At 39.3% G+C, this 64,595-nt stretch overlaps 6 protein-coding genes and 1 pseudogene across 6 annotated transcripts; 2 read left to right on the top strand and 5 right to left on the bottom strand.

Annotated features, from left to right (window-relative positions):
• Window positions 1–403: 403 nt before the first annotated feature.
• LOC133711503 (coatomer subunit beta'-3-like) lies at window positions 404–9,494 on the bottom strand. The gene is made up of 25 exons (XM_062137616.1): window positions 9,285–9,494; window positions 9,024–9,044; window positions 8,875–8,936; window positions 8,673–8,727; window positions 8,229–8,265; window positions 7,822–8,147; window positions 7,590–7,721; window positions 7,365–7,513; window positions 6,646–6,714; window positions 6,317–6,467; window positions 6,148–6,213; window positions 5,394–5,582; window positions 4,861–5,001; window positions 4,682–4,756; window positions 4,393–4,569; window positions 4,032–4,123; window positions 3,820–3,936; window positions 3,572–3,686; window positions 3,348–3,419; window positions 2,910–3,106; window positions 2,728–2,821; window positions 2,415–2,521; window positions 1,979–2,117; window positions 1,336–1,490; window positions 404–766 (listed from the first exon to the last, which is right to left on the bottom strand). The coding sequence occupies exons 1-24, from the start codon at window positions 9,285–9,287 to the stop codon at window positions 1,383–1,385; spliced, it is 2,694 nt and encodes an 897-aa protein (XP_061993600.1). The 5' UTR covers window positions 9,288–9,494; the 3' UTR covers window positions 404–766; window positions 1,336–1,382.
• Window positions 9,495–15,355: 5,861 nt separating this feature from the next.
• LOC133727072 (probable sulfate transporter 3.5) lies at window positions 15,356–20,200 on the bottom strand. The gene is made up of 12 exons (XM_062154699.1): window positions 19,875–20,200; window positions 19,578–19,785; window positions 18,117–18,288; window positions 17,879–17,944; window positions 17,633–17,746; window positions 17,284–17,400; window positions 17,066–17,192; window positions 16,700–16,986; window positions 16,313–16,503; window positions 16,110–16,183; window positions 15,949–16,025; window positions 15,356–15,814 (listed from the first exon to the last, which is right to left on the bottom strand). The coding sequence occupies exons 1-12, from the start codon at window positions 20,191–20,193 to the stop codon at window positions 15,629–15,631; spliced, it is 1,938 nt and encodes a 645-aa protein (XP_062010683.1). The 5' UTR covers window positions 20,194–20,200; the 3' UTR covers window positions 15,356–15,628.
• Window positions 20,201–37,955: 17,755 nt separating this feature from the next.
• On the top strand, window positions 37,956–40,581 carry LOC133711489 (trihelix transcription factor ENAP1). Its single transcript, XM_062137603.1, has 2 exons — window positions 37,956–39,292; window positions 40,053–40,581. The coding sequence occupies exon 1, from the start codon at window positions 38,160–38,162 to the stop codon at window positions 39,285–39,287; it is 1,128 nt and encodes a 375-aa protein (XP_061993587.1). The 5' UTR covers window positions 37,956–38,159; the 3' UTR covers window positions 39,288–39,292; window positions 40,053–40,581.
• A 146-nt stretch (window positions 40,582–40,727) lies between these two features.
• On the bottom strand, window positions 40,728–45,116 carry LOC133711454 (ARF guanine-nucleotide exchange factor GNL2). The gene is made up of 2 exons (XM_062137578.1): window positions 44,085–45,116; window positions 40,728–43,987 (listed from the first exon to the last, which is right to left on the bottom strand). The coding sequence occupies exons 1-2, from the start codon at window positions 45,101–45,103 to the stop codon at window positions 40,921–40,923; spliced, it is 4,086 nt and encodes a 1,361-aa protein (XP_061993562.1). The 5' UTR covers window positions 45,104–45,116; the 3' UTR covers window positions 40,728–40,920.
• A 338-nt stretch (window positions 45,117–45,454) lies between these two features.
• LOC133711461 (DNA mismatch repair protein MSH7) lies at window positions 45,455–52,831 on the bottom strand. The gene is made up of 17 exons (XM_062137584.1): window positions 52,264–52,831; window positions 51,549–52,035; window positions 51,065–51,160; window positions 50,904–50,959; window positions 50,708–50,774; window positions 50,457–50,552; window positions 49,903–50,034; window positions 49,764–49,797; window positions 49,617–49,661; window positions 49,339–49,535; window positions 49,114–49,240; window positions 48,755–49,032; window positions 48,281–48,475; window positions 47,414–47,827; window positions 47,199–47,295; window positions 46,446–46,573; window positions 45,455–45,928 (listed from the first exon to the last, which is right to left on the bottom strand). The coding sequence occupies exons 1-17, from the start codon at window positions 52,566–52,568 to the stop codon at window positions 45,458–45,460; spliced, it is 3,225 nt and encodes a 1,074-aa protein (XP_061993568.1). The 5' UTR covers window positions 52,569–52,831; the 3' UTR covers window positions 45,455–45,457.
• A 701-nt stretch (window positions 52,832–53,532) lies between these two features.
• LOC133711497 (multiprotein-bridging factor 1c) lies at window positions 53,533–54,218 on the top strand. The gene has a single exon (XM_062137610.1). The coding sequence runs from the start codon at window positions 53,636–53,638 to the stop codon at window positions 54,068–54,070; it is 435 nt and encodes a 144-aa protein (XP_061993594.1). The 5' UTR covers window positions 53,533–53,635; the 3' UTR covers window positions 54,071–54,218.
• Window positions 54,219–54,363: 145 nt separating this feature from the next.
• On the bottom strand, window positions 54,364–59,605 carry LOC133711481 (aldehyde dehydrogenase family 2 member C4-like; annotated as a pseudogene).
• Window positions 59,606–64,595: the final 4,990 nt, after the last annotated feature.

Genomic DNA, 64,595 nt, shown 5'->3' with positions numbered 1-64,595 from the left:
TTGGTCCAGTAACATGAGGACTTCTGATTCAACGAATTGTCGTATAATCTCAGTAGTTGTTGTGTTGTACTACAAAAAAAAAAAAATACACCAGCAAATCTATTATACAAACAAACTATGACAAAGTTAGATTCGATACAGATGCACAAGTTCAATAATGCCAGCTCAAAAACCCACCCTTACCTGATTGCCTGCCATACAAAAATTTATAAAAGCAAATACAATGATTCAGAATAAATTTAAGTTCGAGCCCATCAACATTTACTAATTTAAGTTTGAACTTCCCGACCACCTTTGTTCTCTGCAGCTAATGACACTAACCAGAAGCAAAACCAAATGTTTGTCTATGATTTGAACATTGTTTAATAATGATTACCAACTTTACAAAGACCGAAAAATCGAATCAAGCTAAGCGCACAAAGAAGGGAACAAATTTATATCAAATGGGATTAACATTGTCATTAACAAACGTTTATTTCCACCGAAAAACAAAAACGAAACATTTTTTTTTTCCTTTTCTAATGCCCAACACCACATCATTGTATATGTTACATTTGATCAAGATAAAGATTTCATTTAGCTACAAAATCAAAGGCCACCCGCAGCCACGGGGCCCCTGGATGGGTCTCTTTCTGGCAACCTATTATAAGGTGTGTCACTGTGTTGTAATATATAAATTGTAAAGTATCACAAGAATATAACTATCCTAATGGAAACTACAAGGGAGCCTTTCCAGGTTGTACATTGGAACGTTTTACAAGTCATCCTGCAAAGAAAAGAGAAAGGAAAACTTGCGTAAGAAGTCATATATCTAAAACGATAAGCAAATACAGTGGTTTATGGGAGGAAACAAGCTTAGTAGAGTTAAAGATGTAGAGAACATGACATACCCGCATGATAATAGAAGACCCTACATTTTTAGGGGACTCAAAATGAATGTAGGATTTCAAACAACATTAATTTGTTGGATAAACCACTGAAAGGATAGACTTATATGAATAGGCCTCAAATTTTTTTATTTTTTTTAAAAAGAAAAAGAAAAAATCATTTGCCCAACTCCCAAATGATCTCTTAACTTATGAGAATGTTCAGATCAAGGAACCAGCAAGTAATTAAGAATAAACACTCAAATATGAAGAACGTATCATCCGACTCCACGATTCTTTCAAGTGAAGATGAACTATATATTATGAGTGATTAATTTTTTAAAGGAAGAGGTTCACCCAATTACGAAGAACATATCATGCAACAAGATGAACCATCTATGAGTGACTGGGCACATCGACTGATGAAAATTTAAAACAAAATATTTCATAAAGAAGACATTCATCTTACATGAAGATTGATTTTTATGTTGATGAACTTCTCTCAGCATTTGTAGGCTACTCTTCCTCCTGGGTGCCATTCACAAGAACAACACCATTCATGGAGTCTGAGTCCTCCTCAATGGTATGTACTTCACCTTGATCTTCTCCATTCTCCTCTAAGTCCTGTAACATAGCCAAATACATGTAAAACCTTAAAGCACCCCAGTCATGCAATAAATATTAAAGAAAACTAACACAAGAAATGCTGAAACAGAAGTCATATATCTAACATGTTTAATTGAATTACTCATAAAACATCCTAATGCGGCATCTAAAACTTGAGAAAACTACAACGTGATTTTCAGAAGACAAAATGTGAACTTTGCCTGAATAGTCTCCCCAAAAAGAGAGGAAAAGATAAAAGAAAAAGCCTAGGCAAGGTAAAGTTGCAGATTTGCAAGTTCTGTTACTTTGCTATTTTAGTTGTCTCTAGAGTAATTTGCATAAAGAAGTCACAAGATTTTCTCTGAACTTTTGCACTCAAAATTCAAGTCAAAAGTGACCAAAAAAAAAAAAAATACTCATAACTTTGTAAGCAAATAACTCAAATCAGAATCAGCTCCCCTAATCTTCAGTTCAACAATCTGTTTAAATCAGTTGAATAATTGTACCTCATGATCCAGATCTCCATTTTCAACTGGGGCGGCTTCTTCTTCATCAATGTGCATGCTTTTGAACAATTCAACAAGACTGCTGGCTGGCTTCTCAGAAGCATAGACTGGGTACTGCTCAGCTGGTTGATAATTGCCACTGCAAAAAACATACATAAAACAATACAGTCAATCTAAATGCATAGGTCACCAAAAAAAAAAAAAAAATTTATCAACCAATAACAAGTTAGTAAAATGCTATCGATGTGCAGCCATGCATGATATAGCAATTCTTCATGTTGAAACAAATGTAATCAAAATACAAGATCCTAAAAGTACTGCACCACCAATCAGCAACTATGGTGATGTCTACTGGAGTGCCACAAACTCAAGACTGTGTTCCAAAGTCCCATTATTCATGACCTTAACATTGAGTAGGAAAGTGAACGGTGGATACCTATTTTCAGTGCGTTTAGACTCAAGGGAAAGAGAAATCTGCCAGTCCTCAAACAAATTAGGATATTCTTGGGGATCTGCCAAAGATTCTGCAGCTCTTTTATTAACCTGTCATGTGGCAAATTAAAGTACATAGTTAGCATCTATCGAATTGCTTCAATTGGTGACTAATCTAGAACACAATGCACAGCTATTTTAGTAAAACAGAGAGCAACTTATTATTTGTTGGCATTACTTCTACATCTCAGATGATAGATTTTCCTAAAATAAAGGTTCATACTCAAACTGAAAAAGAAAAAGACTGGAAGTTAGACCTTGTTCAGGTCATTTCTCCAAATTGAAACTATCTCTGACACCTTGCTGGGTAGGTAAGATCGTGCCATCAAAGCTGCTTCAGGTATCCGCTCACTGTAAGGAAAGATGTCAATACTTCTACAAACAAACATTACAAAACATGGAGAAGTTGAGGGATAATCACTATGTAACAGAAATTTACCTATCTAGCAACAGCTGGATGCATTCTTCCAATTTACCCAGCAAGAACAAACAAAGGAATGCAACATTATTCTTTCCCTGCTCTTTAGCAATTGAAGCAAGTTTTGATATTCCTTCAGCATCTCCAAGAGAAGAATACAGGAGTAGCAAGCCAGAAAAGTCCATTCCATATAATAGGCAATCTTCAGCAAGTTCTAACTGCAGAAGCCATTCATTGGTATGAATAAAGATTTGGATGTACAACATAAAATGCAAGGCATAACTGATGTATAACAAAAAGTTCAACTGATAGTAAGAATATCTAGTACCAAACACTAAGTAGGGTAGCTATGAGCACTTCCAATCACTGGATAGATGAATGATTCTTTAGGTGCGAGTGAATGTGGGGTCTTTTAGTTTATTTATGGGAAATCGACAGAAGACAGAGGTAAAGATATACCTTCCCAGAGGACATAGCTAAATCTCCCAGCTGCTTCCATTTGGATTCACTCTGTGCTTTAGTAGCAATTTCCTGTCAGCAAAAGAAGAAAACCTTATATATTCAAACAAGCAGATAAAAAGAAAAAGGAGTTTTGTGTACAAAGGAATTAAACACCAAAGTAAAAGTAAGCTCCAGAGCAAAGCCTTCTACCAACTCAGCAATAAACAGTATAAGTATCTTACCTTTGCAATCTCCAGATTACCCAGCTGTATAGCAAGATCAAATTTGTAGTCAGGATCTGTAGCCACTTCCAGTGCATCCTCCAACATCCCTCGAGATTCCAAAAACCGAGCCACACTGAAGGCAAAACAGGATTTACATCATAACACGCCCACTTATAAGATCAAAGGTAACCTCCTTGTACCAGAGTTAGGACATACATCTAACATTGCTTGATACACAACAATTTGCAAATGCAAAATCTTCCTACCTGTTATGTTGCTCTTGGGGAATTGTTGGAAAAATTTGTTTGGCACGCTCTAATTCTCCACGCATAACAAGTGTTTTGTACTCAATCAAGCTGAGAAGCAAGGAGTATCCCATGACACTGCATAAATAAGAACATAAACAAGTAGAGATTAAGACCAAGAATAACAAGACTTAACTCCTCTTCAGAACTGCATCTTGCAAGCAAAAACTCACTTGAACTCTTTATCGATAAGAAAAAGACGACTTTGATTGGCAAGATATCCTAACAAGTACATGGGCCGGTCCAGATGAAACATTGTGGTCACCTGAAAAGTTGCACTGAATCAAAAAACCTTCCTTATCTCAAATAAATATAAAGCAAACATTTTCTAATATGTTCTGAAAACTAAAGCAGAAGTAAGAGGGGGCCAAGGGTAAGAGACCCTCATATATTCAGCTGGGGTTGAACTTAGTGAGAAAACAACAACATGGCAATATAATTCTCACATGTCAATATCAATTTTATTAAAAAATAAACATTCTGATGTTAAATAGATATTATGAACTGATTCTAAAAGCTGGAAATATCATATACCTCACCACCAACACAGTAATTGAGTCGCCAGGAGGAGTTATTATAAACGAAACAGTCGCCAACCCATAATCCAGTTCGGACACGCTCGTTTATCTCAAAAAGCAGCTCAAAGGCATCCTCAACACCTAGTTCATCAACTGGCCTTCCACTGTCAAAATAAGAAGAGACTACATCCCTCTGCAATTAACCAAACTAAGTTAATCATGTGAACTAGTTTAAGCTATCATGCATAGAAATAATTGAGAAACTTAATAAAGGGTAGAAAAGCTTGAAAAGCAAGGGCTCTTACATCGTATTTTAGAATGTAGAATGATGAATCACTAGAAATTGCCACCAAATCACCGCTATCAGCCCAATAAACATTCTAGAAGAGTCAAATAAACCAAAGGAAAACATAAGATTACTACCGGTGTGGCCAAAATCAGAAGTTTGACAGTGATATTGTTCCAAGTGGTGTTAGTGGGATACCTTAACATTGACATCAATTCGTCTAATCAATCTGCATTCCCCCCAGTCATAGAAGCATACAAAGTCATTTGAACACATTGCCAATAGTGTCCCTCCATAAATGTGTTCAACAGAAAATGTTGGTCGGATATTCTTCTTTTCCTGCACAGTAATACCAGTTTAACTCCAAACCTATCCAACTTAGCAAACTTTTTTTATTTTTGAAAGACAATTATTTGTTTTATGCAAGAGCTAAATCTGCCATCAAACAAGTACAGCCCTGCTGATAACTATCTGCACTTCCAAGTTCCAAATTTGCATCATTCAGAAATCATTGCTCAAATTGGCGGTGACATTTTAGCTTAGTTGACCAATAAGTTTAGGGCATCTTCTCCAATCAAGGCAGTGCCTTACTCAACCAGACTACTTCTAGACAGCATATGAAGCAAAGAGAGGAAAAACAATAACTGTTTTGACAAAAGAGACATTTACCAATCTTAAAAAAATAATCTAATGTAGAATCAACGATTTATCTGTTTTATAAGCTTCAATACCTGGAACGTTTTGCTGAAAATTTTGATCTTTGATGTTGTTTCCCTAACAGCATATTCTCCATCTGATGACCAGACAAACTCCAATGCCGAGCCAAAGGATCTATTTCTCCACGCTAGAGCTGTGTATATTATGTACTCTCCATCACCACAAACAACAACAAACCTTCCATTGGGGTTGTGCTTCAAATTCTGGAATCAAATACAATATAAAACTCAAAAACGCATCTAATATGCATTTTCTGCTGAAAATCTCAAGTGCAGTGTTTATAAGCAGATCAAAATTTCTTACAGATTGGGACTTCCAATTAAATTGATAAAGGTATAGTATAGCTTGAACGATCGACCTTTACATTTGCTAGTAAAGAGAACCATGCTTATGCCTCGTGAAGTAATCACAACATGATCAATTGAAATAAAGTATCAAAATTGAAAGGTATCAATGCAACTGCACCCTTACCCACATAGGTTACAGCTAAAACTGAGTCAGAGGACAATGAGGGAGTGGGGATAAGAAAATTATTTCCTTGTTATGCATCTTCCTGACTCTAATCTAAATCTCTCGTGTTAAAAGATCTTGGGGTGTAATAGTAATGCATTATGGGTAATGGTCCATAGTTACTTGACAAGAGTAACATCACAGAAAAGGAAGCAGAAACACCTGAAGAAGGCTAGTGAGGTAGGTAAGCTGGCATGGCACAACTACAGTGACAACAATATCAACTAGATTAAAGATTCCTCAAACATAGATACTTACTTGAGGATAAAGATCACAGGTTCCCAACTCCTTCACGGCCAATGGTAATCTTTCTCCATCTGTAATCTGAATTTTACAACAAAAGGGCAACATTCAATTCAACTCAAACAAATAATTCTAGGACCATCTAAAAGAAAATTGGAAGTCTGAGCAAGTAGGGAGATTGAACCTCAAAATCTGATCCCACACTTTTGATATTCACAGTTTGGATTTCATTATGCTTGGCCCAGATTATTTTCCCACTACTATCCATGCTAGCAACCGGTACCTCTCGACCAATTTTTACCAAAATGGTTCCTTCGTCATAACCAATAACAATCCTGTATACAAAGAAGAAATGAATAAAATCATCATATCACAACTATAATAACTGTGAACATAATTCCAACCTGCAAAGGTTATCATAATGGAGAAGTCTTGGTCTTACTCAATCATCTACCTCAAGCATTAGACACATAGAGAAACTAGATAATTAAAAATTAAAAACAAAGAGCTTACCGACGTGATCCTTTCATATACCCAAAAGCCCAAACACGTTCCAGCCCATAATTCAATGTGTTTTCAAGCCTGCAAAGTAAGTAGTCATCTCAGTTTTTCTTTTTCTTTTTTTTTCCTTTCAACTTTTCTGTGCGAGAACCAAGAGTAATTATCACTCCATAGATTACAGAATGTTTAAAATATGTGCAGAGATCTATAGGACAGAGCAATAGTCTTATCTGTAAAAAGCAAAGAAGCAGAAAACTTAATCTCATTAGTCTTTTATATGACTGTTCACTAAACAGCTAACAGAAGCTTCAATACAGATGATACAATATGTTCAGCTGCCTGGTCTGACGATATGTCCAGCAGACCAGTGACGAAGACACACGCACACAAAAAACAGTGATTCTAATGACTTTTGAGGGATAGGTCAAGCCTATGAGAATGATGACACCAACAACAATCTTAGGAACCAACCAAGTAAGCTACATAAGACTGTAAGACTACAAATTCAATATCATATCCTTTAAAAGATGGATGAGGGTCTCTACCTTCAAATTTTCATCAAAGTTTATAGGTAAATTTCAGGCCAGGAAAGACTTAACTTTCTAAGGCCTTAACAATTCAATAAAAAACAAACTGATTCTTGGAAACTAAAAGTGAAGGTTTGACAAAGCACACAAGACCTTTATCTGAAATAGCTGAAACATATACTCTGCATTTTTAATTTAAACTACCTGTAAGTGGTTGAATGCCATATTCTAACAGTTCCATCCTCAGAACCAGTAATTATAACTGGAAGTTCAGGGTGGAAGCATACTGCAGATACATTATGAGTGTGTCCTTCAAGTGTCTGAACACAACTTTTTGTTTGATAGTCCCATACCTATTTCCATAAACTCGAGTTATAGAATATACATGAAATTCAACCACTGAAGTGTCAGGAAGATCATATCGCATACCTTTGCAGTGTGATCATCAGATCCCGTGATTAAGTACGGTTTATCACCACCAGTGAAGTAATCAACACAATTGACCCCTTTGAGGTGGGCATCCAATGTAAAATTTGGGTCAGGGGAGACAAGATTCCAAATCTGGAAACAGGATGGTGACAAGTAATTAACATTACATACAACCAAATGATTTTCCAAAATATTATGTACAGAGGTTGCTAAAGAATATTTCTATCTGCACCTTTACAGTGTGATCAAGGGAAGCACTTGCAAAAGTGTTGGTGTCTTTGGGATTAAATGTCACTTGCATGACATAGTGAGAATGCCCTTCAAATATCTGAGTACACATCCACCCCTTTTCCCAATCCCACAGTTTGATAAGCATGTCATCAGATGATGACAAAACATATGGAAGTGTTGGATGGACAGCCACACATCTAATGTAGTCACTGTGTGCTTCAAAGACTTTAACCTTGTCCATGGTATTGTAATTGTAAACACGTATACACATGTCATCGGCTGCAGCAACTACCCATTGCTTTCGTGTTACGAATTTTGCTGACCGAACTGCAAGCATAAAATTTTGACATCAAATAATTGCCATCTCAAGACCATTGAAGCTCATAGAAAAATTAATGTTTGTAGTACCTGGCAATTCAGAGACTTCAAATGACTTTGCCATGGTCTGTAACACATAAGTAACATTTCAGTCAGGAATACACACACCCTCAGAAGATCTCACAGTCAATAGTAGTGATGCGATAATCATATCAATGTGGAGCAAGCATGTCATACAGAGTAATTACTCACTTAAAAAATTGCTAGAATTCAAATGTTCTGCATCGCAATTCATGGTTCCTAACACAGGTAGGATACATACAATTCCAGTTTCTCTTTTACCTAGATGCCAAAGTCTAATAAACGAACAACAAGTACAACAGAGTGTACTTTTTCCAATTTTTACAAAAATTCTTTCAATTATAGCAAAAGCAAGGACCGTGTAAATTCTTACTGATGAAAATGTAAGAAAAAGAATAGCGCATTAAGGCCATAGGAAAACTAGAACTGGAATATCGGATAACTGGCACAAACCTGTGACTGGTAGTTCAAGATATACACGGTTCCTGAGTAAAGACTTGCAAGGATCCTACACCATGCAAACAAATTAACATAAGGTTACAGAACAGATAAGCACAATAATATTTCACAGCAAGCATTTCCAAAACTACATTCACATGCACCATAAACAGCGAAAATAGCACAATCTACGAACGAGGTGAGAATGTAGGATTACCATGGTTCAGTTGGATGCAGATCCAAAGACTTCACTCTCTCGGATCTTTGCGCAAACTTGCGCTGAAAACATCAGTACATTATGTAAGCAAACTATCAAAATTCTCAAAAATTGCAAGCTCAAATCTAAAGGAGCTGAGGAAGAGCTACCTTAATGTCAAGCCTGAGAGGCTGCAGAGAAGTTCCGGCACCAACCGCACACATTGCACCAAAGAAATCAGTTAAACTCCATGAAACAAATCGCTAAAGCTAAAACTAAGTCGGACAGTCAGTCAATGATCAATTAGGCTCAGTTCGAAATCGAGTTTGCGCAATTCTAACGCATCAACGAAACTCGAAGAAGAAGAAAGTGAGTGAAAATTTGGGAGGCATTTTCAGATCTAAGCAGAATTCAAAATCGAGAGACGTTACCATTGCTGCGTGCTGGAGACGACGAACTTGGAGCGGAGGAGTTGATGCGGAGCGAGGAAGACGTAGGCGGAAACCTAGGGAGAGAGATCGAAGCTGGAAGAGTCGAGGGCTCCAGAGAGAGAGAGAGTGAGGGATCGGAGAGATAGGAGAAGCAGAGCGACTGTGAGTCTCTCCCTCGCCCGCAACTAACAGAGTCTATGGGTCTCTGAAACTGAGAGAGAGCGAGATCGTTAAAGGGTAGAGTGGGCCTAATGTGGGCTTGAGACGCGTACCAATACACATAGTTGGGCTTGGGCCTAGTGTGGTTTTCATTTTATTTTTTTTAATTTTTTTAATCTCTGCTGGATGCATGTATTGAAAATTTTTTGACAGCTGTGACAATGATTTGGTTTAGTGACGTACGTTTTTCTTTTTAAGTGAGAAATCTTGACTTAAAATTGGATAACCAGTTATTAATTGTTATAATACGATACACGAAGCTTTTCTCTCTCTCAAGGAAACCCTAAAGGCCGGTTTTTGTTCTGGGCAATCATCCTCGTCCGGCGGCGCCTGGGCGCACTGGCTGGCCTTTGGCCTCGCCGTCGTCACGAGGTTGGCTGCCGGACGGGTATTGGATGGACTATTGCTCATAGGATGGCATCTGATGGGGGGTTTGCTCGGGGCTTGTGGATGGTCCGGCTGGGATGGAGTCAGAGGTGGTGGTCGTGCTAGCAGATTTGGCGATTGAACCCTGATGTCGGCGTCACTGATCTGGCTGTTTTGGCAGTGGCTCGAGGTTGGTTTTTTCTCTGAGGCGACGTGGCTCGTGCGGTTTTGGGTTGTCGACGGTATGCTTGTGGAGGCGCTGATCGAGCGGTGCAGGTCGTGGTGGCGTGTCCCGTGCGGTTTTGGGTCGCAGGAGATGGATCGTGGGGCGCGGATCGGAACGGTGCGGGTCGTGGCAGAGTACGGCGGACGGAGCTTGGCTGGCTGGTTTGTGCGACGGGGATGGAGTTGGCTGGCAGGTGGACTGGACCGGACCAGGCTTGGGCCTTGGGTGGACCTTTGCTGATGGATATCCTCTTTGGGCTTTGAGTTTATGGGCTGGGTTTGACCCTGGTCCAGTAGCTTCTCAATTGGGCTAGGGTTTAGGCCCTTGGCCCAACTCTATGTTTTTAGTTTTGTCTAAATTCAATAAATTTCCTTGTATTAGGAACCTAGATCTCTAGCGCCTCTGGCGTAGTACCAAAGGAGGATCTCCGCTATCTCTATGGTCTGAAATGTATAATGAGTGGGTCTATTTCTACGTACCATTGTGGGTACTACCACTACCTCATTGTCTGTCTATGTCCTTAAATGACAGCGGCAGAGTATGTAACGGCATATTCTGGCTTGTGATGAATATACTATTTCCCCCTGTGGGCTTGATTCAAAAAAATTTATAAAACGATCCACATAAAAAGGAAAAAAAAAAAAGACAAAGACATAATTAAGAACCTAATAACCTTGTTTAACTATCGTGATAGGAATTGGCAGGAAATGAATTTGTATTCGTGACCGCGTTACTCTTTTGTGAAATCAACGAGTTACGATCTAGTTACAATATCGTTAATGATCTTTTAAGACCACATTGGACATTCCAAAAAAGAAAAAAAACACATTGGATGTCGGGAATTTTTTATTGCATGGTTTGTGTGAAACATGTCAAACCATAGACAAAGACTTTGATGTAACATCATTTGGGGGGAGGATTCAGTGCATCGACGTGCACTTGCACCGACATAAATGGATGGTTAGATTATATTAAATACACTCTTAGGTCATTACTAAAAATATTAATTATAAATATCAAGGGTAAGTGTTGGGTCATTTGCACCGTCGGTGCATAGAATAATTTCCACATCATTTGATTTTTAATTAATTTTTAAAGAAATTCAAGAAAGAAAACAAAACAAGTTTCATTCCCAAGTGATGATAACAACTTAATTACTTCATGTCTAAGGAGAGAGACAGCTCGAAACCCTAGGTTACATGTAGGTGGCGGTGGTGACCTCGTCTTCTGCCCAACCACGTGGGGAGGCATCCACCGACGTTAACTCTCTGCAAGAGGACAGAGCACTTCGTGCTCTAGATTGGCTAGGTACGGATCCTGCAGTGGTTTTTCGCAGCAGCTAATGTTCTCGTTTGCACAGTGGCGTAGGCCTTAGTGTGATCGGGATCTAGTTTTGGGTTTCAATGATCGGCAACGGGCTCAGGTGCGAAGGCAACTTTATTCGTTTAGGTACTTAGTTCGGCGTCGATCCTTGGTCAAGGAGCAGAAGCACAACGTTTGCATGGGTTGCTGAAGGAGGCCATTGGCTCATGATCGAACTCGGGCGGCTGCAGCGTAGGCAAAAACACAAGCTTTTGGAGGGCGGGATGGCTGCAGTGGTTTCGCGCCTAGGGAGGCCGCCAGACTCAATTGGTGGTGATAACAGCTCTGCAGGTCTCGCTAGGGTTATGGCGAAGACTGATTTGGGTGTAGGGATGAGGGAAGTGGGGGTGGGCTGGGCCATTTGGTTTAAGCCCACTTTCCCTCCTCTCTTTGGCTTGGGCTGGATTTGGAGCTGGGTCCTTTGGCGAGTCTGTTGTGGGCTAGACTCAACATAATCCTAATTTAAGGTTGTTCACTGCAGTGTTTACCCCAAGCTAATCAAGGCAAATGCAGAGAATTATGGTTGTGTAGGAATAAATTTAGTTCTTAATTAGTTGTTGTTTCTTTGCATTTTCCTTATGCATGAAGTTTAGTTCTTTTGCATTTTCGTTTTGAATTTTAGTTTTTTGCATTTTTTGTTTGGGTGTTTGCCTGACTATCTGTGCAGTCAGTGCATTATTTGAGCAAGGAATGTAAAAGGGGTGGTATTCAGATCCCCTATATTGACCTTGCACGGTCGTATAATCTTTTGATTACAGGAATATATCTTCATTTCCTTCAAAAAAAAAAAAAAAACATGATCTACGAGAGTTTGCAAACAAATAGTTTACCTCTCAAATAAACAAGGATTAAATTCAGTTTACCCCCCTGAACTTTGGGCCTAAAATCAGACTGGTCCTTAAACTTTTTTTTAATCAAACTGGTCCATGTACTCTCAAACGACATCACCCGAGTCCAAATTTTAAATTTGCTTCCAAATGTGACGTCACTATAGCCGTTGGAGCCGACAAGGGGGCCCACATTTCAAATTTTTAAACCCATAAGGAGGGCAGAATGGACATTTCCAATTTAATATAATTTCTAATTTTATTTTATTTTTTCTCAAAATTCTCTCTCTCTCTCTTTCTCTCCTCCCTCTCCCCAACCACGCTAGAAACCCCTTCTCTATATCGGCGGCGTGATCTCGACGCTGCGTTTCACCTTCATCTTCTTCCTCTTGAATCTCAGACCACCCTTCTTCTTTTTTCACTGAACGGTCCATCTTCCTCGTCAGTTTACATATATTTAACTCAAATTCCATTTCAACTCCATAACTCAAAACACTATTACACTCACAATTGCTCATAATTCGAACCCGTTCAATTCTTGCTTTCCAACTCAATTTCTCCATTTCTATCCCAAATAATCTCTGACTCCAATACAAAATTAATATAATCAACAACAATGACTTCACGAACAACCGTTCAAACCAATTTACTCTGTTATGGGATTGTTGCTTGATCGGAAACGGAAACAAGAGCCATGAATATGCAGTAGCCACAAAACCCAAAACTCCAATTCTCCAAATTCAACCAAAACTTAAATTCAGTTATACCCAACAATAAGAATCACGATCTCATGTTCATATATATAGTCGGAAATAGACCAACAATTGTCTGTTGATATTCTTGAACAGTGATACCCGAAATGAACAGTAACCTCAAAATCCCAATTCTTCTTCTTGTTCTTCTGAACCCATCAACACCCAAACTCAAACCCAATTGCTATCAAATTCAAATCCAAAACCCAATTGCTATCAAATTCAAAACCAAAAACCAAACTCAAATCCAGTTGCATGCTATCAAATTCAAATCCACTATCTTCATTCTCACCCTTGATGGCCATGAGCAGAGAGGGAAAGGATGGAAGAGAGAGAAGAAGCCGAAGAAGAAGAAGCGGGCCCTGGTGGCCCAGGTCTTCGACTTCGTGACCCGGCTCAGGAAGTTGGTGATGATGTCCAACGCAGGTCGGATAGGTGAGAGCTCCGGTGCAGATGGTGTCCTACAGGTCGGCGGTGAGGCACGTGGAGCGGATGAGGTCGAAGGCCAGCTTCTTGCAGACGGCGGAGGCGACCATCTCTGTGAAGGCGGACTTGGCGAGGATAGAGATGTCGCGGTCTGAGATTTGAGAGGAAGGAGGTGAAGATTGAAGATTGAATAGATTGAAGGAGGAGAAATTACAAGGCTGAAGCTAGAGCTGTTCGAGGATGACATTGATGGCGCCATCGTGGGAAGGAGGTGAAGGTGAAACGCGTAATCCAGTCGCCGATATAGAGAAGATGAGAGAGAGAGAGAGAGAGTAAAAATAAAAATTAGAAATTATATATATTAAATTAGAAATGTCCATTCTGCCCTCCTTCAGGGTTTAAAAATCTGAAGTGTGGGCCTCCTTGTCGGCTCCAACTCAGCAGCTGGCGTCATTTTTGGACCCGGATTCAAATTTTGGACTCGGATGATGTTGTTTGAGAGTATAAGGACCAGTCTGATTAAAAAAAAAGATTTAAGGACCAGTCTGATTTTAGGCCCAAAGTTAAGGGGGTTAAACTGAATTTTTTCCAATAAACAATGTTGATAGTTTTGCTCATAGCTATAGATTTTTGATTTTGCGTATCTTTTATAAGAATGGCTATTGGAGTTAATGGACCTAAATATGGTTGGATTGGATGATTATATAGGGAGGATCCTCAGTCTTCTCAATGTTGAAAAACATTATGTACTAGAGCTTAATCCCACATTGATATAGCTATAAGAGAGAGAACAAGGAAGCAAAGTAACTATTACCTAATTTAGAAAACCTAAGTTACACGTTCTTTAGAACATTTTTAGCAGACTCTCTATTTTGACTCCTTAGCTATTTTGGAGAACATGTTTAGTTTTTTAGATATATTAGCATGCTACACCAGACTAGCATCTTTAGCAATGCTAGCCATTTTTGAGTCAAATTTAGGCAAGGTAGCTAAGAAGTCATTTTGGCTAGCCACTTTAGAAATTCATCTGTATCAATGCTCTCTATTTTAGTTAATTTTGAATTTTTTTTTTTAAATGAAGATTAAATAGTTTATATGTATTTATAAATTACATAAAATAACTTAAAATGAATGTTTTAAATTATAGAGAGCCTCATCTCGCTCTCTATATTTAGGAGCGAGATAGCTAAAAGTTATAATAGAGAGCCACTTAGAGCATCTTTAGCAGACTCTCTATTTTGGCTCCTTAGCTATTTTGGAGAGCATGTTTAGTTTTTTTATCTATTTTAGTAGCTGCACCAAACTTCTAAGTGGCTCTCTATTATAACTTTTAGCTATCTCGCTCCTAAATATAGAGAGAGCGAGATGAGGCTCTCTATAATTCAAAACATTCATTTTAAGTTATTTTATGTAATTTATAAATACATTTAAACTATTTAATCTTCATTTAAAAAATAATATAAATGCAAAACTAGCTAAAATAGAGAGCATTGATGCAGACGTAATTCTAAAGTGGCTAGCTAAAATGACTTTTTAGCTAAAGTAGCTAAAAAGTCATTTTAGCTACTTTAGCTAAGATTTGACTCAAAAATGGCTAGTATTGCTAAAGATACTCTTAAGAGTATGGTGCAGTTACTAAAATAGATAAAAAGCTAAATATGCTCTCTAAAATAACTAAAGAGCTAAAATAGAGAGTCTGCTTTTAAAGATGCTCTTGGCCCTCCATTATAACTTTTAGCTATCTCGCTCCTAAATATAGAGAGTGAAATGAGGTTATCTATAATTTAAAACATTCATTTTGAGTTACTTAAGGTAATTTATAAATACATTTAAACTATTTAATCTTCATTTAAAAAATAATATAAATTCAAAACTAGCTAGATTAAAATAGAGAACACTGATGAAGATGTATTTCTAAAGTGGCTAGCTAAAATGACTTTTTAGCTAGTTTGGCTAAAATCTGACTCAAAAATGACTAACATTACTAAAAATGCTCTTCTCAAGTAAGAAAAACCTAGCTAGCTAGCTAGCTATCACAGGAAATCTTTATTCCCACTTTACACAGCAATACTATTCATAATACTTTCACTAAAAAAAAAACAATAAGATGCGTGCGCGCACTAGCTATCTAGCTAATTGCAGCCAAATTAATGATGTACATTAATCCTAAACAGCATCAGATTGTCGTGTTGATGATGAACCGCTATTTTCAGTGGACCTGTCAAGTGAGAACCTGCATGATTCGACTGCATCCTCCGCGGACAAGAACACATTTTCCTTCTTGATTTTGTCTAGGAAATGCGATGCTATCATCTTCTCCATCACCTTAACTCTCGGGTTTATTAGTCCTAGCTGAAAGAGTTTAACAGAAACAAAACATGCATTTACTGCCAGAAAAAAAGAAAAAAAAATTGCAATTTCGCGGTTAATCTATAATCGAGTTGATAAATTGATGAAGAAGACGAACATGCGATCTTCTAGCTAACCTTAATGTTCATTCCACTCAGGATTTTAAGTATCTCGGCCATTGTTTCAATGCCAGGCACGTCAATGGTGACAACTCCTAAAAAATGAAACTCAATTAAAAATAATTGATAATGGTCGAAACGAATCAAACGATACAAACATAATCAGCCTAATTAATAACCTGATAAATCGAGCAAGACATGCTCAACAACATCTCTGGAACTGGTTTGCTCATCGCGAATCCATCTCAAAATCCTGCAAAAAATTAACCATGCAAGCTGGGCAATTGAGAATTATTACATGCACATTTATGAACAGATCTATGTATATATGTAGTGTCTAAGCAAGCATATCATTCTGAATTGAAGGTAAGAATATGCATACCTCTCTCGAATATAGTTGCAATTTGCACAGTAAATGGGGGAGCCAATTTGTAGGACAAGGATCCCTGAATGTTTTATTCCATTTGGATACTGCTCTAAGTCACGATATAGACCCAAGTCTGGTAGTTTTCCAAGCTTACAAGTGCCAGGCCTAGCCACATAAAGCAGTGATCTCACGAGACTAAGACCCACCTAATTAAACACCAAAGACTTCAAATTGAAGGCACATATAGGTGATTTAGAGACAGTTTTTGTTTAATACAGCTAAATGAAGTCGATCGATCTCAATCATCTCGTATATGAACGAGTTTTAAGAGCAATTTAGATAGGAAAAAAATCAGTAAAGAAAGAAGTCGACTCGTTTGGAGGCAGGGTGACGAATTCTTACTGAGAGGCCAAGACCAATGTCCATGCTTATGAAGGCCACTCCTAAGAAGGCAGCCATGCAAACTAGAAAGTCGAACTTGTCAACCCTAAGCAGTTCAAAAGCTACGTCGTATTTTATGAGTCCAAGCATGGCAGATACGATAATGGCAGATAGGGCAACAAGAGGGGTATAACTAAAGAAAGGAGCCAATAACAAAAGCACCAGCACCATAAACAACGACTGTACTGCGTTCGCCATTGCCGTCTTTGCTCCCGCACTGTAATTCACCGCCGACTTTGAAAATGGTCCTGCATTAATATGCGAGTTAATTAACGATTATTAACCAAAGAGTTGATTGTAGTCTTTTTTTTTTTTCCTAATACGTACCCGCTGCCAAGTAGCAAGAAGTGAAAGATCCCATTATGTTCATGATTCCATAAGCTATCATTTCCTTATTCCCATCAACTTGTTCATTCCTCTTCATGCCAAAGCTCCTTCCAACGGCTATTCCTTCCTGGATCGATATTGATCAAAGTTGTTTCAAAATTAAGGATACTAATTAGTTTAATTAATATAATTATGGTTGAAATTAATCAAAATCTTACAGCCAGGGCAATAGCGCCAGTAATACACCCAGCCTTCAAAGCAGCTGGAAAATATCTCATGTCAAAGGTCAAATACTGAATGGAAAGAGGATTGATTCCTCTATTCAAGTGTCCAACCTAAAAAAGATTTACAACATACTTTTAAAAAATAACAAAAAATTATTTTGAATTCGTAATGGTGCGTACAAAATTACAACTGTCTGAAATTAAGATCTCTAGCATATGCAGAATCAGGTTTTGGGAGAAATTGGTTTAGATCAACGATTTTGGAGAAGATAGATCTTTTACCACAGCGAGTGAATATGGGGAAGAAATGAAGAAGCCTATATAATGGTGCACTAGTACTTACAATGGGTATTCCATGATTTTCAGCATCGCCAAAATAAGCAAAAACGCAGCCAACTAGAACCACAACCAGTGGACTCATGGCGGATATCCAAAATAGCTTCGGCTTCTTGTCCTTCTGAAAATTTATATATTATTCATATGATCATTATTAGCAGACTATGCTTTTACAGAAATGGTTGATAATTAAACTAGGGTCAATGAATTTGGTACTAATTTAATTATCATATTCATGTAGTAAAGCACTCACAATGAACTTTGTTATTTGAAGGAAAATGAGGAAGACAATACCAGCAACGGCAGTCTCCCATTGCCACTGAAAAAGGGAAATGTCAATAATGACGTGATTAGGTTAATATGAGTTTGGTCATCTTCACCTTATAGTCTTATACGTACACGAGTGTTATATTTTTCTTTTTTAGTTAAAATTAATGGTTGTAATTAAAATAAAGTATAAGATAGTTCATTTCTAAAAAATATATACGAACCTCTTTTCTATGTCGGAAAACTGATTTCAAAACAGATATGATGTCCGTTTCAGTCGTAAAACTCTGCATTCCTAATATTCCCTTCAACTGTTGCAAGGAAATTATAACTGCAGTCCCTCCCATAAAACCAGTGATGGTAGAATGTGATAAAAAATCCACTAAAATCCCCAGTCTGCAAAACTCATGCACAACATCACTCATCTATTTGAACGACTAGAAAATATAAGATGTGCGTATGATAATATATACCTAACCTATACAGTAGAAGAGAAATTAGTGTTAAAAGAAAAAGTTTAAAAATAGATATATAATACATGGTAATTTCCCTAAATTAATTCGTATACAACATATTTCAACATAACTTTTGACACACAAATTGTGCATGCGTGTAATCTATATCGGGCAATGATAGAGGGTCTCAATGAGATCTAAGATTTGTAGCCTCGAATTCTAGCTAGGTGTCATTTCATATAAGCAAATACAAATTTTATTTTCAAACCCTTCCGCATAATACATCTTGCCACGTCATAATTTTGCAACACCAACTTTACCTATTTTATATTTTCTTTTAGACTTTCAGGAGGTGAATCAATGACATTAGTCAATTTAATTAGGTGACAAAAAAAATATTGCTTGTTAATAGCAACTATTAATCATGTATTAATTTAAGGGAGATATATATAAATTCTTTCACCAATATTTTTCTTCATTTAATTAATTTTTTTCCTATAATTTTTCTTTTCAAATAGCATTGATATATTGAATTAGGTGATAGGAAATAGGCATTAACTTTTCTTTCCAAATATTAATTAATTTCGTCAAAACAAAAAATAGCATTAATAAATTGAATTTGGAAATAAGTATTCCAAATTTATTTTATTAAATTTATTTACAAAAAACTTTTTACCCCACAACACTAATTATATAATATACATATATATATATATATATATATATATATATATATATGTGTGTGTGTGTGTGTTCATATGCAAGTGTATTTTTCACATTATATTGTCATAATTTGCAGGAACCCGACAAACTTTGAATTCATATATATGTGTTATGTAAATCTATTCATCGAATTACATGAAATTATTTTTATTCTTGATTGAAGAAAAATAAATTATTGTTTAAATCTTAGCATGAGTGTAATGAAAAGATTTTTTTTTTTTTTAGAAGAAAGGCAAAATAATTTAGAGTCATTAAATTTTGGAATAGTAAGATGATATTTTCTCTTCAAGAATTATATGGCATGATTGGACAAATAGTTGATATGTGTAGTAGGTGACATTGCATGACACCTAAGATTGATGTCACAAATCTTAGGCCTTATTGAGGCCAACTATCATTTTTTAATCTTTCTCATGTATATATTCATAGAAACTGTTTTAGTTATTAGATTGCATATTGGAGAAGAAATAATTAATGAACACCTGGACTAATTTGATCTTCAAGTACCTTAGAACACCCATTAGTGTCTGCATGACTCCTGTGACAAAGGCGGCCGTAAAAATCAGGTGAAGATACAAAGTGGGATCATTCTTCGGCGATGCTACTTCTCCGATCTGTTCTCTCATAAGTAACGAGCACGCCGCCAAGTTTCCCACGGCCAGATACTTGGAGTCCCCCAAAATTGCATAAAAGAGAGGCGGAACAAAGCTCGTATCTACAGAGTTAAATAAAACAAAGCCATCAACCATATAGTTATATCAACTGTTCAAGAAGTGGGGCAAGTAATTTTCTCCGACAACTTACATAGGCCAATGACGGGTGGGATTTCTGCTAGTTTAGCGTAGCTAATTCCTTGGGGGATAGCAAGGCTGGTAATGGTGAGACCGGCGAGGAGATCGTACAGAAGAGTACGAAAGTTATACTTGGGGAGCCACTCGAAGATCGGAACAAAGTACACCAACCCTTTCTTGACTTTCCCAAGTGCTTTCTCATTCTCAAGACCCTTGAAGGGATCGTCGGGAAAGAGTGATTCCTTTAGATCAGCTTTGAATGTGGTGCAGAAGGCTCTCGGAGCAGAGAAGTTCACCTTGTGGTGGTTTGATGTGCTCAAATCCGTAGACATGGTCAGAAATATGCTGATAGAGATGTTAGTTAGGAAAGAGAGTATTCAACTCACGAACGTAGGTTATATATATGAAGAATGACAGGGAGTGGACAGTGATGCTGGCATTACATGCGGCCTGGATTAACTTGACTGAACCTGGATACAATGAAGTCCACATCTCTTATTTTTCTGCTACAATGTCTCTCGGTCAAGATCCCGTATTTCCCTCTCCTTTACCTTAATCCTTTTTTTTTTTCCAAATTCATACATGGAATGAATTAATATCTATGTACAATTAATAGAACTCTCAAAATATATGTAGTGGAGCAAATTACAAGATTGTTTCTGCACTCAATAATATCAAAAACTTAACTTTACTACGTACAATCTTCTTGCTTTCTCATTTTTATTTATTTTTTTGAGCTCACGTTACAAGAAAAAATTAAGTTGGTGTTGTAATTGTTTTCCGTATTTAGAAAACTATAGTCTTTTTTTTTTTTGCATGAGGTAAAAGAAAAATGACAATAAGATACTGTTTAGTGTTTACAATGTTACATCATGTGACATGCAAACAGATGAGCCTACACCAGGCAATATTGGAAGATAATAAGCCAAGCTAATTGTTTAAGACCACTCTCAACCGTCAGAAATTTTATCAACTAAATTTGAACCTTTGATTGAAATGGAATATTCAAATTGATCAAGAACGAGAGCTAAGCTAACTAGCCAGATAATAAAGGGAATTTGAACCCATTTGCTGCATGAATGCATTCGATTATTCGATTTACATTCGCTTATAATCGATATTTGTTTCCACAATGGCTCCAAAACATAGTTCCAGATGATTTGATCGATTTTGAAACTACCACGTAAAATTAAACCTTCCTCGGTTAGCCATGAAAAATTAAGAGAGGCCTGATGAGATACATCGACTCTATTTGAGTTTGAAACGCAATTACTTGGTGAAGTTTGGTGTTGTGTTTGCATCTTCGGAAACCGTGGACTTGCTTTTCAGCATCACTTCAACATTCTCAATTCACAAAGTTAATTTCTCTTTGTAAATTTGTAAAGAAATAATTAAGCCATTTTTTTTTTTGAGGATAATAATTAAGCCACTTTATGTCTACCCAAATTCTTTAGACGTCTCATGCATCCACTTTCATAACCTTATTCTGCTATTTTGAAAAACATGCATGAAGAGATTAAAGCAAGTCAATTAATCCTGCCTAAAGAGGTTAGGACAGTGAATCAGTGATGCACCGATCAATATATACTTTAGTCTTTAGCACTCGATCCAATAAATTTGTATATTTATTTCAAACGTATTTGACGCGCGATATATATTGAAGATTTCATTGCCACCATATTGAAAAACCTAGCTACCAACGAAGAAAAAAAAAACTAAGGGTGCTTCATATATCTAAGAAATCCTTGGATACGATTGTCGGGAGAAGCTGCAAAAAAGAACACGGCTTGGCTAATAACCATGTATATCTGAAGTTGAAGGAGTACTGAAATCTGAAATCTGAAATCATGCTAAACAACAATGAATGACTCGGATTATGAGAAAAGCTTATATTACGGATTTGGCTGACACTGCACAATGAGTCATACTCAAATACTCTCGAAGATTTGGTACGTACGTAAGAATGATTATTTGAGAAATATAAGTCCAATTTTGATGAAGACTATAAGAACGGAAATTAATTTGATTGCAATTAATACTCTCGAAGATTCGGTACATAAGAATGATTCTTTGAGAAATATAACTCCAATTTTGATGAAGACTAAGAATAGAAATTTGATTGCAGTCCTTCTTTTAGCTAGGTATACATGTAAAAGTAAAATAATGATGCAAATTTCTATAATCCAAGATCAAACACGCTAACATTTTGTAATGCTACTAATTAGTTAGATCCCTTTATCTTGATGTCCAATTAAATACAGTGTACACATATGTATATATATACCTCTCTCTCGCATAGTTCCCATTTGCAGAGTAAATTGGGGAACAAATTTTTAGGATAGAATCCTGAGACTCTTTAATTTGTTACTTCAGGATACTGCTCCATGTCGCGCTACAAAACAGCTAGAGTATGATAATTTTCCAAGCTTACATGTGCCCGGCCTAACCACTGAGAGACCGGACGAGGCCAAGTCCCAACTAATATAATGAAAGACTAAAAATCAAATTCATTTTTTGAATAAATAGTGAAGATTATTAATAATTCAAACTAATCAAGAGGTACTTATCTATAGGTACTAATACAAATAGTTAAATGTAATCGTATGCTTAAGAGTACAGAGAGTATGAAACCATGATATCCATGCTTATGAAGGCAACACCAATGGAGGCAGTCATGAAATTGAGTTTGTCAACCTTGAAGAGCATAATGGCCTCTTGGTAATCGATGAGTCCAATGCAGAAATGATATGGCAGAAAGAGCGATAAGAGGTGTGTAACTAAAGATAGGAACCAATTAAAAACAAGAGTACAATTAAGGGCCGTGAAGATTTCCATCACTACAATTGACATTGCCTTTTTCCTCCTGCGTGGTAACTCTACCGCGGTTTTCGAAAATGGTCCTTCACAAGTAGATGAAATTAAAGACAACGTATTTAGAGGAATCAATCCTCTTTCCATTCAGTATTTGACCTTTGACATGAGATATTTTCCAGCTGCTTTGAAGGCTGGGTGTATTACTGGCGTTATTGCCTGGCTGTAAGATATATTTTGATTAATTTCAACCATAATTATATTAATTAGTATCCTTAATTTTGAAACAACTTTGACTAATAGCGATCCAGGAAGGAATAGCCATTTGAAGGAGCGAGCTTTGGCATGAAGAGGAATGAACAAGTTGACGGGAATAAGGAAATGATAGCTTATGGAATCATGAACATAATGGGATCTTTCACTTCTTGCTAAGTTAATTAACGATTATTAACCAAAGAGTTGATTACAGTCATTTCTTTTTTTCTAATACGTACCCGCAGCCAGTAGCGGATGCAGGATTATACATGTGAGGGGGCAAAAGAAAAAAATTCAATACATAACGAACCTTCAATGAATGTGCATATATATCAATAACATTTCGTATTTTTTTGCCATAAACCAATATTCATACACTCATAAAGCAAAATAAATAAAATTTTCAAGCAAAAAATAAAAATTATGAATCAAATCATCTTTAATATAGCCAATCAATTAACCTGCAACTGTGATGAAAAAGAAGAAAATTAATCTTCAAAGATTAGGTCATTATTATCTATGAAGAAAGAAAGATTCTATTTCTTTGTTTAATATATATGAGCCATAAAGCATCTCTTTTAATTGATCCTACAGGCTTTTGTATACAGAGGTCTTCACTATTGCTGTAGAGTGGGGGCAATGATATGACTGGAACTCCAAAGTATCTCGAAATACAAAGGCTGTGAAGCTTAAATAGCAGAAATAAAAAATCCACGGGTGCAGGTGCCCTCACTGGGCCGTACCTACGTCCGCCAGTGGCACCAGCTGCATGAAGAGGAATGAACAAGTTAATCTATCCAGGTTCAATCAAGTTCATCTAGGCCATATGTAATGCCAGCATCACTGTCCACTCACTGCCATTCTTCCTATATAACCTACCGTGAGTTGAATACTCCATTTCCTAACTAACATCTTTATCAGTATATTTCTGATCCTGACTACGGATTTGAGCACGTCAAGCCACCTGCCACAAGGTGAATTTCGCTGCTCCGAGAGGCTTCTGCACCACATTCAAAGCTGATCTAAAGGAATAACCTCTTTCCCGACGATTCCTTTAGATCAGCTTTGAAGGTGGTGCAGAAGCCTATCGGAGCAGCGAAGTTCACATTGTGGCCGGTGGCTTTGACGTGCTCAAATCCGTAGACATGATCAGAAATATACTGATAAAGATGTTAGTTAGGAAATGGAGTATTCAACTCACAAAGGTAGGTTATATAGGAAGAATGGCAGTGAGTGGACAGTACGTGATGCTGGCATTACATATGGCCTAGATTAACTTGATTGAACCTGGATAGGATTGAAGTCCATATCTCTTATTTTTCTGCTACAATTTCTCTGGGTCAAGATCCTGTATTCCCCCTATACCAACATGGAACACAATTAACAGAACTCTCAATATATAGGATTTAGTATAGAGAGGAGAGAGAATACTTTCAATTCGCGCTCACCAGTATTTCCATTTCAGCGAGCTATATCATCATCAACGATACTGTTAAGCTTGGTGATGTTATATATACCGGCCTTGTCTGCAAACCACCAAAGATAACGCACCGATAGACGCCTGTCTGTTAGACGTGAGCCGACCCACATGGATTTGTTACCACAAGGCGACAAGGGCATTTTGTGGGAGAAGAAGGAAAGCACGTGCAGTGAGCGAGGGGATAAGGTGCGAAGACTTTGAAGTCTTGTTGGTCGTTGTCAGTCATCATCGAGCGGGTTTTCATCGGACTTGGCTACTATAGCCGAGCGCTTCGCTTCTTCCTCTACTTATCCAACAATAATTCAATTCAAATGGGACTGACCGCAGTTGATCAAGAAAGTTGTATATCAATGGAGCATCTTCAGGCACTACTGTGGGTCTGTTTGATATGCGGAAGCTGACTGTATCATTGCATGCTCTGAGTGGTCACACGTATGCTCTTTATGCCCTTGCTACCCTCCTTGAAAATAATTCATATAACCATCATCTCTGTTATTTAATTTGAATGTCTTCTGAGGGTTTCTCTTGATCTAGATTTACGCAATTAATATTGCATTATTGCTTTTGAGAAGAATTGATAATTTGATATTCAACTCTCTGCTCTTGCTGCTATAAGAGTTGGTACGTAAGAATGATTCTTTGAGAAATATAAGTTTAATTTTGATGAAGACTAAGAATGAAAATTACAAGATTGTTTTTGCATTCAATAATTAATATCAAAAACTTAACTTTACTACAATATTCTTGCTTTCTCATTTTTATTTATTTTCTGATCTCACGCTATAAGAAGAAATTAAGTGCGGTATAGTAATTGTCATAAGGACGTAGAAAAAACGATAATAATTTTTTTTTTTGCATGAGGTAAAAAGAAAAATGACAATAAGGTATTGTTTGCAATGTTACTTCGTGTGACTTTTGGTATAAAAAAAAATGTTACATCGTGTGACATGCAAACGGATAAGCCTACACCAGAAAATATTGGAAGATATTGGCGGACAGCTTGACACTGCAAACAGAAGAGCCTACATCAGGAAGATATTGGAAGATATTTGGTACGTAAGCATCTACCATGGGTAAATCCTTATTGAATATGGCCTGTTTTTCCAATAAGAGAAGTAGAGGTGGTGTTAGCTCAGTGGTTAGAGCACCCACTACCTAATGACGAAGTCATGGGTTCGAGTCACCATGGGGGTAGAAGTGAAATCATTTGCTCCTCTTTTTCTAAAGAAGAAAAAAGGAAAAAAAAAAAAAAAACACCAGAAATATTCTAATTCATCATTTCATGGTTTCCCACCATAAGCTATTTCATATGCCATTTTCTAAACCCAAATTGTTTTGGCCGCTAAACGACTACAAGATTAATTATAAAAATGATAAACATTTCGCACCCTAAAACAAAGGATGGCAAACCCTAGCCCTCCCCTAACGGCGATCTCTATAGCGTTGATCCTAGCGCTGCTCCTATGCGGCGATGAACACAGCGGCTCCTGCCAATCTCTCTCAAGACCTCTCAGTCTACCCTTACCTTTCAATGGTATCTTGAATTCAGCAAGGGTTGGACCGCCCCCCTGGGTTGGTTGCTTTCGATCTCAACGCCTCTGGTTGCAGCTGGCTTTCGTCTCTTCCGAATCTTGGCGGCGGCTGAAGAACCATGGCATGCTGAACTGGTGCCTCGAACCCGATCTCGAAGGAGGACAGGACGACGGTGATTTTGATATCGGGGCACCGAGTTTTGACTGGTTCGCATCAGAGACTATGATGAGGGTCGGTCGGGATGTGCTACCAATGTTTGACAGCGGGGTTGCGGTTGTCGGTGACTGGTTTCTAAGGGCTCGAAGGCACAATTGGATCTGGGTGTCCAGATCAGTGCGAGTCAGGTGGATGTGCAGTGTCTGGGCTCAAATCCGAGGTTCCATATCGGTAATTGCGACGAAGACGGCGGCGCGGCAGCCTTGGACTGTAGGGGTCGACTGCTGGATGGGTGACCGGCTGCCGTCCATTCCGATGATGGCTTGGTGGCTGCTAGGTTTCGTCCTTGGTGGGCCGTTGTTTGGGCCTAGTGCTTTGCAAATGGATTTTGGGCCGGGATTTTGTGGGTCCAAAGTAACCAAGGGGTTTCTATACCCATTCTTTCGTTAGTTTGTTAGCTAGCCTATTACTATGCATGACTAGTTCATAGTTGAATAGGCTTACTCAAATTAGTGAGCAAGACATGTCGAATGAGTAGACCTATCCTATGTACCACCGTGTTATCTTCACAACTCTCTGTCTATCTATAGATGGCAGCGGGAGGGTATGTAATGGCTGCTCTGGCCTGACCTTATTTATTAATGAAATCTCTATGATGATGTTTATTCAAAAAAACAAGATTAATTATAAATCTTTTGCCCACCAGTAGCTAAAAAAAAGACTCATATGAATTTAGTTATATAAAAATTAATTTTCAAATCTCCTACAAAATTTTCATAAGAGTGAGCCTATTTCCACCCCACCAAATACTTTGTTCACCGTACAATTAATTTTTTTTTCTAAAACTTCCGATTTCACCCTCAAATAATTGGACAAAAAAAGATATTATCATTAAAAATGTGAAATTGAAAAAGAAAAAATAAAAAGAAAATTAGCACACCATCAACCCCATGCCTTCTAGTTTCTTTTTAGTCTTTCATTTTTTTTTTCCCTCTTCTCTATCTTCTCCCTTCATCACGAAAATTATTTGTGATTAACTCATTCATGATTAGACAGCCCAAGCACAATTTTTTCTTGTAAGCTAAGTAAATTGCCCCTAGCGCTCTGCTAGGGTTTGTGGAGCGGCGCGTCTCTTGGCCGTCGCATCCTAAACCTACTCCATTCATGGAGATAATTTCAGGCCTCCGTCTCTGTGTGTTGGCTTTTGCTGTTCTCGATGGCAGAGCGGAGTTTGAGGAGAGTTTTGGCGTTGGTGTGGTCCTGCTGGCGAGTCAAAGGACTTTTGGATCGGCGAAGGAGGGTGGCGGTGGTTGTTGGAAGGAGTGGGATCCGGGTAGAGGGTTGATCCCTTTCTCTCACGGTGGTCCTAGCGGGTCGGATCATCCCTGCGCTGATGGCACGATGAGTAGGCTGTGGTCGAGTAGATTGGGAGCTTTCTTTCTCCGATCGGATCTTCTGAGACTGCTGCAACAGGTTTGTGGGGCGGCGGTTGAGGGGAATTCTGTTGTCTTCAAGGCAAGCAGTGACCGCCGACGTAGGCACAGTGGACGTGGCGGTGTAGGTGATTGTTCATGTATGGTACGGGCGCGTTCATTCGATGGATCGGCGATTGGTAGTGCAAGCGACCTCTTCTGGCCGGTTGACTCCCGATCGTGTGGCAGCATGGCGGACACTCAGTGCGTCACCGACGGCAGGGACAAAGGTCGAGATGCGGTGTGTGACGACGCTGGTTTTCTGGTGGATGGTGTCAGGATCCGGATCTGGGATCCGGGTGGGCTTGGCAAATGGAGCCGGATCTGGGATCCAGGTAGAGGTTGGTATTGGCCTGCGGCCCACTATCTTTGGTGGGCTTGTTATGGTTCGCTAGAATGGATTTGGGCTCCTGTGATTTACTATTGGATCCAGGACCCAATTCTATGGTATTTGTTCGTGAAAGATCGTCTGCCAACATGGCCATGTTCTGACACCCTTGGCCGGCTTCGATCTTTAGGTGGGAGAGTGCCTTCATTCCGACGCCAAGTTGATTTTTGTCAATTTGTGCGTTGGAGTTCGATGGGTAGTCAAACCACCGACTACTCAATTCACTACACGGCTGCAATCCGTAGTGTAAAATCAGCGCTGCGTCTCGACGTTGCTACTCCTTGCATTTTTAAGTTTTTATATTTAAGATGTATTTTCTTTTTCGTACTGTTTCTTGATGTCTTTTGGCATCGTATCGTTGTAATTTTTCGATTTCAATAAATTGCTGACCTCCTTCGATTCAAAAAAAAAATCTTCTCCCTTCATCAACTATTATAACATAAAATAAAACACGAGTCACATGAAGTAGAACAAAATAGTACTAATAGACAATTCTTTTCACTTGTTGCTATAGCTTGAAAATTTCGTCTAATTATTTGTTTGATCGGCTAGTGATAAAGAAGCTAAGATGATAATTTTTTTTTTTGATATAGAAAGCTGATATGATAATTGTGATTTTTGTTGGATAAAGTTTTAATTAAAACAAAATTGATTTCTCATTTTTATTATTTTTCTGTTAATAATTGTTGTTAAGGACAATATTGGGATTTTAAAGAAAACATTTGGTTATAGGGTGAACAAAGTATTTTTTTTTTTGAACAAAGTATTTAGTAGGGTAGAAATAGACGCACCCTTTTCATAATTATGTACTAAATTAAATTTCTCTAAAAATATTTAATATTGCCCAGTACCATTTGGTCTTGTGACATAGTCTCTCATTCGTAATTATGAGAGAGTAGGGTAGAAATAGACGCACCCTTTTCATAATTATGTACTAAATTAAATTTCTCTAAAAATATTTAATATTGCCCAGTACCATTTGATCTAGTGACATAGTCTCTCATTCGTAAGTGGGATGTTGTGAGTTCGACTCACGAAAGAATAGTTATAGCATTTTAGTTGTTTATTATTTGGCCAAAAAATAATAATAATATTAGGTTCAAATGAAAGATCGCGTTGAGATCTTTGTAATGTTATAATATTTATTATAAAAAAAAATGTATGTACAAAATTAGAGAAAATAAAGATTAGGAACTAAAAGTAAAAAAGAACACAAATGGAATTAAAACTTAATGTGTTTGAAATTGTTTGGCAAAATAGGAACAGTGAGAAGAAATAATAAAGAAATAGAAAAATATGACATATGAATTTTTTTTTGATTTCCGTGTATAAGGCTTTACAGTGGGAGTGAATTATACCCCATATATGCTGATGAATGCAGATCTGCTCACCTACATGCTGTCTATGATTTTGACTTTGCGACCGCTGAAAACTGTCAGAAAAGCAGGATTAATTTTCTTCATTGCATGGTAATTAATTCTACAAGCTATAACCATCCGACTTTCAAAGTGTCCATATCTCTTTTCAATTTTTGCTTATGTTCTTAATCATATACATATATAGGTCCCCTGATACATCAAAGGTGAGCAACAAGATGATTTATGCAAGCTCCAACGACAGGTTTAAGAGAGAATTGCATGGTATCCAAATAGAGCTGCAGGCCACTGACCCAACTGAGATGGATCTTGGTGTTATCAGAAGTCGTGCCAGCTAAGAAGTTGTCTTTGCAATGGCGATTTTCCTCAAGTTCTTTTTTCAATTTATGCCAATGTTAATAGTTTTTGGGGCTGTGAACCTAACTGAATTATGATACTTGTTGGTCTATTATTTAAGGTTTATCTTCATGTACGTAGAACGAGTTCAGTTGTCTCAGTGGGCAATGAGTCAAGTCCTAGACGTCTAAGACTGATTCTTTGATAAATAAAAGTTCAATTTTGATGAATCCAATATAAGTCCGATCTGGTTGCTCCGGTGTCCTCATCACAACTGATTTGTAGGCACGTGGTATTGATGTACAGATCTGCCGACTCAACCAGAAAACTACCTTCATCGTATTGGACAAAGTGGGCGATTTGGAAGAAATTAAAGGTGTTGCCATCAATATATTTTGTGACCAGGGATGACGAAAGAATGCTATATGACATTCAGAGGTTTTATAATGTGGTGATTGAGGAGCTTCCTTCCAACATGGCCGATCTTCTGTGAGGAGCTGATTTCGTTCCTTTTGTTTTTAAAGTAGAATATTTCTTAGGAATGTTTTCAAAGTACTATTGAAATGTTTCTTTTTCTCCATTTTGTTTTAAATTTATGCTGTCAAACACATCTAACTGTTTAATTGTATGCGCCTTGCTATATTTTGGCATAAAAAAAAAAAAATGATTTGTGGCCTCAATGAGGCCTAAGATTTGTGGCCTCAATCTTAGGTGTCATGCCATGTCATATACACATATCACCAATTTATCAAATCATGACATGTAATTCTTGAGAAAAAGACCATCTTATCCTTCTAAAATCTAATGAATCTAAGTTACTTTGGTTTTTTTCTAAACAAAAATTATTTTGTTTTTTTTTCTTTTCAAATCATGACATGCATGCTTAGATGTAAACAACAATTTTTTTTCTTCAATCAAAAATAGAAAAAAAATTCATGTAATTCAGTCAATAGATTTGCACATACACTCGATCAATAGATTTGCATAACACCATGTATATGAATTCAACCTTTGTTGGGTTCCTGAAAATTTTGAAAATATAATGTGAAAAATACATATTCATATGATCATATATATTCTTTTGTTCATTTTTTTCTTCTCTTATGTAGCTAGGGTTTACACATTATATTTGAGTTTATTATTTTTTGTTTGTTTTTTTCCCTTATATTTAGATTTATAGATGATAATTAATGGCTGTAATTTTTCTTACCTCTTAATTTAGACATACGTATTTTCCAAATTCAATTTATTAAGGCTATTTTTTCGATGAAATTAATCAATATTTGAAAAGAAAAGTTAATGCCTATTTCTTTTTTTTTGATTGAAAGAGGTCCGCCCATTATATTGATTCAGCAAGCAGTACAAAAACGAAACACCCCTATGGGGTCGACAGAAAGAATCGTTTCTCAGAGTACCCTGAGACTCCTATTCTAAAACAAGAACAAGAACCCAATATACCCCCAGTACACCCACCTTTTAGAAAGTTCACGCACCATTATTTCTAACAAAAACCAAAAGATCTCCGAAGCAAGGATAAAAGACCCTCAGAGACTATGATCTTTGCGACCTAGCAAAAATTAAATAACAATTGGAGTAGAGAATGACTTATCACCCTCTACTCCATCTTCATTCATTAGAGCCACCCAATTTGAGAAGCCCCAATCAATCTCAGCCCAATAAGAGACCCCTGCAGTCCATAAGGAATTCATCAACCAAGATCGAGCCCAAAAGCCCCAGTTAAACATGGAAACCCTAGCATCCCCCAAGGCCCAAAATCCACAGAGCCCAAGTTGAAATCCAGCCTCACCACCATCAGCAAGTCCTCTGGTGGCCACCATGGTCACCGTCGAACCATACACACACCACCAGCCCAGGCCAGCGCCATTCACCCCTTCACCCCCAGAGGGAGCAGATATGCACTGCCCGAACCAGGCCCCGCCGTCGAGCAAGCCAGATCCACCAACTCCACCCTCAGAAGCGCCCACCGAGTCAGAAGCCAAACGACCGTCAACTGAGGCAGAGGAGAGACCCAGCCAATCCGGATTCATCCAATCTCCGCCACCATCACAGAAAATCGCTGCCATGGCGCCGCCACCTCCTTTGCCGTCAACGAAAGCCCCGGCTCCTCTTGTCTCTGACAAGGTGGGAGACGAGAAGCCCCATGCCACCACGACCAAGTTGGCCATCATCTGAGGCCTTAATCCCCCAAGGAGACAAGCCCGAACCAAGCATGAATGACACCGTCGAAGCCAATCGCCGTCGCCTTCAAGAGGGGGATAAGAAAGCACAGCGCCGCCATCCTTCCATATCCAAGGAACAAGACCACTATGTAGTCGAGGAATCTCTCTGTCGAGAGTCAGTGATTTTTCAGCGCCGCCGCCAGTAACCACCAGCGACGCCCTTAGGTTTGCACTCGAGAGAGAAAGAGAGAGCATTCTCCAAGTAACAAATTGGTAACTTAGTTAATGCCTATTTCTTGACTATATTGATGTTATTTACAAAGAAAAATTATAGGAAAGAATTTAATTAAATGAAGGAAATATTTGTCAAAGAATTTGTAGACATATATCTTAAATTAATACATAATTAATAGCTTATCTTTTTTTTTCGTCACCTAATTTAATTCATTAATGTAATTGATTCATCTCCTAACATATAAAAGGAAATTTAAAAGGGTAAAATTGATGTTGCAATAGTATGATGTGGCAATATTTATTATGTGGAATTGAAAATGCAAATATAAATTTGCTTACATGGCAGGACACCTAGGATTTGAGGCCACAAATCTTAGGCCTCATTGAGGCCCTATATCATTGCCCAAAAAAAAAAGTCCAATTTTGATGAGGACAAAGAATGGAAATTAATTTGAATGCAATACTCTCGAAGATTTGGTACGTGCATAAGAATGAATATAACTTCGACTCAATTTTGATGAAGACTAAGAATGAAAATTTGACTGCAATACTTCTTCTAGCTAGGTATACGTGTAAAACAATGATGCAAATTTTTACAATCAAGATCATATCATAAGCACATATCTTAAGATATACATATATACTCGTATTAAAGTACTCTTTAATTTGTTTCTTCATGATACTACTCCATGTCGCGCTACAAAACTGAGTATGGTCATTTTTCAAGCTCACATGTGCCCGGCCTAGCCACATAAAGGAGCGACCGGACAAGTCCAAGTCCCAACTAATATAATAAAAGACTAAAAATCAAATTCATTTTTTGAATAAATAGTGAAAACTAGGTGATATTAGTGCCAAGATTAATAATTCAAACTAATCAAGAGGTACGTACATATAGGTAATATAATTAGTTAAATGTAATTGTATGCTTAAGCTTACAGAGAGTATGAAACTATGATCCATGCTTATGAAGGCAACACCAATGAAGGCAATCATGCAAATGCTGAAATCGAATTTGTCAACCTCTTGAAGAGCATAATGGCCTCTTGATAATCGATGAGTCCAATGCAGAAATGATAATGGTAGAAAGAGTGACAAGAGGGGTGTAACTAAAGAAAAACAAGAGTATAAGGGCCATGAAGATCGCCATCACTACATTTGACATTGTCTTTTTCCTCCTGCGTGATAACTCACCACGATTTTCGAAAATGGTCCTGCACAATTAGATGAAACTAAGGACTACGTATTTTAGATAATAATTAGAGGATCGGATCAATAATCGGAGATGGATCGATTTTTTTGTCAAGTAGCATGAAGTGAGTCTGATCTATGTTCATGAGGCCAAAAGCTGCAATTTCCTTGTTTCCATCAACTTGTTCATTTTCCATTAAGCACTACCACATATCAGGGCTTCAAACACCATTTACAATGATTTGAGTTCGGGTATTTTTTTTTTTTTTTTGAGAATGAAAGAAACATTTTATTCCAGAGTAACACGATTACATAAAATAAAACGGGAATGACTGGTGGTGGACATAAGTTCCCCACTCTCCTCCCTAAGAACACCCTCAGTTACGGGTCCGTCATCCATGATGACATCCATGAGCCAAAAATGCCCAACCCCTAACCAAACCAATCGCCCCTCAACTCGGGCTACAACATAAGTCAACTTCCGAGAGTCACGATAAATCCCTACAACCAACATTACAAACAGCCACTTCCCCTTCATCAACACCGTGTCCCAATCCAACCAGACCACGTGCAAGAGCAAGTCACTACCACATTGACAACAAGAAACCACCGAGAGTAAAACATGTAGTCCCCGGACATAACGCCATATCAACGGCACTTCATCCATACTAACCCAGGAGACAAAGTACGTCCTCACAGCCAACCTCAAGAGGAAAGATACTCCCTTCAACACCATGGCCCAAAACCGCCAGACCATGTGCAGGAGCTTCTCCCCATTACTTTGACCACAAAAAGGTAAATTGAGTTCCTGGGAATAACACGACACACCTACCATACCAAGACTCCAAAACCCTAGCTCCAAAGAGTAGGGACTTATTAGACTAAGCCAAAAACCTAAACCAAAAACTGAAATAGCACTAAAAAGCAAAAAAATACCACCGGAATCCAAAGAACTGCCTAGATGGACCACCGCCACACTACCAAGATCACTCACTCCAAGCCCGGCCCAACCACCAATCTTCCAAGCCAAGAACGCCAGAGCTGCAGATCGCTCATTCCACCGCCAACCCCGCCGCGAACGATCCGGCGCCATCCAACCACACCACCAACCTCCATAGATCTCCGCCCAAATCAGTGATCGAACCCCAAAAAGCAGCATATCCCTTTCGGAATCACCACTGATAGGAGAACGAGCCCCCGCTCGTCGAAGCGTCGGTGAACCTTGATCCCGTCGCCGGTCAACCCCACTCCAGCGCCGCTTTGCACCTGCGATCGCCCACGACCATAGAAGGTCAGAACGAAATCGATCTACCCACCCTGACATCCACCTCCCTTCCACCTCTCCTAGACCACGCTTGAGATTGAAACCTGCCAATGTGCACAGAAATCTGAGAATTCCGAGGAGGACAGCGCCCGTCCGGCTACACGCGCCAAACACCAACGAGGCCAGAGACCCACGCCGACGCGGGTGCGCCGCCGGACGAGGAAGGTTTTTGTAGAGAGAAACCCTAGCTATGAGAGAGAGAGAGAGCGTTTTTTTCTCGGGTCAGGTGTATTATTGGACACCAATTAATGGTGAGTTTTTACTCATAGCAACGGCCCAACTACTATTGTTGTATTGGTTGGTATAGCTAGCGTGACAATTACTTATGGGCTCACCATAACAAATTGGTGCCTCAGATTGTTGGTACTGTTATTTCATTTTTGATTTGCTTCAACACACCGATTAATGTTGTGATATGTCTCTCCACCAATGATTAAATAGTCAACTATAACATATCACCATAATTAAAAATGATGAGTTTGAAATTAATTTTTATCTTTACCAACTCACCATTGAAGTAAATAGTGAAAGTCTAATTCATTTGAATTATAGGATATTTATGCAAATTATATTTTCATTTAATTCATTATTCCTTTATTTTGAAATCCTAAATTATATTTGCTACTATTTAACTATTCTATTTAAAGTGGCTAGGCACTGTGCTGCAATGCACAGTTGGAGCATTTCACATGCGCCGAAGGGGTTTATCTTGGGCCTAGGAAGCCTTTGGGTTCCCCTTGACAAAGTCAAAAAAAAAAAAAAAAAAAAAAAAAAACTATTCTATTTAAGCATATCTTGCAATATCATGGTAAGATAGTTAATATATTCCAGTAACCAATAATAGGACATTCCCACATCTAAATGAAAAACTAAACGTATTGCAAGAAAGTAATAGATATTTAGCAACCCACGTATACAGCTTATACATCAATTACAGAGCATCCATACCAAAATAAAACCTTGCTATGTTGATCTCAAGTAGAAACAAAATGAACTTGATCGCAATTCCTTCATAAAACATATGCATTTCTCTTTTATTTCATCATCATAAATACCTTCCAATTTAGCAAGTCATATCATCACCAACAAAGCATAAAAAAGAAATGCATAAACTTGAAAAATTCTAACCAACTTTTGAGAATTCATAACATAATGGCTAGTGTTGTTGTAGGAGACTGGGGCCTATAAACCCATCTCTTTTGGCAATGCTCAATGAGTGTTGAATAAAACTATACATACCAACAAGGTATTCAGTGCTACACCTATTCAGCTTTATCCAGATTTTATCCGTCGTAACTACAAAAAAAAAAAAAAAAATCCAACTAAAATCAGTAAATGAAGATAAAAGTCTAAATAGAACAGAGAGCTAAAGAGAAGATTAAGAGAGGGAATGGTATATTCAATTAGGGGGAGATAATTGATCAAGTACTATTCTTTATTTATGCAACTTGTTGTTGGCACTTCCTATCTTTTAACTACCATGAAATTGGGAATAAATTTTCAGAATATTGAATCCTTCAATGTTGATCATATGCCCATCGATGCAGACAGCAATATGAAAGTAAGTAAATAAGACTGTACGTACCTTTTGACTCGTGAACAAATTGAAGAGGCGATTTTGGGTTATTCAATCTATCTCTTCCAAATTCAGACCAAAAAAAAAAATCTATCTCTTCCAAATGATCGAGGAGGACAAAACATAGAAAATGCGGGAAGATCCCGCTAACTAGTGGTAAGAAGAAGATGCAATTTTGTAATGGTATTTAATTACACGATATTGTTACTTAACAAAAGAGATGAGAAAAAAAAAAACAGAATTATAAACAATTAAATCCACCTCTCAGACTAATGGTGACTTCCAAAGCACACCAACAAAAAATCATATGTGAGTCATGGACCTAGTTAATGTCAACAAACATAAGTCTTGAAAATAATTGTGGGGTGCTGCCAGTCTGCCACAATTACTGCAAAAGTGGGTAAAAGAATAATATCATTAGACCAGATTTGTGGTAGTGATGTCAAAGCTCCTACCAAAAGCTTCTCCTTCATGGGAGCAAAACCAAGGTTGAAACTATCAACTACTAAAATTCATCGAAGTACGTAGCAGAATCCAAGGAAAAAGATCAAAGAAAAATTAACGGTTCAGCGGTTCTTACAGCCAAAGCAATACTGCTTTGTACCAGTCCGCGCTTCAAAACAATTGGCAAATAGTCGGGATTGAAGTTCAAATATTGACGGGAGAAAGGATTTAGTCATTTCTTCAAGTAACCCCCTGGGAAGTAGAAACTCTATGTCAAGTTTGTTGTTCTCGATCTATGAAGACCAGTTAGGTCTAGACTTGAGAAAATTGCACACGACACGAACATGAGTGAAATTATAAGGATTTGATTTGAGGTTTATAGGTTTGGTTCCATGTAGGTCACAACGAGAAGAATACAAATTTTAATGGTTTGGTTTAGTTAATCCGTTAACACGATAAGAACAATTAACATAAATGTATTCTTGTAAATTTGAGGTTTTCTAGTCTAATGTAAATTAAAAACCCTAATGCATCTAAGTAATTCATTGTAGTTCATTTCTCAATTTTCATGACAACAACCTCAATTCTCTACTTTCAACAAGAAAAATGTACCTCAACTGTATAAGATCGATTTACGTGTGATTCTTATGTTACTCTAAGTTTATAAGATTTTATAAGTTAAGATTTAGTTATTTTCTTAGCGGGTCTTAATGGATTTTTACGATTAACATGAAACTTAGTGGTTTTAGCATACTCCACATGTTGACTTAACGGTTTATTATCGTGTTCCACGATAAATATACGAAATCATCTTAATATATACGACATGAACACGACACGCTGCTTTGCTGAGTCTAGTTAGTTCATCATTGAATATTTATACGGTAGTATACAACTATCCAAGAAAACAATTGCCCCTTCCAACAAGAGTATAAAGCTCGAAAACTTAGAACAAAAACCCCATTTGTTTGCATCAACTTTTCAAGGGGCTCATTCAAGACGTTGTAGAAGGCCAAACCATGTCTCTAACTCTTGTAAATACTCTCATGGTGTTTTGTCCTCTGAAATAGATAATTGGTCGCATACACAGGGGAGCGAAAACATGAGTGTTATGTTATTGATTGTTGCTTATGGTCATTGTGGCCAACAAGTTTGAGAGATCTTTAGGTTGGTGCACCTACGACGGTGATTAGTCTGACTTTGCTAGAATAACTACATGGATCTCGATCCATATTGACTGAATAGGTATGTATTCAATTGCTCACGTAACCGAAATAACTTACTATCTCACCTCAATTTTTTCGGACACAAGGGATCGAATTACAATAGTCTCTAATAGTGCGGGCTAAAATTCAATTCAAAATCCCAAAATGGGGTCACTTTTTCTAAATAACCAAAATTAGGGTTTCCTTCAGCTTCAGCTCTCGTTTCGGAATCTCATTCCCTTCCAATCTCAAATTCGGAGTTTGAATTCTCCGGAATCACAACCCGATTACCCAAATTTCCAAATTAGGGTTCTGAAAGTTACGACCTTTGGCTGAAATGGACGACATGGAAGACGATGAAAGGTACCACCCGAAACCCTACAACCATCACAGCTCCACGAATCGGCGAAAGATCCACACCCGGAGCAACCCGTATTCCCGGCCACCTCCCAATCGATACGAGCCGGAAGACGACGACGACGCAATCGACGACGATCTGGACGAGGAGAATTACGGCCAAGACGACGTCGTCGTCGTGGAAGAGCAGTACCAGCACCACCCGCACGACCTGAATCGGAGCTTCGACGCCCCCGCCGAGAACGGCTTCGAGTGGCACCCGAAGAAGAGGAAGCTGAAGAATCTGGATTCGGGTTACGAGTTCGCGCCTCGGGTCAAGTTTCCGGGTCGGGTCGGGTCGAGCTCGGAGGAGTGGACGGAGCACGCGGTGTTTGTGCTGCTGGAGGTTTGGGGGGACAGGTTTCTTGAGCTGGGGAGGAAGAGCTTGAGGTCGGAGGACTGGAGTGACGTGGCGGTGAAGGTATCGGAGGGGAGCAAGTTGGAGAGGAATGATAAGCAATGTAGGAAAATGCTGGATATGCTGAAGAGGAAGTATAAGAAGGAGAAGGCGAAAATCGAAGAAGCAGGGGGTTCGAGCAAGTGGGGGTATTTCAAGAAGATGGAAATGCTGATGGCCTCGAATATGAGGCAGGAATGTGGGTTGGCTTGTGGGGTGGATAATGGGGAGTATGTGTTTATGAATACGAGGGTGTATTTGGAGAAGTCGAATGGGTTTGATGAGATGAGGGATAGTCCAGGGGAGTCGGAGACGGATGAGGATGAGAATGAGAGTGAGCAGAATGGGTTTGGGTTCGGGATTGGGATTCCTCCGAGGCAGGGAGGGGGAGGGGGAGGGGGGTTGGAAGGGTCTTCGTTCCGAGTGTTGGCGGATTCTATTCAGAAGTTTGGGGAGATATATGAGAATATTGAGAGTAGTAAGAGGCAGCAGATGATGGAGCTGGAGAAGATGAGGAGGGATTTTAATAAGGAAATGGAGTTGCAGAAGAAGCAGATTCTTGAGAGGGCACAGGCGGAGATTGCGAAGATTCAGGAAGCGGATGATGAGGATGAGGATGAGGATGATGATGACGACGACTCGGATGCTTCTGCTGAAGATCTGAGCGAATGATGGAGGTGGGTCTCTGCTTGAACTCGGACAGCATGTTGAGTTGCTTTCCCCATTTGCATGAACTTTGAGTTTTGTTTTTCTTTTGAATTTAAGTTTCTGTTAATTGCATAGTGTGGAAATGCTGCTAAGAACAGATTATTGCATTTGTTTGTCCATTGCTAAGAACACTGACTTTCATTTGTTAACTTAGGTGAATATAAGTTTATGGTATAATATGTGAGTAGAACTTCAAATTTGCAGAGGCCGCTACCATTTGAATACTAAAATGCAAAACAGAGTTGAATACAAGTACAACATACAACTTGGTTGACTAAGGTTGGGACATCTGTAGAGATAAGGCATTAGGCTGTTAACAATAAAACTTACTAACCTTATGATTTAGATAATTAGAGAAGATCCGGTTCTGTTGTTCAACAACTTGCAAAGTCTTGACTCTAACCATCCTTGAATTTGGTGATCATCATTATAAATGTTGTCTACATCCCCGCCAGAGGAGAAAAAATTGAGCTCCAGGGCTCAAGCTTGTCTGCCATAGCAAGAAACCTCATCCCTTGGGTCTTTGATTTTTTTCTCGCTAGTACTATTTGCTGTGCTGCACTTTTTCACTGCATCTTATTTGTGGAATGATTTTAACTTCTTTTGTATCAGTTATTTGGAAAGTTGTTATATACTCTTCATGGTTAGATATTTTTGTAATATTTATTTTAAGAGGCAGCTTTATTATTGTTTGTAATGAACTATTTCTGTCCTAATTTCTTGTCTCAGGACTGGCATCTGAGTGGAACCATCCGTGGAAAATTTTCAACTGTTTCGGAGTGGAACCAGCTGCTCTGTGTTGAAGAAAGGATTTGCGAGCATACATTGCGAATTCTCCTCGTTTCTTGTCTCAGGACTGGCATTTGACCATCCGAGTGAAACCATATATAATTTCAACTGTTTCAGAGTGGAACCATCTGCTCTGTATTCAAGAGAAAGAATCTGCGAGCATACAATACAATTCGTTGCAAGTTTTATCTGCTCTGATACATGTAATTCGATAAGGATGGAAGCTGGTGATTAACATGCAACATATTCATCTTTAATTTTTCTTTTCCCCTATTATATGCAAAATTATTGATATTGTTAATAGGCTTCAGAGCGATTCCTAACAGCCCCTCAGTCCTTTCAATCTGAAATTTGACTAGAACAGAGCCTAAATTTTGTCGGCTTAAGAAAGACCGTTGAGCAAGTCATCGGCAAAGGTTGTTTTTCGATGTAGTTAAAATAAAAATTCGGAAGATCTATACCGTTGAAATTGTTTTCAGTAAAAGTTGTTTTCTATTGGTAGTGAATATATAGTCGGCAAAAGTCCTTTTTTTCTGGAGTCTGATATGTAGCCAGTAGCCCTGTTCCATATTGAGCTAGGAGCAAGAAATCGAACAGCATACCACGAAAATCCAATTCATGAAATTGTTTCTCTGCAATTCATAGTCATGCTTTACCTTACAGAATAAGATACAAGATATTCTAATGGGAAACCAAAATTGTATGTGTAAAACTTATTAAAACACAAGAAAATGAAAAAGCAACAAGATCAAAGTTATCTCCTAGTTTCATTTCTAGAGCTATAGATGTGTTACTCATGAAGACTGCTTCATAAGTTTTCTTCTGGAAAAAGCTCCTCCTTGATTGCAGGAGCTATCCACTGTATCTGAATATGTGTTATCTCCAAAAGGTCATCATCTTCCTTTTGCACTAGAATCTCTTTTTCCTTCATCACTGTAATCATCTGTCTCAACAAATCCGGGACTAGTACTTGCAGTGTTGTTGATTCACCATATCCACCTAAATCAGCCTTCATACAAGTGTCCATTCTTCTCAACACTCCTAACCAAAATGTTCGAAACCCGGGACTCTGTGATATCTGTTTCAAGAATTGCAGGTACACTTCTGTCAAGAGCTTCAATGCAACCTTTAAGGTCCCTTCCATGCCTCTCATCTCCTTCTCCGCGTTTTCCCTACGCGAGTACTCCAACATTTTTTCATGTAGATCATCAACCATTGCGAAAACAACAAGGTTGAAACAGTTGATGCAATTGATTGGAGTGAAGTCCAATTCCTCAGCAAGTTTGAAACTCTTTTGAAGACATAGAATTGCATGGTTTCTCATCTCTTCTCGCCGAGCTAAGCTGGACTTTCTAAATGCCTCTCCTAGTTTGACAAACAAATTCATGGCAAAGCTGCAGGAAGAGCCAAAACCTTTTGCATCCTCTAAAGAGGAGTTGCTGTAGCTGTTCCCAGGATCTGAGTAGTGGTTTCTATACCACTGGATCAAGAAGTTTACAGACTCTGCTAACAGGTCCAGTATCTTTATGTTCTTCTCCAATGGACTGTTCTTAAGGGCAATAAAACCAAAGGCACAATCAATGCAGTAAGCATAATTTGTCCGCGAAACATGAGTTCCATCAGACATCAACGAGATAAGTGTCTCAACTCCTAGTTCATAGCATTCGGGGTGTCTCCCAGAGACTGATAATAAGTGGAGAACTGACTTCCAACCGAGTTGGGTCTGCAAATTGGCAGGGTACTCAATCAGAATCCTGTTTAGTGATTGAGTTATGAAGTCACAGCAAGTGTCTAGAATCTCTTTTTCCAGCTTCCACATTAGATTTATTGACTTGAAAATGAGTTCCTCGGGGATTTTGTCAGCTCGGTGAGTCTCAAGGATCGTGAGACATATCTTGAAGAGCCCTACAATGGCCTTTTCGGCAAATGGAATAGGGGAGAACATGGGAAACTGAGCAACCACAATCAGATAATCATGAAAATGAGGCCAAAATGTCTGGAACCTATGATTGTTGGCCAAAGTGATTGCAACTATTAAATCCCAGGAGAAACCAACAGTTTCTTCTTCTTCAATTGCTGTACTAAACTTTTGCCCTTTCCCAGCAGCTGCATATATCAAAGAACGCCCAAGATTGAGCAAAGCAACTTCAGGAAAGTTTGAAGTATTGCTGAAGATGTTCCCAATTCGGCATTGTTTGATAACCTTGAGATTTTGTTCAAATTCACTAATGCCAAGGGATACAGCATCTTCTGCACTCTCTAGTGACATAAAATGTGAGAACCGATTAATCATGCCAGTAGGGCGGCCTCCAAACCTGGGATCATGAGCTGGGAAGATTATACCGGATTCAGATTTTAAGTTCTCCGATGAGGTGGAAGCAGCATCAAATTCAATGGCAGACTGTGGAAGCAGCTTTAGCCTCTTGAGTTTCAACAAGCATTCAACAATGTTCCTCCAGCCCCCTCTAATTGACTCTCCAAAATTGTTTGCAATGGTGAAAACAGCAAGTGTAGCCATTCTTGGCTTCAAATCTTTGCTAAAAGCAAAGAGGGTTTCTTCTGCAGAGGCATAAGGATTCAACAATGTAGTGAATTTGGAGAATGTGGCGAGAAGTTCATCAAGAGTGTCTTCTAGTCCATACTGAGCTACCCTGGCCACCGAGAACATCCCTTCAATGCATTCATGGAGCAATTCCTCTTCTTCAGCATGCTCAAATACTGCAGAAAGAGCCGCCACTGATGGACCAGCAATGCAAGCAAACATATCTCTTCCTAGACGGCGATCAAATTCACATAGAAAGTAAGGTTGCACAGTTTTTGTTCGGTTCATCAACTCGATCCATTTGCTTGGGTTCATTTCTACCTGCAAACCAAACGTGGTGAATGCATTGTGTGAGATGGAATGGAAAAGCTCAGATAGATACTCTCTAGGAAGATCCTTTCCTCCATTGATTGCTCTATTGTTCCTGATGAACTCGTCTTCTGTCATTTTCTTCTTCACTTGTGGATTGTGTTGATCAGTATTGAGCATAATGAGAGAGTAGCAAAGAATGAGCACCGTATCCTTGTTTGCAAAAATATCTGTAGGTTGTTGTTCATAAAAATTCTCTGAAAATACTTCGAGAATCCGCTCAATCTTCTGGGACTCTCCTGGTAAACGGAAAGTCTCAAGAAAAGTCCGTAAACCACTGTCAAGATTCATGCCTGCAAATCCAAAGGTTTCGGTATATTCTCTTAGAACTTCAATATGAAACTCGTCAGGATCACCAAGATAATCCCCTATCAGCATTTTGTCTAGACCAGGAGTGTACCGGAAGAAGAAAGCCAGAGCCTTTGGATCCGGAGGATCAGAGACTAATTTGGTAAGTTTTAAGTACTCCATTCCCTTCTTTTCATCTCGATTATAATGGTGTCCAGCAATCAATATTTTCTTCTTCTGTGCTTTTCGGAGTCTTACAAACTCCACCCAAGTTTCCGAATCCTCTTTGGCCTCATCTTCCCAAAATGGCGTATATTCAGTAATTTCAACGGGATATGGCCCTGAAGGGCTTGTATCATTTTCTTTATCAATACTATCAGCAATGTTGTGGATCATGACTACTAACCCTTCAAACGCTTGTATCTGTAAACTTGACAAAGGGCCACCCACCGGAAATGACTGCTTGCAAAGCAACTTCCCAATCTCCTCGAACACATTATGGCAAAAGGGATCACAGTCATAGTTCACATAAACTTCGACTATGAATGTCGGTTGCCTGCAGAAGTTTATAATTCCTTCCAGTGCAACTTCTTGAAGTTGGGTTGTTGCTCCTGGAGCTCCTGCGACTCTAAACAGCACAAATGCAAAGAAGGATTCTAATTGGAGTCGAATGTACCTGCAAAGAATAAAGCAAAAGGTTATCATGATTCAAGTTATAGTGTGATAACAAAATTAAACTTAAGCATCTGCATGTCAACACCTAAAAAATTAACCTGCGAAGAAAGTGATACATGTTCAAAACCGTACTGCAAATCATGGAGAACACAACCGGGCTTGAACAAGTTCCATAGTGTACCAAATGGTGAAACAGATCATCTTTCATCATCCTCAAAAGCTTCGAATGCGTCCCAATTCCATCTCCACTCAACTCGATTGCGGTGTTGATCAAAACCAAAGCAAAAAGCTGCACATCTTCATCAGCAGTTTGAACTGTAGACCCCTCTGTCTCCACAACCTCAACCACATTGAGCAAAGAACACAAGAAATGAAATATATCAACCGCACACCTCATTCCATATCCGAAATCCAAACCACCATCATCAACGTCTTCATTGTCAGTCTCCTCATCGTCGTGACTCATCTCAACCTCAGGCAACCGCGAAAAAATGATGTGGATCAACTCATGCATGGTGTACCTAGCATTTCTCTGAAGCAAGTCCCCTCGGTTCGTGGATTGTTGAACCACTTGAAAGCAAGTGTTGACAATGGTGCTCACAGCTTGGTCTGACAACAACATTGAAGCCCTGTGGTTCATAACTCCGGTCAGAAGCTGCAGAATGTTCATCATCACGGCGCCCTCCGACACCGGATCAGTCTTCTCAAGCCTACACGTGGTGATGGCATTGACGACGGTGTTGATGGCGTCCTTGGCTCCGGGGGTCTTCTCGTCGAAGACTCCGAGCTTGAGAATCTTCAAGGTGGCGGAGAGGGCGACTCTGGTGGCGGCGGCGTGGACGAAGTCGCTTTGGATGACGTCGAGGAATGGGGAGAGGTAAATGGAAGGGTCTATGGTGCGCCATTCTTGTTGGGGGTTGAAGATCAAGGCTCGAAGTGACTTGAGGGATTGGAGAAGAGAAGGGTCAATGCTGTCGTCCGGGGCGGCGCCGAAGACGGTTTCACTGGGGCGGCGGATCACGGCAAGAACAGTGCCGACTTCGGTATTGAGCATGCAAGAGAGTCCCAGCTCTTTCCTTTTGAGCTTGATCGCTTGTTTTTTGTCATGATTCTCCATAGGAAGAAGAAGAAAGAAAACCGTTAAAAGTTCAAAAAACGGTTATAGTTCTGGTCTAGCAAACATTTCTGATTAGATATTACTGGTTAATTTGTACGGTTAAGAATAGAGGTTTGATTGGTTCTACCTCTATTTTCTCCTCATTTAGTGCAATTTAGCACCAATTCAAGTCAAACCCTGCGAAATCGCAACATATCTCACACGAAATCATGAACCGAAGATGAAGAACAAGATCTAAAGCGTTTCTCTACATTGTCACAAGTTCACAACCCGCTTTACTACTCTAACTTACATGCCAAGTCATCAAAACAAGAGATTCTTACACAGCTATCTATCGAGTGATCGCTCCTTTTGTCAGTTGGCCAATCTATATGAGCACTTTAGTTCCTGCTGCAAGCAAAACAATACGTCCAATGAATCTTCGTCGTTATAATTACCGGTTTGTGAAACTGTTAACAGTGTCTTCAGCCACTCCTCATGGAGAGTTGAGAATTCCGATCTCTGTTCACTGGACCTGAAGCTTTCTCCAACAGATTTCTTCATTACTTGACCAGCCTTAGAAGCAGCTTCAACCACATTCTCAGGGATCCCAGCCATCATTGCTACTTGCAATCCATAACTCTCTGGGCATGCCCCTGAGGTAAGGCGATAGAGAAATACCAGCTCTTGGTCACTTTTTGAAGGGGATTTAGATTTCGACCTAAAAGCACATGCCATGTGTTGCAATGAAACATGCGGATGAGAAGCAAATTCTCTCGTAAGCGGGTGATAGTGTGTGGCGAATAACAGTCTGCAGTTGATCTTTTCAACAAGATGACGAAATACCTGAACAAGTATAAATAGATGAATCTTAAACGTGGACAATAGTATAACATTAGCATATTAATATGAATAATGGATAAATCTGTTCTCCAAACAGATCAGTAGAAATTGATGCATATCCAGCGCAAGGTGATCAGTAGTCCACAAATCCTACAGAAAAATGGAAGGAACTCCAGGATTTTTAAGTCTATCTAGTTACTTCGTAGCCTCAGAAGTTGCTTTCCTCATGTGTGGATGGTGGTATCTGTAGCATACTTATTTTTCAGCCGCTGCTACAATTGATTACAAAATGAACTAATATTCTTAACTGTACTTTCTTAGACTCTACAAATTCCTCAGTTTGAATCTATGCATGGGGTACATTGGAGGCGCGTGAATGCAAGTATTTTATGTATGAATGACGTCCTTCCCAAGCAGAAAATTTAGAAACGGTAAAAGATGGATAACTGAACGAAGGATGAACATGATATAAAACTGGAAATTTGATATGGAATGTATGATGAGTAGTAGGAGGTCTCACAGCATATGCAATGGCATATCCATCAAACGTGCTTGTTCCACGACCCAATTCATCAAGAATAACCAAAGAATCTGGAGTGGCATGTTGAAGAACTGATGCCGTTTCTGTGCATTCCACTAAGAAGGTACCTGAAAAAAAAAAAAAATTAACACTAATGATCAAATCTTGCGACTGAAAATATTACAAGTTTATCTATAATGCTAAGCAGGAAAACTCAAACAGATATAACCACCAAATCCTGCATTTGAATGTTAATTTACTACTGTGAGTTACTAAACACACTCGGGGCTCAGCAACTCCTATGCAATGTAGAGCACCAAAGCAAAACCAGTCTATGAAGTAGAGATGGATGCACTATAAGCTACCCAGCAATTTTTTGAAGAAAATTAGTGAAAAAGACCGCCAAAAGAATTTAATTTGGGAAGAGTAGGAAGCCTAGCACCACCACCAGGACCACTAAGATCACCAGGTCCTGAAACCTAAGTACAAGCCTCAGTTATCAAGACTCCCAGAACTGCCATTAGTGTGCATCATCAACCCTCACCACGCTTGTTCCCAAATTCAACAATGCATACTCTGTTCCTACTTGCTTTGGTTTCAGTTCAAATTAGAGCTTGTCAATAGTTGCACTGACAAAAAGAGGTAAGAGAACCCATCATCTCTCTCTCTCTCTCTCTCTCTGGGTTTCAGGTGACTGAGATCAGAAAGAACAGAAAATAAAGGACATGAGAATATTAGTTTGCTAGGACTTACTCTCGCCAGTCATGATACGATCAGTGGCACCAAGCCGTGTAAAGATGATGTCCACAAGTGAGAGAACACACATCTCACAAGGCACGTAACAGCCCAGCTGCAAGCCATCAACGAATTAAATGACAAGATGTCAAAGCATCTAATGCTCCAAACTAAACTCTTCACCAACTCGGTGTATGGGTTCTAAAAAGGAAATTACTCAGGAAAAGAAGTACCTGGGCAAGTATAACAGCCAGACATGTGGAACGAAGAAGAGTTGATTTCCCACCCATATTTGGTCCAGTTAATAGTAAAGTGCGTGGATGATAGCCATCAGTATTTTCACCTAGAACTACATCATTTGGCACAGGCTGTCCACCATTTTCACCAAGAGCAAATGGATGCCATAGTCCTTTAATATTAAGTGTAGGACTTCCATTTTCTCCATTCAAGGTTGTATTTTGAGATTGAGGCAAAAGAACAGGTCTGGACATAGCTCCACTTGGGAAGCTTGCGGTAACTACAAAAGATCTTAGCACATCAATACAGTTGATGGCATGTATGACATCAGTCCACTCAGTTGCTTTCTCCATAAATAGCTCGACTAGAATCGAGAGTATTTCAGCATCTGAATCGGTTGCATCATGATTCTGGCACCAAATTCAATGTCAGTTGTCTGCATTTAGGTCAACTCTTGAAAATAAATCATAATTTTGTGTAACATGCAGTGCAAATTCGGATGAAAATACTGAATCAACTATCTTGTCTAAAGTATGGGTGAGCTAGAGCTAGAAAGGCTCCTGTGCAAACAAACAGTAGAGCTTTATTCATCATTCCTACGGCTCATACCCACGGTTTTTTGCAAGAAAATATCATAAAGAAAAGTCTGAAGTCTCTACTCTTAAGCTTTTTAAAAATCCAAGGATAGGAATATCAGTTGAGAAAATGAGATCTTGAGACAGAAAATACAGTACAAAACATGACAAGCCATAGCAATGTGTTCAAGTTACTAAAAGGGGATTCTGCAATCAACTATAACACCAAAGAAGAGAAATGGAAACTTCTTTTGAACATACGAGTACTGAAAGGAAAAGAATATATACCTGGTAATTTGGGAAGTCACTATCTACAGCTGCTTCAAATTGCTTAAGATATTGATCAAGCCCATCACTGCCACTTAGACGTGGAACTTTAAATAGTTTTAATAACAGCTCAATTATATGCCCTTCATTTTGTAATACCGTTAACAAATCCAGTCCAAATCTGAGGCCTTTCACAAGAGTCCCGAACACTTTCACCTGTACCACACTAAAAGTATTATAATTGTTTCACATCAATATTCTTAGATATTGCTGCTATTTCATGTCAACTAGGGGTGTTAATATATTCTCCTATTGTTGTAACATATCTTCTATGAGCCTAGACCCTAAACACTTTCCCTTGTATGCATAGAAAAATGAAAGCAAAGAGATTTAACTCAGCAATGCAATCAAGAGAATTCTGAACGAATAATAAACATTTGCCAGGTTCCATCAAGTTTCAGTAAAAAAATCCATATTAAAGTAGAGAAGACTAACTCTCTGTTTTAGTAATTTCTTGCCAAATAATGGCAATAGGAGGGAAGCTGACGACTGAACAGTTGCTCTAACCCGTCCAAACAACCTCTCTAAGTCTGGCAGCTTGCGGAGATACTGAGCAATAAGTGGCACCATTTCTGGATGTGCCAGTAGATCTTCAACCACATTAAGCCTGTTATTAATAGCTTCAACAGACTTCAAGGGATGGCAGATCCACTTCCTCAAAAGCCGCTTACCAGATGCAGTCACACAGTTATCGAGATATGCATACAGCGTACCTGAAACCAAGACAGAAATTAGTTCAATAAACCTGAAAAACTTGAACATTCTGGTCAAAGCCAAACAAAGGGAACACTTGCCTGATGGACCACCATCAGCAGTATTACTGAAAATCTCAAGATTTATCAGCGTCTGTCCATCCATTTTGAGGCAACCCTTATAAACTTGGTAAGGTAATATATCTCCATTGCGTAAAACGTCATCTAACTGTATGGGAAATGGAATGTATCAATTATAAACATGTGACCATACATAGATGCTCTCGATTAGTATTCATTTTATGAAAGACATGCAAGTGAGCTTACCATCAACCTGGATAGGTGGTCAATAAGTGTACCCAGAGCAGGTAAAGTTATATCATGGTGTACCACACCATCAGGTCCATGATTCCATGAATTCGAAGACCCTTTGAAGTATCCTTTCAACTGAATCAATTTACTAACTTCAGAAGCATCCATAAAATCATTGACTGGCTGCACTGGAGTCAATTGCAGTGCAGAACCTGCAAGAGAAACAAAAACAGTCAGAGTCACCTCTCTCTCTCTCTGAATTTTCAATTAGGAAAGAAAAGATATATTCAAACCTGTTGAGTACTTTTTCAGTGCTTTTTGAGCTTCTTTTGAGAGCCCTGCAAGGATTTGCATATTAAAGTTTCAAGATATGAAATATTTCATGAAACATCTATTTTCGGCAAAACAAGAGGACATGCAAAAAAAAAAAAATGGTGTACCTCTGTTTTCATATACAACTTCTTTGGGTGACACCTAACATCACATCAAGACCATTAGAATACAAGTTCTCAAGCCTTCAAAAATACTCATTCAAGAATCACAAGGTAAGACGAAGAAGAAGAAGAAGAAAGAGCATACTTGCATCAATAAAGCCCCCAAAGCAGCACACGAAGCATCATCACTGATAGCACCAATCCAGAACTTTAAAGCAGAACAATCAACAAAAGCAAACCCGTATACAACTGAACCATTGTCGACCCCAGAGTTCCCCTAAATATAAAAAATGAAGGGAATTATAAATACAGTAATTCTGAGAACATGTTTCTGGTAGCTAGAAGATAGGTATGTACAGAAGAAATGCAAATCCTTCAAGCATGACAAACTAATGAGAGAAAGCATATGAAGATACTCTGAAGATGAATAATATAACTATTGAGAAACAGTAAAGAAAGACATGTTTTTTAACAGAATAAGAGCCTGCTATGGTGCTTTCTCTTAACATCTCTGAGTTGCATAACTATTGTGTTTGGTGGCTTTAGGACAAGGACACATACAAGGTAAACATCTTTAAACTGTAGTATCAACGACATGAGACTGAGCTTACTAATAACACAATCAGGACATAAAAGAATCTCAGTTTGCAACTACACTTGAGAAAGTTGAAAAATTCAGTACATCATAAAGACACAAACCTCTTTTATTGCAAGAAGATGAACAGCATCAGGCCCAATATTTCCATCAGTTGTGGTTGATGGTGTGACTACCTGAACCAATTTTCTTGGAATTACCTGTAAACGGAGGTTTAAAATTCAGACCATGCGACTCATAGATTCCTAAATAATCATTGAAGTGTAGAAATGACAGAAGATTTAATAAGATTACTCTACTTTTTACAGAACCAGAAAAATAAAATAATTTATATAAGTTGGCATTGTCAACTTACAGCTTTGGCACCTCTGGCTTTTACTTGATCAGAAGTTTCCAGCTGCTCTATCCGTCCAACTTTATACCTTAACAGCAGATGTAACAAAGAACAAGTCAGTTATGATGTATTAATATATTAATCTAGGAAGTGAAACTCATCCTGCGACAAAGGATGCAGATGATGATCAAGTTAATAAGGCCAGTCAATCACATACCCACGGACAACCAACTTTTGAACAGCATCGTCAATCCCACTTTCAGAGATGCCAACCTGACATAAGAGAAAATCAATGCAAATTATTCTGATCAACAGATAAACATATACTTTGTTGACAGAACAAGTATAAAAATAAAAACAATCAGTGATTCAAGTCACCTGACGACATTTCCCAACACCACTCAAGGTCATTTTCCAATCAAGCTCCTTGTGGCCAATTTCAGCATCCAGTTCATAAAGCTCATAAAACTTTCCCTGTGTTTGATCACAAGTTGTCATATTAGGTCACAGTGATATAGTGCAAACAACAAGATTGAGCTTATAAATTCTGCAAAACAGAAACCAACTTTGTTCTACACCATATTCTCGTTAAAAGATCTCAAGCAGAAAATAAAAGTTAGAAAATAAATCATCCCAAAACCCATGACAAAGAACAAAATATGAACCATCTAGCCAGCAAAATGTTATCTACTTGGTCTTTTGGAGAAAAAAAAAAATCTTTATTTGTTCATTCTACAAATGGATTGCTTTTGTCAATTGTCAAACTAAATTTGTGGTGCCACAGCATTTCATCAAGCTACAGAGGTTCCCAGTAGAAACATAATGCACTTCAAGAATAAATGTTCAACCAGTTCTAACTTACCACTTTAAAGAAAATCACAACATCCATATACTGACACTTGACATCCCAGTATTGTCTTTGTGATGCCGACATTTTCTTCAGAGCATCAGGCGGTATATAAAGTGATGTTTTGTCATAGAGAGGATCACCAGGCCTTCTGCGATTTGCATCTCTGATTCGGGATGGGTCAAGCCACTCAAACTTGCTAGCCATATCAGATGCTTCCCCATGGCTCTTGTCTAAGACTGTTGGCTCCTCAAGAACTTTCAATCTTTTGCTAGAATCTGGCAAAGAACTCCCAAATTTATCCCCAAACTTAGAAATCTCCTCTTGAATTCGCTTCATACGTGGAACTAGACGCTGTGTCCCCGGTGTTTCTGGTCCAGCAATGTCCTCATCACTTTCGATATGCATCACAGCACCTCGATTAATTTTCTTACTGGAATTGGTATCATTGAGTTTACCAGATACCGTACAATCATTAGAGGAACCACCATTTGGTTCATTCCTACACAAAAAATCACAAAACAGAACTGAAAATTTGTTCGCAGAAATCCAAAAGAAAGCTAAATCTAACATCAGAGTGCCAAATGCAGCTATCAACTACTACACCCAAGGCTTCAGAGTCAGTAATGAGCTTGAACAATACGTCAAACCCTAAGTATTTATATACGATTCACCAGATAAATAAGAAAAAATCACTGTTAATCTAACTGGAGAAGATGATGAATAGTACCGGTGGCTCTGAGAAGCCTTATGTGTGTCATCGACCTTCATAAACTTATGCATAATACTAGAGAAAGGCGAAGAGTCTTTCAGGCTCGCGGAATTCGCCGGCAGAATCTGACGCGGCACCTTCTCCGGCGGAGTGTCGGTTCCTCGAACTTCGAGATCCGGAGGCTGATTGGATCCGACGGGCTTCTGCTCCTGCTCCTTCGCCGCGAACTGATTAACTCCACGGCCGTCGTCTCTAGCGGTGGAGGTGCTTTTGTCCGGCGAGGGTTTCCGGAAGAAGGAGAGGATCGATTTCTGGCGCTGCATTTTTCCGATTCGGAGAGAAATGCATAAGACGAAAGGCGCCGAATCGGCCTAGTTTTATTTAAGCAGATAATGAATTTGGCGCCAAAATATTGCTGCTTTTTGGAAATATTTTCCCGGCGGTGATTTTGATTTGACCTAAGTAAACACCTTTACCTTTCCACTAGCACAAACGACGTCGCATAAGGCTTTCAGAACGTTAGGCCAGTGACGCATCTTTTTTGGTTAAACAATGGCATTTGGATGGACAGAGACGGCCCACTGGTCTGGAACCATAACCATTATGAACCATTTGTGGCCCGTAAAAACTCAACTAACATCTAAGTCCAGCGCTAATCACCATGTGAGAGCAATGCGGAATGGCTCAAGGTTTTCCAACCTCGAAAGCTTACATGTATTCGACGGTCGGGTCTCGTGATGAGAGAGATAGCCCACCGATCCGGGATCATTATGAACCATCTGTGGCCCGTAAGAACTCAACTAACATCTGAATCCAGCGTCAATTATTACGTGAGAGTTGCAGATCCAACGTTTTGCACCTTAAAAGCTTGCATGTATTTAACAGTTGGGTTTCGTAATGACCTACAACCTAGACTCTCAGGACGCTGACACCTTCACCAGCATCACATGGATCCCACAAACGAGGGACTTGTGAATATTAGAGCTCGAACTTGAAACGGGGTTCCACCGAATCTAGCTTCTTGCCCTCTGGGTAACCCTCGTGGCTGCCACGCTGTTATTCTGCCGCCGTGGTTTGATTTGGCCCAAGCAATCACCTTTATCTTTCCACTACACCAAACGACGTCGCATAAGCTTCCAGAACCTGATACCCCGCCACGTTGCATACGGAGCCCATAGATATTTTTACACAGCCACGCTGTCAGCTTTATCTAGAAAAGAACGTTTGAGAACTTTCGAGATGCTCTCTCACCCTCTTCCCTATATAAAGCGTTTGTTGTGCCCTTTATTGCCACCATTAATTTCTCTCGGCAACAACCACCTCTCCTAAATCCACAGAATCCAAAAGCCTTCCTCTCTTTTTCAAGTATTCCGATCAAAGTTTTCCTATCATGCCGAACCGATTCGCCGGAGCTCTGACTCAGGACTGGGAGCCGGTGGTGATCCACAAGGCCAAGCCAAAGCCGCAAGACCTCCGCAAGCCCAAGGTGGTGAACCAGGCCCTCCGGACCGGCGCGCCGGTCCAGACGATTAAGAAGTCCGACGCCGGCCATAACAAGAAGGCGGCTCCGGCCGTGAGCGTGAAGAAGCTGGACGAGGCGGCCGAGCCGGCGGCGCTGGACCGGGTCTCGGCGGATGTGAGGCATGCGATTCAGAAGGCGCGGCTGGAGAAGAAGATGAGCCAGGTCGACCTAGCCAAGCGGATCAACGAGCTTCCTAAGGTGGTTCAGGAGTACGAGAACGGGAAGGCCGTGCCGAACCAGGCGGTCCTGGCGAAGATGGAGAGGGCTCTGGAGGTCAAGCTTAGGGGCAAAGTCGGCAAATAAGATCTGTGATTGGGGTTAGGGTTTCTGTGATGAACATAATCTGAGAATGATGTTTAGGCTGTAAAAAAAGTAAGAAGGAAGGATGTAAAGGCTAATTTCTGATGGGTTACATGAAATCAATGAACTTCGATGTTGTTGTTGAATTGAATTTCTGGTTTTTGTTACTGTTTTGCATCTGATCAATTTTGCCCAAATTTTCTCATGAACACCATTTTATGTTTGATGAAAGTCTAAAAAAAGACCCATAGCTGAAAACAGAGACTTGATTTTATTTTAGCATCAACGCCAGAAAAAAAGCCACATAGATGATATTACAATCTTTTATAATTCCCACAAAGTGAAGAACTGTAAATTATTATAATGTGCACAGTGATTGGGTCATGGTGATTTAGAGCAATGGAGAGTTATAGATGGGAGTGGCCACAGATTTGGTATGCATGTACTTGTGGATGCCCTGCATACCCCAGTCTTTTCCAAAGCCACTCATCTTGTTAACCTCCAAAAAGGCAATCGGTGTCGATGGCGAAGTAGCAATTGATCCATATATTGCCGGCACGGATAGACCTTGAGACGGTGTTGGCGACGTCGATGTTTTTGGTTACAATGCCTGCTGCTAGGCCATACTTGGTGCAGTTGGCTCTCTGTATTGCCTCCTCAATGGTCCTGCAAAAGAAGGCTCACAATGGAAAATGGACACTTCCTTGAACTTCATCAGACACTACAGGTCCAAATATCTCATCCTTGGCTATGAGCATGTCATCCTGAGCAAGTATTTAAAACAATAATGAGATGAACATAGAAGAAACAGAGTCAACATTAGCTATATCGATAATCGATCTGAATTAGCTGAAAGTGTACCTTGACATCAGTGAATACTGTTGGGTCGATGTAATATCCCTTGTTCCCCAAAGGCTTGCCTCCTGTTAACGAAGTGGCTCCTTCTCTTTTTCCATGCTCAGTGTTGGTTAAGACTTTCTCAAACTGCTGCTTATCAACCTGCGATTATTGTCACGACTCACCAACGTTAGAATCTAGGTACCACATTTGATAAGGAATTCGATCAGAAGCATAGTACATAGTATAGATCAATCATAAAACTGCACGGCCTTGTTGATCGCTATAAATATTGGTCGAAAAGAGTGAATGAACAAAGATCATTTACTATTTTCAGTATTCGCTTGTTTTACCTAGCTGGGGTCCTTGAACATTAGGATCAAAAGGATCCCCAACAGCCCAAGATTTTGCCTTTACTTCTAATTTCTTCACAAGTTCATCATAGATCCCTTCTTGAACAAAAACACGAGAACTTGCCACACAAGTTTCTCCCTGAAAACATGAATGACACAAAGTTAGCGATCACTGCTAATAAATTCCTTTCAAGTTGTAAATGAACTTCAGGTCTGAAAATGGATGAAACAAAGTTAGGAACCTGACCTTGTTGTAGAGGATTCCCAAGAGAGCAAGGTCAGCAGCCATATCTATATCAGCATCATCAAAAATTAAAAGGGGTGACTTGCCCCCTAGTTCAAGTGAAACTGCTTTTAAGTTGCTCTTTGCTGCAGCCTGCATCACTTTACGGCCTACGTCTGTGGAACCAGTAAAACTGACCTGAAATGTCAAGAAATCAAACCAATGGTATCAGTAGGTGTTACAGTAAGCCATTATTAATGACCAAGTTGGAAGGAAAAGCTAGAATTTACTTTGTCAATGTCCATATGATGAGTGATGGCCGCATCAGCAGTCTCTGCACATCCAGTTATGACATTAATCACTCCATCAGGAACACCAGCCTTCATAAACAACGTCACTAGAACTAAGCTACATTGGCAATACAAGCATACATATACATACAAGTCGAATACTCTTCGTAAATACATGTTGTCAGGAGGTGACCGCATATAGAAGAGAGATTTCACATAAACTTGTGACATAGCAGCATGTCAGTAATTGATCATTTGACTACGTAACATGTCAATAGGATAGACCAAATAACCTGTCACAGTCTCGCCGCATAACATGTCAAGCAACCATGCCGGATTAATACTATGAGAGTGTTTTTGCAAGCTTACCAACTTGGCCAGATGAGCATAATAGAGAGCTGAAAAAGGTGTCTGCTCAGCTGGTTTGATGACCATGGTGCAACCAGCAGCTAAGGAAGGAGCGACCTTAACAGATAACATGGTGCTCGGAAAATTCCACTGCCGGAATGATGTGTCCCACAACACCAATTGGTTCGAGTAAAGTATAAGCTTGAAACTCGCGCGACATTTTGAGCACCTCGATCTCCATGAATTTTATCAGCTGCACCCGCATAGTAACGTAAAGTTTGTGCTACCTGAGGTATGTCTGCGGCTTTGCCAGAACTGAACAACTTCCCCGCATCAACTGTATCCAACTCGGCTAGTTCTTCTGTGTGTTCATCAATCAAGTCCGCAAACTTCATCATGATCTTTCTCCTCTCCTGAACATCATTCAAGGCATTGCATCAATTACAGACCCACAATCGTTAGTGACATTTTTAAGCAAGTAAGCAACAGTACATGACTTGCATTTCCATGATTAAAAAGTAAAATAATTTAAAACAATTTGTAAAACCTTCCAAAACACATGTCGTTTTGGGATGGGGATAGTGGACGCAGGCCAGTGTTGGCGGCGTTCCTGGTGTGTGATGGGTCCAAATCCATCATCGGTAGGGATAGAACAAGCCCATATCAAACGTACATCTCAAATACTGAAAGATATCTTTTACACCAATCCAATGGCGTCGCGTTGGCGCAAAGCTATATATCTAGCTAACAAGTTCATGGCAAATGAGATGTCCGGTCTTGTGCATTGAGATAAGTACAATAATGCGCCTATTGTACTCAAGTAAGACACTTCTGCCTCTGGCACATCTTCGTCATCATCATTCGAACGAAGAGGATCCTTTTTAGGATCAAGACTACGGACGATCATGGAGATGCTTGAAGGCTTGACCTTGTCAAAATGCCTAAGCATCTATCGACACGATGCTCAAGTTCCAAACCGAGACATAATCGTGTTCTCCCAAAATCCTTTATCTCAAACTCGGATTTCAAGTGTTCAGCGGTTTCCCTTCACTATTTAAGAGCTTCCAATGCAGATCATGTCCAACATGAACTGCGATAGAATCCGAAACTTGTTATGGAAACGCGTGGGCATATCTCTTCCCAATCAAGTAGTCACTTTAGTGAGCGTTTCAACCTCTTTGTAAAACGCGCTCCGTGGTCTAGAGCCGCTTGACTTGGGTAAATGAAGTTCACCATGAACCTTCATGTATATTCCGTATCTAGATCCCTATAGAGATACGTAGTGACCACATTTGTAAGCTGCATGTTCAGTTATTCGGAAACTACCAAACCGACAAGGTAGTGGAGTGCAAAGACATCCATTACGAGAGAATATGTCTCATCGTAGTCAATTCCAGGGCGTTTTATGAGAAGCCTTGCGCCATAAGGCGAGATTGCCATCTCTTTTTCTCATCACTCTTTCTAACGAAGACCCATTAGTCAATAGGTTTTATGTTAGGAGGTGTTGACATCATTGGCTCAAAAACCTTCATCTTCGTTAGAGAATTCAACTTAACCTCGATCGCATCTTTCCATTTAGGCCAAATTTCTCTACGTTGGTATTCATTCATCAACGGAGCGTGGTTCGATATCATCGGACTCAAAAACTCATGCGCATACGCAACTACATCATCATTATGATAGAGTTTCTATCCCACGTCTCATGTACACTAGTGTAATTTTCAAAGAGCTCTATATTCTCAAGAATAGGTTCTGACATTGAGGCGTCCCCCAACGATAACCATAACCCGGAAGATTCTCATGAGACGGATTTTGAGTGTCGATGATCCAAGGATTAGGTTGTGCCAAAGCATCATTCGAACCCACGGGCCTCCCACGCATCCTAGCTGGGGCCATGGCCTATAACGCCAGAGTGCCACTCTCTTTGGCGTTGGCGCCATGCCTACCTCTGTGTAGGGTGGCGCTACGTCCTCTCGTAGGAACGTCATTCCTTGCAGGCATATTTGCAGCAGATGTGTGATCTCGTCACTTTAATGGGGATCGAGATGAGACATAGTAGGGACAGGCCACGACAATTCCTGTCGTTCCTGTTGAACATATGTGTTCTTATCTCCCCCTAACGACGGAAAGACTGTCTCATCAAAGTGACATCCGCAAATCTAGCAGTAAGGAGATCGCCTTGCAAGGGGATTAAGTGGCGGACGATTGTCGGAGTCTCAAATCCAACATAGTTGCCCATTCGTCTGTAAGAATCTGTCATAGTGCGCTGTGGCGGCGCAATTGGCACATAAATGGCACACTCAAATATGCGTAAGTATGATACTTGTACCCAGTCACTAGCTGTAACGCAGAGGTAGATCGAGTGGTGGTGGGTTGTAGACGAATTAGCATAGCTGCATGTGATATTGCATCATCCCAAACGGATGTAAGGAGGTTGGTGCGCATTACCAAATCCTGACGACCATCGTAGTAGTTTCCGCGAGACCATTTGGGTGTGTACATGGGAATATGATGTCCAACATCAGTCTCATTGCAATAACCATCGAAAGTCTTCGATGTAAACTCTCTAGCATAATCAAATCCAATTGACTGAATAAGATGATTCGGGGAGTGAGCCAGTTGTCATATGATATGTGCTAGGAGTGTAGCATAAGTAACATTACAAGTGGACAATGGCACAACACGTGACCAGCGTGTTTGCGTGTCAACCAACATCATGAGATATTTAAATGTCCGCAAGTTGGTTGAATCAGTCCATAGAATCCCCATGGGTTCTATGTAAGAACAAAATGAGTATTTTCATATCCTTTGCATAGGACAGTCTCAGTCCTAATTTCCCTAAGGAACGGGCTTTGTAAAACGAGCGAGAGGCATTAGAAGCAACCAATGAGGATTTTGGTTGGGCCTGAGCATCTGAAACGCTATTTGAAGCAAAGTTGGTGATTGCAACATCACCAGGGGCGTCATCACCATGATGTACGCTATCCATGGCGTCATGGATAAGGACTATGTCAGCCCTAGGCTGGTGGTGGACGGCGGCGGCGGTCACACTTAGTCCAAGAATCAACTTTTGATTCATGCTTCGTTTCGCTCGAGAAAATAGATGTCCGTGTGAAGTCTTTAGTAGATGGATCATCAGGACTAGGATGACCTATCCTGTCGTGACAAAGCTATTATATGTCTAAATCCAAGAGATCTTCTCTCATAACTTTTATTGTATTTAATAGCTCGAATAGTGACATAGAGTCCACTAGAGAGACACATAAACTTCTCTAAGATGCGCCTTTGTTCGCAATCATTAGAGGCATTGCAAAGGAACTCATTTTCGTTCTCTACATGCGCTTTCGCATGGAATCCGTTGGTCATTCATAGGTGCGATTTGCCCTAGGAGCATAGAGAGTTTCTGTGACAGTAATCAAGGTGCCATTTGGCAAGGGAGAACTTGGGCTATTTCATGTCCTTGAATCAATACTGATGGCCCAGCCATCGTAGTCACAAAGTCATATGCTCAGAATCAAAATGGAGTCATAATGAAAAGAACTCAAAATTTTATTCATAAGCCAACGGAGTTACATCATTATCTCTTTGACCAAAGAAAATCTAATCCAAAATGCTAGCTAATGCAAAACAATGGTAGTCGTCTAATGTCTTTCGGTAATTCCAAAATAAATGTGACCAGGTAAGTAGAGAGATGTCGGTGGAGCAAGACTCGCTTAAGTACCACTAATCTCATAACCTTCCTAGACATCACACTTACTTTGGGTGAGCCTACTTTGAAGAAAGACTAAACCATTGGCATTTACTACAAAGTATATGACAATTGCCTATTACATCTTTTGGAAAAATAAAGACTTAAACAGAATTGGCGATCTATTGATCCCAGCCAGATTTGTAGTCTTCAACCCTTCACTCTAGATCATCTTCATGATCTTCTTGTTCCACATAGTGAGCTTCTCTTGCTTCACAATATGCTTTGTAGGCGGTGACAATTTCTTCACGAGCTCTACAAATGTGTGCCCAATGACCGGATTCTCCACATCGAGAACATACATCTCTTTCCTCAGACTCAATTGATTGAGGCACTTTGAAAGCGTCATTTAGATGGCTCTTAATGTTGGTGGCGCCACCAACATGGCCAGAGGCGTTGCCTCATTCTCTCTTTCCACGTTGACTAGCTTCTTCGGTTCCGTGTTCGCCTATTTTGGCGGTTACCTTCCCAAGTAGAGCGATTATATGGACTAGAGCGTCCAGAAGTATCCCTAAGATTAGGGTTTCGCTCTTGGCGCCCTCTCTTAGGGGCGTGACTATAATTGGATTCCGGAATATGCTTTGTTTCCATGGATCTTGAATTATAGTTCTTCACAAGGATGTTGTCATTCTTTTCAGCAACATTCATAGCTCTAATGAGCTCATGAAACCTTGTGATCCGTCTTGCAGTAACATCGATTCGATAGTTCTTAGCAACCATCAATGCAGAGACGGGGAAGGTAGAGAGAGTTTTCTCAATCAACATCGCATCTGTGATCTCTTTACCACAGAATTCCATTAAGGATTTAATGCGAAATGCTTCCGAGTTGTAGTCAAGAACTGACTTGAAATCACAGAAGCGGAGGCTATGCCATCTCATTTCTAGCCGTTCTAGGTAAGGAAGCAGGGAGTCACGGACGTTGCCAAATCTTTCTTCGAGTGAGACCCACAACCTTCTAGGGTCTTCTTCATTCATACACTCGTACTTGAGCGAATCATCCATATGACGAGTCATTAGGATGATGGCTTTCGCCTTATTTGCCTCTAAGGCTGCTCTATTTGCTTTCAAAGCTTGAGTTTGCTCAACAGTTAGCATGTCCTGGCTAGGCACGAGAATTGTATCCAGGATTCCATCGGCCTTGAGATGCTGGCGGACATCACGAACCCACATGTGATATCCAGAGCCAGTTGTTCCTAATGGAGCAAAGTCCAGTTGTTCAGGTTACTCATCCTGAAATAGAACAAGAAATTAGGGTTAGTTTCGGAGCGTAAAAAGGCTACCACGAAAACATATAAAATTTCTGAGCGGAGTTGCTCCCAAGAAATTATGAATTTATGAGCATAATCGCTTCCAAGAAATTAAGAATTTCTGAGCGTAATCGCTTCAAAGAAATTCAATTCCAAAAGGTATTGGATTAGATCGAAACAATGACGTAAATGGTCGATCATAAATTCTCTACAAACTCTAAGTTTGGAGATCTCAACAAGCTCCAAGCTTGGAGTGAGCACGAACCCCCACAGTTCGACTTAATTAGGTCTCCCCTATGATGAAGAAAGGGGGGGTAGAAGAAGGGAGTTTGCAAGTCCCCGAGAAAAAGAATAAAAACTTCAAAAATGGGAACTTTTAGTAAAAAAAAACCTCGAAATAGGTCGCCGGAAAAAACTTGCCGGGAATATGGCCGAAAGTGGTTGGAAAAGTTGCCGGAAAGTGACCGGTGCTGACGTGGCGCTAGGTCCGCTGCTGACGGCGTGATGACGTGGCTGCTGATGTGGCGCAGAAGGTGGGATGACGTCAGTGGGTAGTAGGCTGACGTCAGTGGGCCGACGTCTATGGGCCAGGTGCTGCTCCCCTTTTTTTTCTTTCACGTGGGCTTCTGGGCTGCACTCTGGGTCCTTCTTTTCTCTTCTGGGCCTAAAGCTTTCTTCCTTGTCCTCTTGGCTGGGTTTCGTTCCTTTTTTTTTTCTCTGGGCTCGTCTGGAACATAGAAGGAATAAAACTGGAATTTTAGGTGGCGGTTCAAGATGCAGCAGACTCTGGTGGGCGGTTCAGGTGTCTTTTGGCCGGTTCCGGGAATAATTTTTCCGGTTCCCGGAATCTGGGATCGAGGCTCTGGTGATGACAAAATATGGTGGTCAATCAAGGACTGGAATGGTGCGAACCGGACAGGAAATTTCTGCTTCTTCTAGTGGCCGGTTCAGTATTTTTCTGGCCGGTTCTTGGGATGGCGCCGCCAGTTCTGGATTCCTGGAGTTGAGAGTTTCAAGGTGGGCAGCGGTGGTTTCTGGAATTTGAAGGCTACGAAATTAGGGTTTCAGGGTTAGGGCTTCATGCTGATAACGTGTTTAAGGAAAACTGAATTGGGAGAGAATTGAGTCATGCTTTCATTGATAATAGGGGCCTCTTTATATAGAGAATTACAAGCATAGAGATAGAGTTGTACATGGAAACATAATCGTACATTGATTGGATATCTCCTAAGATTCTTCGAGAATATCTCTGTTGTCAATTTTAATTTAGTACTCGCAAGTGCACGAATCAATTGTAGAATAAATGTGCAAGCACGAGGTCATTCCCTCAAGGATTGATTGAAACAATTTTGCTATGACAAGTGTGCTATACTTAAGTGAAACAAACTGATTTTTATGATGATTGAGTTTTAAACAGAAAATTAAAGAAAGAAAAACTAAAATTAAAGACAAGAATGAGCAATGAGATTCTTTAGAGTTTAAGAATAGATTTCCGTACATAAACTGTATTGATCCCAGACATATGCCAAAGTTCTTCTAACCTTTGAATTCCAACTTATTGATCCTGTATAGAACTCAAGTAGCCAAACTATAATTTACTCCACTTAATGATCAGGTTCAAGCAAACATGTTCAACTCCATTAAGCACAAAAGAACTAGAAAATCATGCAAACAAGAATATCGACTATGATCAAGCACTTGTATTCTTAATTCACAACTCTTTAATCACAAGATTGAATTATCTTTTGGAACCCTAGAAAACATCTACTCATTGATCAAGCATCATGTTCTCCAACCAAATAACTCATAAACAAAACCTAGGTCTTATTGATCCCGAACAAAGATTTTGAATAAAAGTTCTATTGAAACGGTGATTAAGAGTTTAACATAGAAATCCAGAAATTCAATAGCAAACCAACTAAATAAACAGAATAGTCATACTAGGGGCTTCATCTCAGCCCTAGCCTAGAAGTTTAGCAATCCATAACTATGAAAAACATGACTAGAATCAAAGAAATCATGAAACAGACAATGGAAGAATTAAGGAACTTGGAACCAGCGTTGGTGAGAGCTTCTCTTCTCCTTGTTCTCTGCAGAATATGCTGTGTCTTCTCTAAAACGTGCTAGGTTTTCTCCTTGTATCTCTCTTTCCAAATCCTACTTGAATTGGGCTTCTTAGGTCTTCTAGTCCCACTTGGAATAGATTTCTTCTCTCCAAAGCAACGCAGGGTTATTAAAGTCAATGCAAGAAATTACTCCAAATATGTCAAACACGTTCAGCCTTGTTCCATTCAAGTGCTAAGAACAACGGACTTGGGCCTCACAAGTTAGATTCCGAAAATCGTCAGAATCTGCCTTCCCGAACTAGGTTCACTTAAACCATCATAACTTCCTCCACAAGAATGCGAATCCACTTCCGTAAAATTCCTCAGAAAGCTAACATCCGTATCTTTCCAATGGTATAAGGCTCGCCTGCTAATTCCTTCTGAGAAGGTACAGTTTAATCCGCGAAGTTGACACACAGCAGAGACAATTCTGGACGCTCAGGATAGCAAGCATCCTTTCAATCCCGCGTTTGACTTTAAGCTCCAAATCTTTCTTTTCTCCAAATTAACCTACAAAACACAAACACAAAGTAAATGACTCAAAAATGATAAGAACTAAGCCTAGAATCCTACATTTAAGGGTATAAAAATATATGAAATTATGAACCTATCAATCTCTAATATAAACCCTATTTCAATTAGAGCAAGTAACCTCGAGTTTGGGCCAGACAGATATTCTGGATTTCCTTGAACAAATAGGACAAATTTTTCTTAAATTCTTGAAAGGGGGAAGAAAGTTCTTCACATCAGTTTTCTAAATAAAAGAGGAAGGTCTATGCTCTTTTTTAAAGAGTGGATGGGGAAGAAGATTTTGTCCTCTTTTCTTTTGGTTTTTGAAAGGGGAGAAACTGTTTTCCGCTTTACTTTATTTTCTAAAGAGGGAAAGATATTTTGTCTTTTGTCCTCTCTTCTTCGGTTCTTGAAAGGGGAGAAGAGAATTGGATATTTGCATATGCTTACGAATTAAATCATATTGTGACCTTGCTCGAATTTGGGGGTAAGAATTCTTTTGAATAAATTCTTCTACCGAAGACAAGTTTCTGCAATTCATACGCTTCTGGCCTTCTAGGTTAGTTCAAAATCTTTTATGAATTTTCAGTTATATTATTGAATTTATGCTTAAAGCGTAGTAGGGCTTCACATAGGATTTATTTCCTATATAATTATGTTGTCCTAATCAGTTTGATAGATAGTCATTGACTTAACATGCTATAAAATTATAAGGGGAAATGATCATTTACCCAATTTTGGGGTTATTTAACCCCACTTACCCAAACACTCTAAGAGATTGCCCACTTAATCAACATTTTTCATTTTTAAACCCCAATTACCCAACTTTTTTAAAACGGGCCTGTTTTATCCAATTTTTCTGACCCT

The sequence above is a fragment of the Rosa rugosa genome, chromosome 1 (genome assembly GCF_958449725.1).
Source record: "Rosa rugosa chromosome 1, drRosRugo1.1, whole genome shotgun sequence".
NCBI classification, from domain to species: Eukaryota; Viridiplantae; Streptophyta; class Magnoliopsida; order Rosales; family Rosaceae; genus Rosa; species Rosa rugosa.
The sequence above is the reverse complement of the archived record's forward strand: the minus strand, read 5'-3'. Positions and strand labels throughout refer to the sequence as shown.

Excerpts from the sequence above, each read along its gene's own strand:
- LOC133711503 (XM_062137616.1), bottom strand. Across the intron at positions 7,722-7,821 it reads CCCTTGATCACACTGTAAAG|ATTTGGAATCTTGTCTCCCC; the intron begins GTGCAGATAGAA and ends TCCTGTTTCCAG. Across the intron at positions 7,514-7,589 it reads CTGATGATCACACTGCAAAG|GTATGGGACTATCAAACAAA; the intron begins GTATGCGATATG and ends TTATGGAAATAG.
- LOC133727072 (XM_062154699.1), bottom strand. The coding sequence starts at position 20,193 with ATGTCTACGGATTTGAGCACATCAAACCACCACAAGGTGAACTTCTCT. Across the intron at positions 17,945-18,116 it reads TTTTCCGACATAGAAAAGAG|TGGCAATGGGAGACTGCCGT; the intron begins GTTCGTATATAT and ends TCCCTTTTTCAG. Across the intron at positions 16,504-16,699 it reads ACATTGGTCTTGGCCTCTCA|GTGGGTCTTAGTCTCGTGAG; the intron begins GTAAGAATTCGT and ends GTGTTTAATTAG.
- LOC133711489 (XM_062137603.1), top strand. The coding sequence starts at position 38,160 with ATGGACGACATGGAAGACGATGAAAGGTACCACCCGAAACCCTACAAC.
- LOC133711454 (XM_062137578.1), bottom strand. The coding sequence starts at position 45,103 with ATGGAGAATCATGACAAAAAACAAGCGATCAAGCTCAAAAGGAAAGAG. Across the intron at positions 43,988-44,084 it reads ATGTATCACTTTCTTCGCAG|GTACATTCGACTCCAATTAG; the intron begins GTTAATTTTTTA and ends TATTCTTTGCAG.
- LOC133711461 (XM_062137584.1), bottom strand. The coding sequence starts at position 52,568 with ATGCAGCGCCAGAAATCGATCCTCTCCTTCTTCCGGAAACCCTCGCCG. Across the intron at positions 50,553-50,707 it reads AAGCCAGAGGTGCCAAAGCT|GTAATTCCAAGAAAATTGGT; the intron begins GTAAGTTGACAA and ends CTCCGTTTACAG. Across the intron at positions 49,536-49,616 it reads ACTGAAAAAGTACTCAACAG|GTTCTGCACTGCAATTGACT; the intron begins GTTTGAATATAT and ends TTTCTCTTGCAG.
- LOC133711497 (XM_062137610.1), top strand. The coding sequence starts at position 53,636 with ATGCCGAACCGATTCGCCGGAGCTCTGACTCAGGACTGGGAGCCGGTG.